The 72,089-nt window shown below is 36.8% G+C and overlaps 3 protein-coding genes, 1 non-coding gene and 2 pseudogenes across 4 annotated transcripts; 3 read left to right on the plus strand and 3 right to left on the minus strand.

Annotated features, from left to right (window-relative positions):
* Positions 1-1,232: 1,232 nt before the first annotated feature.
* Positions 1,233-13,097, plus strand: LOC100371758 (2-Hydroxyacid oxidase 2-like; annotated as a pseudogene).
* Positions 13,098-16,185: 3,088 nt separating this feature from the next.
* On the minus strand, positions 16,186-24,440 carry LOC100371907 (uncharacterized). Its single transcript, XM_002732101.4, has 3 exons — positions 24,358-24,440; positions 22,941-24,026; positions 16,186-16,560 (listed from the first exon to the last, which is right to left on the minus strand). Exon 2 carries the CDS (start codon positions 23,981-23,983, stop codon positions 22,979-22,981), a length of 1,005 nt encoding a protein of 334 aa, XP_002732147.1. The 5' UTR covers positions 23,984-24,026; positions 24,358-24,440; the 3' UTR covers positions 16,186-16,560; positions 22,941-22,978.
* Positions 24,441-33,235: 8,795 nt separating this feature from the next.
* On the plus strand, positions 33,236-33,336 carry Mir281 (microRNA mir-281). Its single transcript, NR_037555.1, has one exon. It is a non-coding gene; the product is annotated as a microRNA mir-281 (primary transcript).
* Positions 33,337-41,256: 7,920 nt separating this feature from the next.
* Positions 41,257-43,072, minus strand: LOC146729842 (zinc finger MYM-type protein 2-like; annotated as a pseudogene).
* A 3,960-nt stretch (positions 43,073-47,032) lies between these two features.
* Positions 47,033-52,227, minus strand: LOC102800802 (juvenile hormone acid O-methyltransferase-like). The gene is made up of 3 exons (XM_006813184.1): positions 52,044-52,227; positions 47,578-47,885; positions 47,033-47,263 (listed from the first exon to the last, which is right to left on the minus strand). Exons 1-3 carry the CDS (start codon positions 52,225-52,227, stop codon positions 47,033-47,035), a joined length of 723 nt encoding a protein of 240 aa, XP_006813247.1.
* A 15,315-nt stretch (positions 52,228-67,542) lies between these two features.
* Positions 67,543-72,006, plus strand: LOC102802770 (resistin-like gamma). Its single transcript, XM_006825744.2, has 4 exons — positions 67,543-67,620; positions 69,793-69,908; positions 70,140-70,211; positions 71,587-72,006. Exons 2-4 carry the CDS (start codon positions 69,839-69,841, stop codon positions 71,748-71,750), a joined length of 306 nt encoding a protein of 101 aa, XP_006825807.2. The 5' UTR covers positions 67,543-67,620; positions 69,793-69,838; the 3' UTR covers positions 71,751-72,006.
* Positions 72,007-72,089: the final 83 nt, after the last annotated feature.

Genomic DNA, 72,089 nt, shown 5'->3' on the forward strand with positions numbered 1-72,089 from the left:
GTTAATACTGTGGCACTGTTAAAAATGCATCTTGATTCACATAATGGCATTATTATACCAAAAACTCAAAAAAAAAAAACTTTTGGTCAAAATTGTGTTTTTGATTAAATAAATATATATATAAAGCCTGCAAACTTGTGTGTCAGCATTTGCTAGCTGTTCTATTATGTTGCTTCACTAGTAAGTAAAAGGCATTTAATAAAAGAAATTACATTATATTTAGCGAATATTTTGTCAAATGCACTGCGACCATGTCAGGATTGTATCATTCTTTTTCACAGAAAGTATAATCTTAGAGTCGGAATAATATAAAGAGTAAAACCATCTATTTGCACATGTATTATCCCCAGCCTTCCGCGAATTTCAACAGCAACATCCCATAACATAAGGTCATACTCAGATCAGGTCAATTGGAGGTCGCTCGTTTAATTAACATCAGGTGATCATGTCATCTGCCTGTCAGGTCAAAGCTTCGTTCTGGTCGTTTTCTTGTGGGAGAACGGAGCATCACACTTATCGACCTGGTATCAACAAAGTGGGGAGGGAGACCTGTTGAGTGTTTTCTGCACTGTGTTGTGTTATTCCTTACAATAAATGTTTGAATAAACCTCTCGTTTTGTTGCATTCATTGGAATATATCTAAGTGTGAATGTATTGCCCCGTAGTTGAACCTAGCGTATCAAGCTACAAAGGGCCATCAGACTACTTATATCATAATTAAGTCTTAATTATGGCACACTTCTACTGAAATAAAATATGATATAAATGTGATATATTTCCGTATCCTTATTGAAAACACCAAATCTTTATAACACTAAGACTAAATACACGACTAACACTAGAGAAGACAGGCTAACCAACCACCAACATCAATAATGGCGGCCACCAATTGCCAGTCAAAACGCCATAAATCCGTCTGTATGTGAACAAAATTTTGAACACAATATAATGTGAACTAACGTAGTCTACAGTAGCTGGTGTACACACTCGTATGGTTCCATTATCACCTCTAGTCATATCTGTTTAACCTTGCATGGATGTATTTGTATTGAGTGTATGCACAGTGTATGCCACATGTTAATAATTTACATTGTGCCTGGACTTTACTAAATCAATTGCACCGTACTACTCGAGTAACTATGAAGTGATGGGCATATATCATTACTCGCCATTTGGTTTATATATTTTAAGCGATGTAGTTTATGTTTGTATATTTTCCAATAGGCCTAAATATGGTGAGCAAACCACCACTAGTATGTCTAGATGACTACGAAGACTACGCAACAACTCAGTTAGATCAAGTCACACTAGGATTTTTTAAGTGTGGAGCTGACGAAGAGATTAGTCGCGATGAAAACAGAAAAGCTTTTTCAAGGTAAATGTCACATTATATGCATTATGTTTAATGTACTTAAATAACATGGACGTGAGATATGTCGTCTAAATGTGCAACTATTTGTATAGTCGTTCAACATTAAGAAGATTATACAAATGTTCACCTCGACATAGGTGGACATACAGTTTTAGCGACCCGAAGAGCTAATTGCCAACCGAGGCGAAGCCGAGGTTGACAATGGGCTCCGAGGGTTGCAAAATATGTATGTCCGCCTCTGTCAGGGTGTACATTTGTATTATTATACCGAATAAATTTAAAAACAGAAATTATCGCAATCAATCATGGCAATCGTCCAGGTCACGCTCGTAGAGCTAAATGCATGTATGAACACAAATATACAAGTTAGGTGGACATACAGTTTTAGCGACCCGAAGAGCTAATTGCCAACCGAGGCGAAGCCGAGGTTGACAATGGGCTCCGAGGGTTGCAAAATATGTATGTCCGCCTCTGTCAGGGTGTACATTTGTATTATTATACCGAATAAATTTAAAAACAGAAATTATCGCAATCAATCATGGCAATCGTCCAGGTCACGCTCGTAGAGCTAAATGCATGTATGAACACAAATATACAAGTTAGGTGGACATACAGTTTTAGCGACCCGAAGAGCTAATTGCCAACCGAGGCGAAGCCGAGGTTGACAATGGGCTCCGAGGGTTGCAAAATATGTATGTCCGCCTCTGTCAGGGTGTACATTTGTATTATTATACCGAATAAATTTAAAAACAGAAATTATCGCAATCAATCATGGCAATCGTCCAGGTCACGCTCGTAGAGCTAAATGCATGTATGAACACAAATATACAAGTTGAAAGAGTAGTGATTGAATTTTATTGAGTTCTATCATGGATGCCTTTTTACTTTCATGGTTGATAAACCTAACCTAATTTCAACAGCTTCAGCTTGGTGAAGAATTGATTTTTACAAACACATCCAGCGCCATCCAGTATGCAGCTATAGGCTACACTGCGTTCCAGCTCGCATTAGAACACTGAAACATTAACCCACTATGATCTCTCACTATTATTATCATTCTGACTCACAATTGTTTCTCATCATTGTTATTCTGACGCACAATTGTCTCTCATTATTGTTTTTCTGACTCAGATTTGTCTCTCATCATTGTTATTTTGACTAACAATCGTCTCTTACTATTGTTATTTTGACCCTTTTTTGTTTCTCACTGTAGTTATTCTGACTCACAATTGTCTTACACTATTGTTATTTTCACTCACAATTGTCTATTACTATTGTTATTCTGACTCACTATTGTTATTCTCACTCACAATTGTCTCGTACTATTGTTATTCTGACTCACAGTTGTCTATCACAATAGTTATTCTGATTCACTATTGTTATTCTGACTCACAATTGCCTCTCACTATTGTTATTCTGACTCGTTTTTGTTTCTCATTGTAGTTATTTTGACTCACAATTGTTTCGCATTATTGTTATTCTGACTCACAATTGTTTCTCACTATTGTTATTTTCACTTACAATTGTCTCTTACTATTGTTATTCTGACTCACAGTTGTCTATCACAATAGTTATTCTGACTCACTATTGTTATTCTGACTCACAATTGTCTCTCACTATTGTTATTTTCACTTACAGTTGTCTCTTACTATTGTTATTCTGATTCACAGTTGTCTATCACAATAGTTATTCTGACTCACTATTGTTATTCAGACTCACAATTGCCTCTCACTATTGTTATTCTGACTCGTTTTTGTTTCACACTGTAGTTATTTTGACTCACATTTGTTTCTCATTATTGTTATTCTGACTCACAATTGTCTCTCACTATTGTTATTCTCACTCACAATTGTCTCTTACTATTGTTATTCTGACTCACAGTTGTCTATCACAATAGTTATTCTGACTCACTATTGTTATTCTGACTCACAATTGTCTCTCACTATTGTTATTTTCACTCACAGTTGTCTCAAACTATTGTTATTCTGACTCACAGTTGTCTATCACAATAGTTATTCTGACTCACTATTGTTATTCTGACTCACAATTGTCTCTCACTATTGTTATTTTCACTCACAGTTTTCTCTCACTATTGTTATTTTCACTCACAATTGTCTCTTACTATTGTTATTCTGACTCACAGTTGTCTATCACAATACTTATTCTGACTCAGTATTGTTATTCTGACTCACAATTGTTCCTCACTATTGTTATTTTTACTCACAGTTGTCTCTCACTATTGTTATTTTCACTCACAGTTGTCTCTCACTATTGTTTTTGTCACTCACAGTTGTCTCTCACTATTTTTATACTGACTCAAAATTGTCTCTCACTATTGTTATTTTCACTCACAATTGTCTCTTACTATTGTTATTCTGACTCACAGTTGTCTATCACAATAGTTATTCTGACTCACAGTTGTCTATCACAATAGTTATTCTGACTCACTGTTGTTATTCTGACACACAATTGTCTCTCACTATTGTTATTTTCACTCGCAGTTGTCTCTCACTATTGTTATTTTCACTTACAGTTGTTTCTTACTATTGTTATTCTGATTCACAGTTGTCTATCACAATAGTTATTCTGACTCACTATTGTTATTCTGACTCACAATTGCCTCTCACTATTGTTATTCTGACTCGTTTTTGTTTCACACTGTAGTTATTTTGACTCACATTTGTTTCTCATTATTGTTATTCTGACTCACAATTGTCTCTCACTATTGTTATTCTCACTCACAATTGTCTCTTACTATTGTTATTCTGACTCACAGTTGTCTATCACAATAGTTATTCTGACTCACTATTGTTATTCTGACTCACAATTGTCTCTCACTATTGTTATTTTCACTCACAGTTGTCTCAAACTATTGTTATTCTGACTCACAGTTGTCTATCACAATAGTTATTCTGACTCACTATTGTTATTCTGACTCACAATTGTCTCTCACTATTGTTATTTTCACTCACAGTTTTCTCTCACTATTGTTATTTTCACTCACAATTGTCTCTTACTATTGTTATTCTGACTCACAGTTGTCTATCACAATACTTATTCTGACTCAGTATTGTTATTCTGACTCACAATTGTTCCTCACTATTGTTATTTTTACTCACAGTTGTCTTTCACTATTGTTATTTTCACTCACAGTTGTCTCTCACTATTGTTTTTTTCACTCACAGTTGTCTCTCACTATTTTTATACTGACTCAAAATTGTCTCTCACTATTGTTATTTTCACTCACAATTGTCTCTTACTATTGTTATTCTGACTCACAGTTGTCTATCACAATAGTTATTCTGACTCACAGTTGTCTATCACAATAGTTATTTTGACTCACTGTTGTTATTCTGACACACAATTGTCTCTCACTATTGTTATTTTCACTCGCAGTTGTCTCTCACTATTGTTATTTTCACTTACAGTTGTTTCTCACTATTGTTATTTTCACTCACAGTTGTCTCTCACTATTGTTATACTGACTCACGATTGTCTCTCACTATTGTTATTTTCACTCACAATTGTCTCTTACTATTGTTATTCTGACTCACAGTTGTCTATCACAATAGTTATTCTGACTCACTATTGTTATTCTGACTCACAATTGCCTCTCACTATTGTTATTCTGACTCGTTTTTGTTTCTCACTGTAGTTATTTTTACTCACAGTTGCCTCTCGCTATTATTATTCTGACTCGTTTTTTGTTTCTCACTGTAGTTATTTTGACTCACATTTGTTTCTCATTATTGTTATTCTGACTCACAATTGTCTCTCACTATTGTTATTTTCACTCACAATTGTCTCTTACTATTGTTATTCTGACTCACAGTTGTCTATCACAATAGTTATTCTGACTCACTATTGTTATTCTGACTCACAATTGTCTCTCACTATTGTTATTTTCACTCACAGTTGTCTCGTACTATTGTTATTCTGACTCACAGTTGTCTATCACAATACTTATTCTGACTCAGTATTGTTATTCTGACTCACAATTGTTCCTCACTATTGTTATTTTTACTCACAGTTGTCTCTCACTATTGTTATTTTCACTCACAGTTGTCTCTCACTATTGTTTTTTTCACTCACAGTTGTCTCTCACTATTTTTATACTGACTCAAAATTGTCTCTCACTATTGTTATTTTCACTCACAATTGTCTCTTACTATTGTTATTCTGACTCACAGTTGTCTATCACAATAGTTATTCTGACTCACAGTTGTCTATCACAATAGTTATTCTGACTCACTGTTGTTATTCTGACACACAATTGTCTCTCACTATTGTTATTTTCACTCGCAGTTGTCTCTCACTATTGTTATTTTCACTTACAGTTGTCTCTCACTATTGTTATTTTCACTCACAGTTGTCTCTCACTATTGTTATACTGACTCACGATTGTCTCTCACTATTGTTATTTTCACTCACAATTGTCTCTTACTATTGTTATTCTGACTCACAGTTGTCTATCACAATAGTTATTCTGACTCACTATTGTTATTCTGACTCGTTTTTGTTTCTCACTGTAGTTATTTTGACTCACAGCTGCCTCTCGCTATTATTATTCTGACTCGTTTTTTGTTTCTCACTGTAGTTATTTTGACTCACATTTGTTTCTCATTATTGTTATTCTGACTCACAATTGTCTCTCACTATTGTTATTTTCACTCACAATTGTCTCTTACTATTGTTATTCTGACTCACAGTTGTCTATCACAATAGTTATTCTGACTCACTATTGTTATTCTGACTCACAATTGTCTCTCACTATTGTTATTTTCACTCACAGTTGTCTCGTACTATTGTTATTCTGACTCACAGTTGTCTATCACAATAGTTATTCTGACTCACTATTGTTATTCTGACTCACAATTGTCTCTCACTATTGTTATTTTCACTCACAGTTTTCTCTCACTATTGTTATTTTCATTCACAATTGTCTCTTACTATTGTTATTCTGACTCACAGTTGTCTATCACAATAGTTATTCTGACTCAGTATTGTTATTCTGACTCACATTTGTTCCACTATTGTTATTTTTACTCACAGTTGTCTTTCACTATTGTTATTTTCACTCACAGTTGTCTCTCACTATTGTTTTTTTCACTCACAGTTGTCTCTCACTATTGTTATTTTCACTCACAATTGTCTCTCACTATTGTTATTTTCACTCACAGTTGTCTCGTACTATTGTTATTCTGACTCACAGTTGTCTATCACAATACTTATTCTGACTCAGTATTGTTATTCTGACTCACAATTGTTCCTCACTATTGTTATTTTTACTCACAGTTGTCTCTCACTATTGTTATTTTCACTCACAGTTGTCTCTCACTATTGTTTTTTTCACTCACAGTTGTCTCTCACTATTTTTATACTGACTCAAAATTGTCTCTCACTATTGTTATTTTCACTCACAATTGTCTCTTACTATTGTTATTCTGACTCACAGTTGTCTATCACAATAGTTATTCTGACTCACAGTTGTCTATCACAATAGTTATTCTGACTCACTGTTGTTATTCTGACACACAATTGTCTCTCACTATTGTTATTTTCACTCGCAGTTGTCTCTCACTATTGTTATTTTCACTTACAGTTGTCTCTCACTATTGTTATTTTCACTCACAGTTGTCTCTCACTATTGTTATACTGACTCACGATTGTCTCTCACTATTGTTATTTTCACTCACAATTGTCTCTTACTATTGTTATTCTGACTCACAGTTGTCTATCACAATAGTTATTCTGACTCACTATTGTTATTCTGACTCGTTTTTGTTTCTCACTGTAGTTATTTTGACTCACAGCTGCCTCTCGCTATTATTATTCTGACTCGTTTTTTGTTTCTCACTGTAGTTATTTTGACTCACATTTGTTTCTCATTATTGTTATTCTGACTCACAATTGTCTCTCACTATTGTTATTTTCACTCACAATTGTCTCTTACTATTGTTATTCTGACTCACAGTTGTCTATCACAATAGTTATTCTGACTCACTATTGTTATTCTGACTCACAATTGTCTCTCACTATTGTTATTTTCACTCACAGTTGTCTCGTACTATTGTTATTCTGACTCACAGTTGTCTATCACAATAGTTATTCTGACTCACTATTGTTATTCTGACTCACAATTGTCTCTCACTATTGTTATTTTCACTCACAGTTTTCTCTCACTATTGTTATTTTCATTCACAATTGTCTCTTACTATTGTTATTCTGACTCACAGTTGTCTATCACAATAGTTATTCTGACTCAGTATTGTTATTCTGACTCACATTTGTTCCACTATTGTTATTTTTACTCACAGTTGTCTTTCACTATTGTTATTTTCACTCACAGTTGTCTCTCACTATTGTTTTTTTCACTCACAGTTGTCTCTCACTATTGTTATTTTCACTCACAATTGTCTCTTACTGTTGTTATTCTGACTCACATTTGTCTATCACAATAGTTATTCTGACTCACAGTTGTCTATCACAATAGTTATTATGACTCACTGTTGTTATTCTGACTCACAATTGTCTCTCACTATTGTTATTTTCACTCACAGTTGTCTCTCACTGTTGTTATTTTCACTTACAGTTGTCTCTCACTATTGTTATTCTGACTCACAATTGTCTCTCACTATTGTTATTTTCACTCACAGTTGTCTCTCACTATTGTTATTTTCACTTACAGTTGTCTCTCACTATTGTTATTTTCACTCACAGTTGTCTCTCACTATTGTTATACTGACTCACGATTGTCTCTCACTATTGTTATTTTCACTCACAATTGTCTCTTACTATTGTTATTCTGACTCACAGTTGTCCATTACAATAGTTATTCTGACTCACTATTGTTATTCTGACTCGCAATTGTCTCCCGCTATTGTTATTTTCACTCACAGTTATCTCTCACTATTGTTATTTTCATTCACAATTGTCTCTCACTATTGTTATTCTGACTCACAATTGTTTCTCACTATTGTTATTTTCACTCACAATTGTCTCTCACTATTGTTATTTTGATTCACCAGTGTTTTTCTTCTGGACCAATCTGACGAATTACACCGATTTATAATCGCACCTAATCTACACCATTCAATATTGAAAATAAATCATGAATAAATTCTTAAATTATTTTTTTTTAAATGCTATATGTAAATTACATGAATACGTGAATGGCCTCTAATCTATAATAGCATAAAAGCTGATCAAGGAAACTGGCCCTGGCTTTGTGTCATATTACTTACATTATTAGGATTGATAACAAGAAAAAACTTTCCCACTTGATCGTCTTGATTAATCAATAAATCAATTTGGATTTGAATTTCTCTTTTATATTATAAAATATTTATTTGCACACGCGATGAGAAAACCAAGATAAAAGATAACGCAATTACAATATACCGGTAGTACAGTATACTTCACACCCTGCAGCAAGTTTTAGTATTTTGTGTTATTTTGATCCCTTTACGTATTTCGCAAATGACTAGCTATTTCTGACGTCTTTGGGATAAATTCCAGACTAGACGTCTTGTGTTGCTTGTATTTCTTATCTGATTATCAGACAGCAGCTGCAGGGTGATTATCTTGTAGAATCTTGTGAACTGACATCGATAAATGCCTTCCAGTGACTCAACTTTGTGTTACCTATCTAGCTAATCAAATTGTCATTCGTCATACACTGATGACATCTTTGGGAAATATATAAAGTTGATTTGCCCAACCTCATAAACGTTGATTTGTTATGTGATTCTAAATGCCAATCGTGGTCAGAATATATTCTCGCTTGGCATCATGGTGAAAAAATCACCGGTAATCACCAGTACATCACACATTTAAATTTTCCAAATGCCAGAAAACTCAAAACCTTAAATTCGAGTAGTTGGCTAACTACAATGTATACAAATTGAGCTCTTAGTTGACACTTATCCGCTCTGTGCAGTGATACATCTTAAAATTGTCATCTCTCAAGCATTTAAAAACCTTATTCAGTTTTCAAAGTTTTCATAAGTTTTTAAAAAACATCATCACACTAGGCCTGCCAAACACCCATATTACTTTTCCCTCAGTGTCTTTGCTAATGCATTCTAGGTTCCTATATGTTATTCGGCCTGCATGGAGTGTTTGTGTATTGTATAACACTGCAGCCATAACTCATATGCATTAAACCAATATGCTTAAACCAATATGTTTATGGCGGACAAAACAGCTACACCCATTACAACTAATCTTTTCACTTTTCTAGGGACACATATTCATCTGGTAATTTGGTTATTTTTTTACATATCAGTGTTGATTCAACTTCCTAGGTGAAAGGGACCAATCATGACGACTATGGGGTGACTCATGAATAACAGCTCAATCAAATTTATTATCTGAGTATCCATTTCATCATTGTGGGTTTTTCCGAATGACTGCCTAACCAGTTTTTATTGTATTCATTGATTTCACGTTGGATGATATCATATTGACCTAAATCAGTGTTACTTAGAAAGAAACTAATGATTGCATTCTAACATAACATAACATAAACTGAAACTTGTTTGTAAATGATGTGCAAGTCAGTAACATCAAAATGTAATTCTCTGACCATAACATTCCCTGCTCAGGACATCTTTCTTAGAAAATTCTACAGGTGGCCAAGTCTCTAGTTCCTGCAAGTTCGTTTAGTACCGATGAGGTTACCACTTTTGCGTCAAGCTACGACTGGCAGAACAATATAATAATTTAATTCTTATGCTTGGATACAATAGCCATATGCTCCAGTTCCCAGGGACTTATCAGCTCACACAATAGGCCGAATTTAATTGCCATTCGTATAATGTGTCCTGAAGATCAGTTTTTCGTTTGAACTCGTCTCCATATGGTCGAATGAGTCTAATGACTTTTGTTATATCTGCATACACACATACTAGATATGCCATAGGTTATTCTCAGCAATGGTTCTTCGCACAGTGTGAATCATTTGAATCTCCCCCGCAACAAAAATTCCGATTGTGATAGGGAGACGATCCACAAACTCGGAAACTGTAATCACTAATGCCAAAAGAGACTTGGCACTGAGATCTCCGAACGTGTGGAAATAAGACTTCTACTATGAAATGGTTCCCATTGACAGGTGCCATCTTCTCGTGAAGTGAAACAAGATCACGATATCGCGTCTAGATCCTTGATGACAATGGGGCGGGGATCATTATTGTTGTTATAAATCACCATAATCAGAATGAAACAAATTTTGGGCTTTTTTAATGCACATGTACTCGTGAATAGAGGTTTATAGTTTGATAGCGTAGGCTATGACATCATAAAAACCTGTGATTCTGATTTATAAAAATAACAGTATTCCCTAATTGCATGAACAATTTGCGTAGTTCGTCCAATGATCAATTTTGAAGCAACTATAACATGGAAATGTCCGTCAGAACTTTGTTTCTGATAAGGAAAGTTTTAATTCATTGTCATTAATTTGTGATGTCTAGAACGAAAAAAAATACCAAGATTCAAAATGTGAGTCATGAAGAGTAACATATATAATACTCACAGTAAACTTATCGCTATGATCGTTTTCCTTTTTTGTTAAGGTTAAAGATATTGCCAAGAGTGTTAAGAGATGTCTCAAAGCGAGACTTGTCAACAACAATTCTTGGTAACCATATACATTTCCCAGTGTGCATCGCGGCAAGTGCACATCACAAGCTTGCTTGTTCAGATGGAGAAATATGCACAGCAAAAGGTAAACAACTTTCTATATTTGTGAAATTCTAAATAAAACGAATAACAAGTTCAAATAGCTTCCTTTGTTCGATGACAGATATTCATATTAACAAAATCAACTTTCAAAGATTTTCATAATCTTGTTTGAAGTATTGTATTGACAATATAGGTTGTAACAATGTTATCGATTCTATTCCATTTTCCAGCTGCAAAGGCGATGGGCACTTGCATGATGCTCAGCACCTTCTCAAATACATCGCTAGAAAACGTAGCAGCTGCCGGACCTGGGGCGTTGAAATGGTTCCAGTTGTATATCTGGCATACTCGGGAGTTGTCTGCTGATTTGATAAAAAGAGCTGAAATGGCTGGGTTTGAAGCATTGGTGTTAACAGTTGATGTTCCAGTGACGGGGAAGAGAAGAATCGATATTTATCATGGAGGATTTACACCTCCATCACACATACAAATGGTGCATCTACCAGAACGCTATAGGGTGAGGAGAAAACAAATCAAGTAGTGTGGTGTGGTGTTGTGTGGTGTTGTGTGGTGTGGTGTGGTGTGATGTGGTGTGGTGTGGTGTGGTGTACGTGGTGCTGGTGCTGGTGCTAGTGCTAGTGTAGCGTAATACGGTGCAAAGTAAAACACAGTGCAATATGATGTTTTATTTGTTTGCGATAGGTAACATCAAATTACGGCGGTGCAGGTAATATGCTTGACTCGGCGTTGACATGGGATTGCATCGCATGGATGCGATCAATCACAAAACTACCAATAGTTCTGAAAGGAATTCTAAGCCCAGAAGATGCACTGCTTGCCGTGAAACACAAAATAGATGGTATAATTGTATCAAACCATGGAGGACGGCAATTAGACACAGTGCCAGCAACGGTATGATTGACAAATACTTAATTGAATTAGTAGTACTGTAACACCTACATGGTCCCTTTCTGTTTGTGAGGGAATGTCACCAAATTCGCTGTATTACTGATGCATATTAATACAACTTCGATTTCACGACATTTCAGACCTTTCATGACTTCGTATAGTACGTTCTACTTGCAACAATATCAGAACTTTGTGCCTGGTGAATTATTTACTTACTTAATTACTAAATTAGTTATTACCACTATGAAGGTTTCTTTTGAAATAACAATAAATTTAGATGCTGGCTGGTTCTTAATTACTTGGAATTAAATCACGAATACAAGTATATGAATATCACAAATTCTTGAATTCAGTAATAGCATATACAAGACGTTGTAAGTCAAATTATAAATGATTTGATTGTTATGATATTTATATTATTTTATCTGCAAATGTGTTCAGCTTTCCAAATGTTTCTATTCAGATTGAAGTGTTACCGCAAATAGTGAAATCAGTGAATGGACAACTAGAAGTATATTTAGACGGTGGTGTGCGAACTGGTACTGACGTCATAAAGGCATTAGCATTGGGAGCTAGGGCTGTGTTCGTTGGAAGACCAATCATATACGGATTGGTATACGCGGTAAGATCGCAACACGTCATAATTTCCAGTGACTTAAAGAATAAATTTGCCGATCATGCTCACCTAATTCGATTTATTTCCTTACTATTCTTCATAAAGGCTGAGGTAGGAGCTACCCAGGTTCTTCAAATTTTAAAGAACGAGTTGAGTTTAGCAATGGCATTATCAGGTATGTTTTATTTTAGTTGTATACAATGTTTTATTCACAAATGTCCTCTGTATAATTTTTATACAGGACTTTCCATTTAAATGTCCTTAAAGTTGTATGGATTGGGAGAATGATATTTAGCTCTTCTGGGTTTTAATTTGAGTAAGTGAGAGTAAAATGTCAGTTTACTAGATATTGAAATGTGACTATAATGAAAGTGAAATAGTTCTACTTTTATTATTTATTTTAGCATATGATATTGTTAAAAATAATTTGCATATTTTTTTCCAGGATGTGCAACGATCAGTGACATCGAATCATCCCTTGTAGTTCACCGGTCAGAGTTATCAAAACTGTAGCACTAAGGCGGCGAATTATTTTGAATCATAGTACTGGATGACTCGAGAACTGAGAAACGAGACCGGGATAAAACTATATGCCAACTACCGTTTAATTATATTAGCAAATTTTCAACATATTTTGTAGATATCCAGTAGGCAAAAATATGTTAAAACTTAGTACATGCATTCTGGTGATTTTGAATGTCGAATACTATTTACTAAATAATCTGTATATGTTAATCAGATAATTTGCATACTAATTAACAACTTTCAGCACGTTTTGTTGCTCAAATTGGTCAAAGCTTGATACATGCATAATGTTTGTAGTTGAACAGTAATAACTTTCAAAGTTGTTTACACGTGTTGATTTTAGCATTTTTTTTGATATTCTAACCCAAATTTACTCATTGTGTACATACTGTTAAAGTAGAATGTCTAACAGTACTTTGAAATTTAACTGCATATGTACTTATGTTAATTAGCTAATTTGCATATTAAATCAGTTTTGAAGCAATATAAGCAAGTGGTTTTATGTTAGTTGTTCCACGTAAAGTAAAATTTAAAATTTTGAAACTTGTCAATAATAATAAAATGTCTACCAAGTTCAATTTCGATGTAAACAATTGGTAAAGAAATAGTTACACCATGGAGATATTCATACTCCTGAAACACCACTGTCGGGCATAAATAAAAACTACAATATTTTGAATTACCATCTATCATATTTTAAAATATAGAATTCTTAGAAAGATCAGCTTTCCTGCTTAAACATGTTCCACATGGTGACGCTATTTCTTACGTCACACAGCTGAATAAAATATAAGATAATTACAGCTTGTTTAATATGCGAAGATGTATTAGATGCGATCAATTTAAGAAATAGGTGACATTTCCCACATTTGTTGATGTTTAGTTAAAAACAAACACACACAAATTCCAACAAATCTAATCCAAAACCACCCTACTATATAGTCGGCCGGATGTAAATAGGTTACAATGTTTGGTAGAAATCTCTCAATGTTCAGAATGTATACATCTCAACACCAATTAACTATTTTCTGTAAGTATATTTTTCGCGTCGTTTTCGTTTAATCTTGTAATTGACGTAATCAATAGACAAAATATACACGCTGTAGTATCAAGATAAAACACTACACGTGCTAATTTATGATTTCAAAATATATTGTGCCAAAGGTAATATCGGACGGATGTTTTGAGCCAGGTTAAAGGGTGATATGGTTGTGGTTTCAGTCAAGTGTATGAAGTAGGGGAAATATCGTAACTCATTTTATACATTGAAGAGTATATTCGCAATAATCAAAGACACTCTTTTCTAGTGTCTTTGCAATAATAAACTATAGTTTAAAACACATAAATTTGCTTAGGAGTGTGGGTTCTATAGTGAGCTGGCACCTGATGCACCGACAGCTGGATACTGCGTAGGTCTGATGATCTCGTTACAGTAAACAACTGTGTTTGTTGATGAACAAATGAATAGATACTGTGTGGCTCTGATGATCTCGTTACAGTAAGCTGTATTCGTTGATGATCAAGTTGGTTTGTCTATATGTAAGCTGCTCTTATTACAATGTTTGAGTAATATAAATTGATAGACAACAAGAGAACTGGTACAAGCATTTAACTAAACTCATCGATATAAACTTGATTTAAATGGTAAGTTTCGAGATCTCGAATTATCGAATTAGCATATTTTCTTTTATTTGATTATTTCAAGAACATTTTTGACCTTCTTAATATTCACAAACACATTGTATTTATGGTGGCAACAGTTCATCATAAGTGTGATAAAATTGTAAATGCAAGAAAATCGCTTACAAATAATTGGTAATTGGCATGTGGGTATTTTGGGTACATTTCTGTCGGATTTATTCATTTCTTGATACATGTATCTTCAATTCTCAATTTTTTGCGAATATTTTTGTAATTTATGTACAATTATGAGCTAAATTCCATTGATACTTTCGGGTACCTTGGGTAGATCTCTGTCGGATCTTTTCATCTCATGATAACTTCAAATTCTCTATTTTTGGCAAATATTTTTGGCATTTTAGGTGGAAGATACTATTTTCGATTGTATCAAATTTGAACTTTGGGGACGGCATTCTGAGTCTGGTTGGCAGCATGTATATTCCTTTCGTCGAACGATCACAACATCGATTTGATAATGTGATTATAGGCTAGTGTGTGATACCAGTAATTTAGTAATTGTTGGACGTGTTTAGAGATGATTCCATTTTGTCTATGCCGTGACACTGATCAGGTTTGGAATAAAACTTATTCATAATATCTGAAAATGAATGCTGTTGGCTGTGAAAACTTTTTATTTATACTACGAATGGCATGACAAATATTGGCGGATATGGTTTTTCGAGTCAACATTTGTCTACGTGTGTCCGATACCACGTGGCTGTCATCCCTGGGCGTATTTTGTCATTATTCAAGTTTGTAACGTGTGGTTGCAATAAAATGTATCACATATTAATTGTGTTTGTAGTCACGTCGTATCAAGTATCGAGTTGAAGAAATCCAAGTAAGGTTTAAGTGAGGTTGGATTTTAATTCAGTCTAAAGTGTGAGAGGTGCGTCCGGCTCGACCACTGGAGTATGTTCTTTGCAGTTACGTATTTTATTGATCAATATGTGTTTCCGCTTTAATCAGTAGACTTTTAACCGACCTAGCAGCAAATCTATTGATAGGCTAAAGTTGGTGTCTCACCTCTTCCAAACACGTAATTTGATGCATTACAAATGAAAATAAAAAAACACAATTTTCATCAATTAGTCTATTCAGAGTAGCAATGCATTCACCGAAAAACCAACAGAGTATTATTTGAATTCGTATCTGAATATTACAAGAATTCCTACATAGCTATCTCCTTCATCCAGTGGGCAAAGTAATTGGCGTTATAATGGAAGGCACTCGACAATAATATATTGAGATGGGCCGCTGTTTTGTTTAGAATCGGAAATTCGAGATCCAATTGTTTCATTTTGTGGTATCTACCAACATTGAAACATGGGAATTCTACATTCGATCGTCTTATGTATGCTGTGTAGTGTACTGAATGCAATCAAATTGTCATTGCTATATTATACAAATACATTTGCGTAATTTTATTCGTTCTTTATACAGACAATACTTTTTCCGACTGATTTTTATCGCTGGTAACATATATGTTACAGTGCTTTCAGAAAAGCCGTTCCATATTTTATAAGTAGTTTAATATTTTATGTTTATAAACAGTAACTATTGAAAACGAATTTTCTACAAGCTCTGTCTTAAATAGTCATTTTTTTTTCATTTTTTTTCGCTGAATGTTCGCGGGGAATTGTTGAAGACTTATACACATACATAAATATACAATATTCTAAATATGAATTCTTTAACAAGGCATAACCTGCGTAGTTCTTCATGAAACTTGTCGTAGATGTCGTAGATGGTCATAGTAGTTCACCAATTACTATGGAAGAAACGAAACGATTAAATAGTTATATAAATGTAAAATTGGTCGATTGGGTGACAGGAGTGCACACTCGAAGTAGAAAAAAACCTAGCGTGGGTGTCATGCAAGCTGAAAAAACCAAATGCCGTCAGCCACCGTATTAGTATATGAACTGAATTAACTCATTGGACAGCGATGGTGCACTGAATTAAAAGCCATAGCGCTGGCAAGCATTGGTGGAATGTTGTAATACGGTAATAGTAACCATGCCGCATTGGTGGAATCTTGCAATACGGTAATGGAAATCATACTGCATTGGTGGAATCTTGTAATACGGTAATGGAAACCATACTGCATTGGTGGAATGTGGTAATACGGTAATAGTGACCATACGGCATTGGTGGAATGTGGTAATACGGTAATAGTGACAATACGCACAGTAACCATACCACATTGGTGGAATGTGGTAATACGGTAATAGTAACCATACCGCATTGACGGAATGTGGTAATACGGTAATAGTGACAATACACACAGTAACCATACCACATTGGTGGAATATGGTAATACGGTAATAGTAACCATACCGCATTGACGGAATGTGGTAATACGGTAACAGTGACCATACGGCATTGTTGGAATGTGGTAATACGGTAACAGTGACCATACCGCATTGGTGGAATGTGGTAATACGGTAACAGTGACCATACCGCATTGGTGGAATGTGGTAATACGGTAATAGTAACCATACCGCATTGATGGAATGTGGTAATAGGGTAATAGCAACCATACCGCATTGATGAAATGTGGTAATACGGTAATAGTAACCATACCGCATTGGCGGAATGTGATAATACGGTAATAGTGACCATACCGCATTGGTGGACTGTGGTAATACAGTAACAGTGACCATACCGCATTGGTGGAATGTGGTAATATGGTAATAATAACCATACCGCATTGATGGAATGTGGTAATACGGTAATAGTAATCATACTGCATTGATGGAATGTGGTAATAGGGTAATAGCAACCATACCGCATTGGTGGAATGTGGTAATACGGAAATAGTAACCATACCGCATTGGCGGAATGTGATAATACGGTAATAGTGACCATACCGCATTGGTGGACTGTGGTAATACGGTAATAATAACCATACCGCATTGGTGGAATGTGGTAATACGGTAATAGTAATCATACTGCATTGATGGAATGTGGTAATAGGGTAATAGCAACCATACCGCATTGGTGGAATGTGGTAATACGGTAATAGTAACCATACCGCATTGGCGGAATGTGATAATACGGTAATAGTGACCATACCGCATTGGTGGACTGTGGTAATACGGTAATAATAACCATACCGCATTGATGGAATGTGGTAATACGGTAATAGCAACCATACCGCATTGGTGGAATGTGGTAATACGGTAATAGCAACCATACCGCATTGATGGAATGTGCTAATACGGTAATAGTAATCATATCGCATTGATGGAATGTGATAATAGGGTAATAGCAACCATACCGCATTGATGGAATGTGGTAATACGGTAATAGTAATCATACCGCATTGGTGGAATGTGGTAATACGGTAATAGTAACCATACCGCATTGGTGGAATGTGGTAATACGGTAATAGTAACCATATCGCATTGACTGAATGTGGTAATACGTAAACAGTAGCCATCCGCATTGGTGGAATGTAATAATACGGTGATAGTAACCATACCGCATTGGTGGAATGTGGTAATACGGTAATAGTAATCATACCGCATTGATTGAATGTGGTAATACGGTAATAGTAACCATATCGCATTGATTGAATGTGGTAATTCGGAAACAGTAGCCATACCCCATTGGTGGAATGTAATAATACGGTGATAGTAACCATATCGCATTGGTGGAATGTGGTAATAGGGTAATAGTAACCATACTGCATTGGTGGAATGTGGTAATACGGTAATAGTAACCATATCGTATTGATTGAATGTGGTAATACGGAAACTGTAGCCATACCGCATTGGTGGAATGTAATAATACGGTGATAGTAACCATACCGCATTGGTGGAATGTGATAATACGGTAATAGTAACCATACCGCATTGGTGGAATGTGATAATACGGTAATAAGTAACCATACCGCATTGTTGGAATGTGGTAATACGGTAATAGTAACCATACCGCATTGGTGGAATGTGATAATACGGTAATTGCAACAATACCGCATTGGTTGAATGTAATAATACGGTAAAAGTAACAATACCGCATTGGTGGAATGTGATAATACGGTAATAGTAACCATACCGCATTGGTGGAATGTGGTAATACGGTAATAGCAACCATACCGCATTGGTGGAATGTGGTAATACGGTAAAAGTAACCATACCGCATTGGTGGAATGTGGTAATACGGTAATAGTAACCATACCGCATCGGTGGAAGGTGGTAAAACGGTAAAAGTAACCATACCGCATTGGTGGAATGTAATAATACGGTGATAGTAATTATACCGCATTGGTGGAATGTAATAATACGGTGATAGTAACCATACCGCATTGGTGGAATGTAATAATACGGTGATAGTAACCATACCGCATTGGTGGAATGTGATAATACGGTGATAGTAACCATACCGCATTGGTGGAATGTAATAATACGGTAAAAGTAACCATACCGCATTGGTGGAATGTAATAATACGGTAATAAGTAACCATACCGCATTGGTGGAATGTAATAATACGGTGATAGCAACCATACCGCATTGGTGGAATGTAATAATACGGTAAAAGTAACCATACCGCGTTGGTGGAATGTGATAATACGGTAATAGTAACCATACCGCATTGGTGGAATGTGGTAATACGGTAATAGCAACCATACCGCATCGGTGGAATGTGGTTATACGGTAAAAGTAACCATACCGCATTGGTGGAATGTGGTAATACGGTAATAGTAACCATACCGCATCGGTGGAATGTGGTAATACGGTAAAAGTAACCATACCGCATTGGTGGAATGTAATAATACGGTGATAGTAACCATACCGCATTGGTGGAATATGGTACAAGGGCAATAGTAATCATACCGCATTGGTGGAATGTGGTAATACGGTAATAGTAACCATACCGCATTGGTGGAATGTAATAATACGGTAAAAGTAACCATACCGCATTGGTGGAATGTAATAATACGGTAATAAGTAACCATACCGCATTGGTGGAATGTAATAATACGGTGATAGCAACCATACTGCATTGTGGAATGTAATAATACGGTAAAAGTAACCATACCGCATTGGTGGAATGTGATAATACGGTAATAGTAACCATACCGCATTGGTGGAATGTAATAATACGGTAAAAGTAACCATACCGCATTGGTGGAATGTAATAATACGGTAATAAGTAACCATACCGCATTGGTGGAATGTAATAATACGGTGATAGCAACCATACCGCATTGGTGGAATGTAATAATACGGTAAAAGTAACCATACCGCGTTGGTGGAATGTGATAATACGGTAATAGTAACCATACCGCATTGGTGGAATGTGGTAATACGGTAATAGCAACCATACCGCATCGGTGGAATGTGGTTATACGGTAAAAGTAACCATACCGCATTGGTGGAATGTGGTAATACGGTAATAGTAACCATACCGCATCGGTGGAATGTGGTAATACGGTAAAAGTAACCATACCGCATTGGTGGAATGTAATAATACGGTGATAGTAACCATACCGCATTGGTGGAATGTGGTACAAGGGCAATAGTAATCATACCGCATTGGTGGAATGTGGTAATACGGTAATAGTAACCATACCGCATTGGTGGAATGTAATAATACGGTGATAGTAACCATACCGCATTGCTGGAATGTAATAATACGGTAAAAGTAACCATACCGCATTGGTGGAATGTAATAATACGGTAATAAGTAACCATACCGCATTGGTGGAATGTAATAATACGGTGATAGCAACCATACTGCATTGTGGAATGTAATAATACGGTAAAAGTAACCATACCGCATTGGTGGAATGTGATAATACGGTAATAGTAACCATACCGCATTGGTGGAATGTGGTAATACGGTAATAGCAAGCATACCGCATCGGTGGAATGTGGTAATACGGTAAAAGTAACCATACCGCATTGGTGGAATGTAATAATACGGTAATAAGTAACCATACCGCATTGGTGGAATGTAATAATACGGTGATAGCAACCATACCGCATTGGTGGAATGTAATAATACGGTAAAAGTAACCATACCGCGTTGGTGGAATGTGATAATACGGTAATAGTAACCATACCGCATTGGTGGAATGTGGTAATACGGTAATAGCAACCATACCGCATCGGTGGAATGTGGTTATACGGTAAAAGTAACCATACCGCATTGGTGGAATGTGGTAATACGGTAATAGTAACCATACCGCATCGGTGGAATGTGGTAATACGGTAAAAGTAACCATACCGCATTGGTGGAATGTAATAATACGGTGATAGTAACCATACCGCATTGGTGGAATATGGTACAAGGGCAATAGTAATCATACCGCATTGGTGGAATGTGGTAATACGGTAATAGTAACCATACCGCATTGGTGGAATGTAATAATACGGTAAAAGTAACCATACCGCATTGGTGGAATGTAATAATACGGTAATAAGTAACCATACCGCATTGGTGGAATGTAATAATACGGTGATAGCAACCATACTGCATTGTGGAATGTAATAATACGGTAAAAGTAACCATACCGCATTGGTGGAATGTGATAATACGGTAATAGTAACCATACCGCATTGGTGGAATGTAATAATACGGTAAAAGTAACCATACCGCATTGGTGGAATGTAATAATACGGTAATAAGTAACCATACCGCATTGGTGGAATGTAATAATACGGTGATAGCAACCATACCGCATTGGTGGAATGTAATAATACGGTAAAAGTAACCATACCGCGTTGGTGGAATGTGATAATACGGTAATAGTAACCATACCGCATTGGTGGAATGTGGTAATACGGTAATAGCAACCATACCGCATCGGTGGAATGTGGTTATACGGTAAAAGTAACCATACCGCATTGGTGGAATGTGGTAATACGGTAATAGTAACCATACCGCATCGGTGGAATGTGGTAATACGGTAAAAGTAACCATACCGCATTGGTGGAATGTAATAATACGGTGATAGTAACCATACCGCATTGGTGGAATGTGGTACAAGGGCAATAGTAATCATACCGCATTGGTGGAATGTGGTAATACGGTAATAGTAACCATACCGCATTGGTGGAATGTAATAATACGGTGATAGTAACCATACCGCATTGCTGGAATGTAATAATACGGTAAAAGTAACCATACCGCATTGGTGGAATGTAATAATACGGTAATAAGTAACCATACCGCATTGGTGGAATGTAATAATACGGTGATAGCAACCATACTGCATTGTGGAATGTAATAATACGGTAAAAGTAACCATACCGCATTGGTGGAATGTGATAATACGGTAATAGTAACCATACCGCATTGGTGGAATGTGGTAATACGGTAATAGCAAGCATACCGCATCGGTGGAATGTGGTAATACGGTAAAAGTAACCATACCGCATTGGTGGAATGTGGTAATACGGTAATAGTAACCATACCGCATCGGTGGAATGTGGTAATACGGTAAAAGTAACCATACCGCATTGGTGGAATGTAATAATACGGTGATAGTAACCATACCGCATTGGTGGAATGTGGTACAAGGGCAATAGTAATCATACCGCATTGGTGGAATGTGGTAATACGGTAATAGTAACCATACCGCATTTGTGGAATGTAATAATACGGTGATAGTAACCATACCGCATTGGTGGAATGTAATAATACGGTGATAGTAACCATACCGCATTGGTGGAATGTAATAATACGGTGATAGTAACCATACCGCATTGGTGGAATGTGATAATACGGTGATAGTAACCATACCGCATTGGTGGAATGTAATAATACTGTAAAAGTAACCATACCGCATTGGTGGAATGTAATAATACGGTAATAAGTAACCATACCCCATTGGTGGAATGTAATAATACGGTGATAGCAACCATACCGCATTGGTGGAATGTGATAATACGGTGAAAGTAACCATACCGCATTGGTGGAATGTAATAATGCGGTAATAGTAATCATACCGCATTCCCTGTGCCTCCTAATGATATCTTTTGTTTATTACAAAATTGAACTGACTATTAACCAAACTGTAAATACTTTCAGCGGTAAAACGTTTTCTTTGGAAAACACACATAGAGGAATAGACACATTCACAATACAGTACGTACTCTAAATCTGTTTTTTTTTATATATAATTATATAATACTTACTATTTCATACTCTTTAGTAACACTGTAGCTGATGTTATCTAGCTGTTTTTTTTTTCAGATAGCCTGTCACTCACTGCTTCTTCTTCCATTTTGCGCCACTTGTCAATAAATCCTTTCAAAGGCGAATCTGGCTCGTACCCGGCAGTCTCAGTTCGTTTATTCCCGAAGCCTCTTTTATTCCCAAATCCCCGTTTATTTCCGAAGCCCCGTTTATTTCCAAAGCCCCGTTTATTTCCGAAACCCCGTTTGTCATCGTCATCGACTTGAAACTCTTCAAATGTGTCAACTCGTTTATTTCCGAAGCCCCGTTTATTTCCAAAGCCCCTTTTATTTCCGAAACCCCGTTTGTCATCGTCATCGACTTGAAACTCTTCAAATGTGTCAACTCGTTTATTTCCGAAGCCCCGTTTATTTCCGAAACCCCGTTTGTCATCGTCATCGGCTTGCAGCTCCGTAAGTGTGTCAACTCTTTTGTTGCCGAAACCTCTTTTGTCATCGATAAGTTCCATACTTGAGCTTCCTCTCTTGTTACCGAAGCCTCTTTTATTCTCCAACCCGTATTTCAACTCAGAAATATCAGCAATTGTATCAACACTTTCCGAATCACTGTCGCTAACTTTACTATTTTCAAAGTCACGTTTATTCCCAAAACCGCGTTTCCTGCCTTCATCTTCTTCCAAGTCTTTCAGTGATGCAACTCCAAATATTGTATTTCCGTATATCTTTTCAGGCTCGGCTCGCTTGTTTCCAAATCCGCGTTTTTCATCATCTAATATTGTCTGAAATCCATCCCTCTTATTCCCGAATCCTCGTTTAACGTCATCAGCAAAGACAACGTCTTCTCGCTTATTCCCGAATCCCCTCTTTACTTCATTCTCGTCGATCTCGATAAGAGCGTCGTCTCCCTGGTCAGCAAGTTCTGTTAATTGTATGTTTCCTACTATATGTAGATTAGGTGAGCTCTCAGAACTTTCTGTTCTCACTTTTAAAAAAGTTGATACAAGTAAGAATAGGATAATCCGATGCAAGAGCGACGACGCCATTCCACAACCCACTGGCTCGTAGATGTTCGGCTTCTACAAAAACCTACAAATGAAATATTTTTGTTTTGCTTTATGAATGTTTCACATGAAATAAAAAATGATCTATTCTGCAGACACCTGTTTCTCCATATGCATATTTGCAGCCGAAGCAATTCAATATGACACACGTCAAGCTAGGTAGTTTTGTACAAATTCTACGTTAAATGTTTTTGTGTATACGGTTAAAATTCCATATATAACCGGCATTTGATATCTGGTTTGTCTACTTATCACCATTTTGTTTCACTTGTCTGTAGTTTAACTAAATAATGTAGTAGAAAATAACGACCAGATGGTAAAAGTAAGACGGTAAAATACAAAAACTCTTGTCTCACCTGTCCTTTCTATGGTATATATTTCACATAGACCACCATTAAACACTGTCGACGTTGTATGTGTTATTCCAAATAAATCTACTGACCACGAGTACACAGATTTTATATGCATTCACCAAATAATGCATTATTTATTCCCCTCTTATGGTATATGTGTAGAAAATCGATTTATAATTTAATAAAGTTTAGGTGTATCCCGTGGGGACAGTTATAGTTGTGTATAACCATGAGAGGAGATACAAAACTTTAGCGATAATTGGATTTGCCTAATGAAATGAGGTGACCTCGCTAAATTTACAGAAGCACTTATGCTAGCAAGACGAAAATCTATGTATTGGAAAGCCCATCTTGAATGTGACGCACATACTCATCATTATCAGTGCAAATTGAATATGGTAACGGGTCATCGCAATCGTTTTAATGTCAATTTCCGTGGAGCTTTGAAGTCTATTTCCTGTCATTCACACATGTGTAAGTTTTCATTGAACTCCTCCACACCAAGACGATTCCAGATTGACATAAGCGTTCTCATAAGACAGTGGGGTTACATATACTTTCATTTGCACCACGAGGGGTTAATTTCTTACGTCAGAAAAATCGTCTGCATTTTTTTTCAATACGAAAGACAAAATATTCTATCTGTAAATGCATAAAATATACACCCATAATGCATTGCGCATAGCGTCAGTGACGTGAAGTTGATACGCTGTAATCCAGTAACAACAGGTTTCGTAACAACTGTGTCCGTAGCGGGGGGGGGGGCATTTTCACGTCCAAATTTTACTAAATAATTTCACAGTCGAGCGGTTTTGTTTATTTAATTGTGTTGTGCCAGGCGACCGTTCTGGACATTGAGTGTCACTGTCGTTTCTCTTGAATTGTTTTTTGTATGTGCAAATTACAAGTACTAGTCAAGTACTAAGTCGCACTCGTTAGTGAATGAATCTCGGCCAGTGGAATTGACCTTCCCATTGAGTCTGTGGCACACTCACCCAGGGTCGGGGTCGACAGACCTTTTGATGTTCAGCCTAAGGTAGGATTTGAACTTGGGTCTACCGACCATGAGTCTGATGCGACAACCACTATGCAACCAGTGATCGGTACAGTCGAGCGGTTGATGCGGTTTCACTAGTCGGTTATAGAGTAATGAAACCACATATGATTTGTTTATTTGTAGGTTTGCATCAATAACGTTGATACGAAACCGAATTTGGGTCAAAATCCATTAGACGGCCAGACATCTCGAGTCCCAGTGCTCCCGCGAGAGTATTTGTGCGTGTGTATGTTTTTTTTTCATTTAAAGGCAGTAACTAAAATCACGTGACTCAATTTGGCGTCCCCTGTTTCGTGATTCAAATCAGTTAAAACGTCTATAATCTTTAAAGTATCACTGTGTAAGGTTGGCTAACCTACCTCAATTACGCTTGAATATGTGAAAGTTATTTTATTTTATGTTTCTTTTCAAATTGCAGTCGATAATATTACACATTTTTTACGCGGTCTAGGGCTGTAGGTCCGTAGCGTACTGGTTCATTGCAAACATGGATAACTAAATGCGATTACTACAATATCACATAAACACCGGCGACAGTCACATATATTGTTACATCACCAATCCGTCAGTCTACTGTACTGTAACTGCGGTTCAACATGACGCCAAATTTGCCAGTATTTTCCCATGAAACAGCACACGATTCGACTTAGTCCGAGTTTCTTCATTAAAAATTAAGTGTATGTTTCATATCATGCGTCGCGGTTAACGGAAGTCCCGTTCCGTCAACAAGAATGTCAGAACAAAGTTTGTCGCCGAACGCATTCACAAGAACCTTAGTTATTGTTTTACTCATTATTTGATTTCTTTGGGGTCTAAATATATGTCACGCTGTATACCAAATCGGAAGATGCTGTATTACTTATTGTAAAGCACTGATAACATTTGTCATATGGTGTGTATCTTCCAATCAGAGCGCAGTAGCTGTGTGACATCTGGCAATTAGAGCGCAGTAGCTGTATGACATCTGCCAATCAGAGCGCAGTAGCTGTATGACATCTGCCAATCAGAGCGCAGTAGCTGTATGACATCTGGCAATCAGAGCGAGGTAGAGGTGTGAATAGTTGATTATATTTCACTCGTGTAAGTATTGCTTGCTAAGTGCCGAACGGCTTCGTCTTTAAACGTTTCGTTGTATTTTTCGTTTTGTGTTTGTTTGTTTTTTGAATGCATATAAAGAAAGAGTTTAAAGGGAAACCTCTCAATCCCAAGGATTGCACCAAAGGATCATGGGACACTATTGTGTATGTTGTTTACAAAGTTAATCTATCCGTTGTTATTCATTGTAATTTTAATCCAGAAAGTAAATTTGTGTGATTAGGCTTAACTGGAAGGTGCCCCCTTAACTGCAATTGCGGAAATGTCAAAGTTAGCTGTTACATATATATATATTTGACACAATCAGCAGTAAGTAACTGAATTTACATAACACGAACTAAATTAGAAAGTGTTTTTTATCTAAAACACTAAAAAAAAGGACGTTATAAAGTGTGTTCCTTTCGTCCATAGAGTGGTTTATCCATTGAAAGTACCGGTGTAAATATTACGAAACATATACTAGGTGATCGCTGTATATTTGTACTACTTGAGTGATTGTGTAATAAATGTACTACCAAGCCGATCGTGGTATATTTGTACTACCATGGTGATTGTGTAATAAATGTACTACCAAGCCGATCGTGGTACATTTGTACTACCAAGCCGATCGTGGTATATTTGTACTACCATGGTGATTGTGTAATAGATGTACTACCAAGCCGATCGTGGTACATTTGTACTACCTCGGTGATCATAGTATATTTGTACTACCAAGCCGATCGTGGTTTATTTGTACTACCATGGTGATTGTGTAATAAATGTACTACAAAGCCGATCGTGGTTTATTTGTACTACCATGATGATTATGTAATAAATGTACTACTTCGGTGATCGTGGTTTATTTGTACTGCCAAGCCGATTGTGGTATATTTGTACCACCATGGTGATCGTGTAATAAATGTACTACCTCGATGATCGTGGTTTATTTGTACTACCAAGCCGATCGTGGTATATTTGTACTACTTAGGTGATCGTGGTATATTAGTACTACCATGGTGACCGTGGTATATTAGTACTACCATGGTAACCGTGGTATATTTGTACTACTTAGCTTATTGTGATATATTTGTACTATCTGGGAGATCGTGGTATCAGGAAATGGAATATCCTTAAATTGGCAGTTGAGTGCTCCTACGAGATCTGATTGTCGCTTTGTACTACTTAACATGTAGGTATGGGGGGCTCATCTATGTATTATTATTTAATGTTGTTCTTCCGTTCTTTTTCATGGGAAAGCGTGATCTTGTTGCGTTGCTTAAAAAATGGTCAGGCTGATGAAAATGATGGCATATTTCAAATCCCTAATTAACCATTGAATATGGAGATATACTATGGAAAAATATCATAATTCCATCAATTAGCTATGGAAGCAGTGTTTGGTTTAACATTTTGTTCTGGGTTAACAGAAGTGTGTCAAGCCGTGCAGTTCTGAGCGATTTAGACTGGTCTGATATCAATCTTTTGCTTGATAAAACTTGTGTGAAATATTTTGATAGATTACAGAAAATGGATGAAGTAAGGTGAACGAAAATTGTCTTCAAGGATCTCAATAAAACCTACAATAAAATTAAGCTGACCAAAATATACACATAAAATTCAGATAGAAAATGATCTGGGTCTCATTTATGCCTCACATCCACCATCTAATGCCAAATGGAATAACAGCTTCTATAAAACGAGCGATGCTAACGAATTTAGGCACAATAGGAAAAATGAGCACACTAAATAACTATGTTTAGATTAAAAAACACAACAAAAAAGAAGAGTATGTTAATGACCCGCCCCTTAATCATTTTGGCATCTCTCTCCTTTTTAAGATAAGGTAAAATTCTTTGGATTTAGAGGAGAATAAATTAAAGTGGATTATCTACACTGGGAATGGGGAATGTGGAAGTTATAAAGGCACAACTGAAGACTGCTTCATTTCCTTTCACTTGTAAAGTTTTTACTGGGATTAGAAGAATATTTTATTTAAATTTACAAAAACGTTTTACCATATTTAAAGAGGCTGTTGCAATGAGCTCATTTTATTCAGGCGGCCTGAGTTTCAGATTTTCTTTTCTCTTTAGTGATACATTATGAACATTGAACAATACTCTTGGGAGAGAAACAACCATGTTAATCGGGAAATTCATCAAAACAATTTGGGCCTCTAGAAAGGAATTCAGAGGACTTAGTTTATTAGTTTTGTAATAGTTTTCGTATGTGCTAAATTAAATGTGTTTTTTTTTGCTGCTTGTCTTGTTTATGTTGGTGTTGTTATTTTTTCTTGATAATGACTTGTAAGCTTTTTCCGTTTAAAAGACGATAATTATTATTATTACGTCAATCAGAGTGTAAGTGTGTACTTTATGAATCACGTTTTGAATACAGTTATAATACCACCTATATTATATATGTTTACTATCTGAGTGATCGTGATATATGTACTACCTAGCTAGGCCATCGTGGTATGTGTGTTCTACCTAGATGACTGTGGTATATTTGTATATTTATAAGACTCAGTTTGGCACTTTGATTCAAGCCACCGATATTTTTAACTACGCCTATGGTGCGTACTGGGGTTCAAGATTTAGAACATAAAACGAAAATTTACAGGAGATTGTCATGTGAAATGTCCGAGAAATTAACACGAGCGATGTTCACCAGTATTGTGAAGTCAGTTGTTTCTTGTAATAAAGCTTATCAAAACTAATGTATCTAGCATTTTTTCTTAGATATATTTGAAGTGTTTCAACTGGCTGCTCTCGGCCATTCATTGACACTTCGCCACAAATTACCTAAAGAAAAAATATGCAGAATTATCCCCGAGGTTTCTATAGTGCATCCTTTTCCGATTGTTTGCGGATAAAATTTCGGGATTACCCACAGGGAGCCCAGGAACTATGATTAAATGCACACAGTCTCTATGAGGGGGGAGGGTATCGGCTGGTATCTAGTGTAAGAAATAGACAAGAAATGAAGGTTCCAGTGAGCCCATATTTTTTAAACTAAAAAAAACAGACGAAAAGAATGAAAAATAAAATCTATAAAAAATACTAGCTTGAACAATATTAGTTGTTCTTTCAAATTTCGTCAAAGACTTACTTTTATTTTACCAATATCACTAAAATAAATCAAGAAAACTACACAAATTGACTCCATTTAGGAACATTTAACGGTTACACAGAAAGCAGGGCACAGTTGGGAGAGTGGCCTATTCAGAATCTGTCAAGAACCAATCACAAGACTGGTTACGAACCAGTTGAGCGAGGCTAACCCAGTTGTAAACTCAGTGTGGTTCGTAACCTGTCTTGTGATTGGTTGTTGAAACATTCTGAATAGACCACGCCTCCAACTGTGTCGTGCTTACCCCCGTAACCGCTAATTATTCATAAATGGAGTCAATTTGTGTAATTTTCTTGATTTATTCTGCAGATGTCGGTAAGATATAGGAATGACTTTGGCGAAATTTGAAAGAGCAACCAATATTCTTCAAGCTGTTTTTTTATTTTATTTTTCATTCTGTTAGAGTGTTTTTTTGATTTAAAAAAATGTGAGCTGGCTGGAGCCTTCATCCCTTGTCTATTTCTTACACTAGATACCAGCTGATACCCCCCCCCCCCCGCGCGCTCATACAGTTGATTATAGTTCCTGGGCTCCCTGTGGCTTACCTGATGGTTTGAATTTTTCGCAACACAATCATTTCACATCCCGTCATATTTTCGAGATGTTAATATCTGTAATCAAAATAACGCATCAAACAACCGGGATTTACATCATCGTGTACGCGACAAGATCAGGATATCCCGGGAACGCTGTAAGTTTCAGATTTGTCGGGATCCAAGTTACTAAATAGTTTTGATCAAAATAACTAACGAACGCCGTAACTTTCAAATGTGTCGGTCCAAGTTAGTCTAAATGTCTAGTAATTGTACTTTTTATTGTCATCGTATCCTCCATGGGACCTAGACTTAGAAATAATCATTATTTAAATATATGCTCGAAGCTGTATCCCGCTGCATTCGTTTTGAATGGTTCTTTATGGCAGGTGCGTTCAATTGTCGGCGTGGCAGCCAGGTAGACTGTGTACACGGTGCATGGCATGACAATCACATATTCCTAGTGCATAAAATGGCGCTCAGCAATGCCCACTTCAATAGACCACTCTCCTTAGCGCCGCACTGCTTCCTGTACGTGGGGTCCGTCTGATTTGTCTGAGAAATATCGAAGCAATTGTATTCTATCAGGTATGCGTAGAATGGAAATGGGATCAGTAAGGTGATCTCGCTTGCAACTTATTCCCACGATTAGCGCAAGCAGATGCAACATCACCTCCCGTAATGTAATGTAATGTAATGTAATGTAATGTAATGTAATGTAATGTAATGTAATGTAATGTAATGTAATGTAATTTATGCGTTGATGAGATATTAATTTGCGTTCGCAGGATTTTTTGGTCAAAACTTGACATCGTTATGGCATATCAGCTAGGTTGCCTCTGTACTCTGTGATATAGTTTTCGTGTCGCTACATGGTAGGTACGATGGATCATTGTGTATTCTATTTACCGCGCCATGAACATTATATTTCATTGCGAAATATTGGCTGTACGTCCTTTCTTCCAATAACTACACGCAGCAGATATATTCAGTTATGCTTTTCACTCTCCGGCAAGTAGAGTCGCCTCACGTCAACCCCGCATCGACCTGGGCGCCACTCACGGACGTCTGCGAAGGACTCTCTCTGTATTCCTGTTAGCCAACGACATTACAACGACAAGTTACATTTAGACACTCTAGGAATCCACCAATTAGATTGGCTGTGCTTCACTATACTTCGCACCAATCACATCCCTTGTAAGTTGATGATAACTTATGATTATCAAAGTTAATACTGTAATTGTTGGTGATTATTCGTGAGACATAGATCCCCATAACGTGACGTCATTATTGTCACATCTTAAGTGTCAATCAAGAGTGTGAGTGTTAACTGTGGTCCAGCCCCCAAAGCAATTATAGATACTTCCGTCATGCAAACGTCATCGTAATGACGAATAACACACAAGTGTTGTTTTCGCTAATCATCGGAAGGTCACAGTTCAAGTTCACATAAATTTCACTTCTTCAGCCATGCCTTCAAGCAATATAATAAAATAACCCATAATTTCTATAGTATAAATTATATTAAAATAAAAGAAAAGAAAATCACGAAACCTCACTACAACAAATCTCGTCATGCAATTCTGATTTGGGTGAGCATCTGAACCAACTAACCTAGGAAGTATATATTATTCGGTGTTATCGCAGAAGTAGTGGTGAAATAAGTAAAATATTCGAATTGTAAATTCATAAATGCTGTAGTGTATCAGACAGACCAAACCTAATTGCAAATCGTTCACTTTTTCGTTTGATTTTGTGACCGCTCGTCGTTAAGAAAATCCAGCGTATGGTTTTGACAAGATGTCTAAGATGCTGAGAACCCAGCCACAAAAGAGTCTATGGAAAGAGTAATTTTCGTCTATTGGCAAAAATATCTGACCCACATAGCTTGCGAATACTGCAGTTGTCACGTTTGGTAAATTACTCAGATTACTTGACAGGTCAAGAGCGGTCCATACAATATAGGTAGCCTTCAATGCGACTATTAACGTACGAGTCATAGTGAGTAGCCGTTGAAAGGGGTCCACCGTAGTCAGTTATCATTAAAAAATCGTTGTACGTTGTCATGGATTTACTTAATATTTCATAATGAGAAATTGCATTTTTAGTATCAATCATACGTGCACATGTGACAGTTTTTCAACGACCTGAACTTATTTTGTTTAAAGCTTATTGCCACTTCGTAATGCACCATGGGTAAACAAGAATGGAATTGACATCATGATCGACCTTTGCTCCCAATGCGAATACTCGACTTTCATTGCACAATACACTATATGTTAGCACGAATAGCACACTGCCCAATATAAATACGGCACTGCTTTCCAGAAGCCATGGATCGTATTCCTTTATTAAAATACCACATATATAACTTCAAATAATTAAGTTAAGAATAATTAAAACATCTCACTACGCAATGTAATAATTTATAACCAGCGAAGGTCAAGTTTTCTACCGGCGTAGTATCAAAAACGTCAGACAACAGCTTCTTAAGCACACATGGAGTGACTGTAGCGACTTGTTCTTGTCAACACGATGACAACCCACCAGACCCACCACACATTGCAAATAAAAACTTCTTGACACAAAAGACATCGTTATCACAAGCGTGTAAGTTATGAATTTACCTCTACCTCTATTCATTAACCAGTTCGCTGTGGTCCAGTATCGTGTTACAGCTTGACTCCTATATATTGACGTACAGACTCAAAACCTTTCGTTTCCAAAAGGCGTTTTCTTCAAGAACTGCTCACCTCGTGGCATACCCTAACATACATCACGTATATTGGGTTTTACTACACTTTGACATTTCCGAAAGTGGACAATTTCGGATAAGGTAAACATTTATCAATATTCATACGTAACGAACGATTTATACATTTTGGGGAGATAAACTCCTGAAATCATTACAAACTTGACTCGTAATGCATGACCACGCAACACTCTACAAATGCGGTAAACTTTTGCCAGATCTGACCTCACGTGCGTTCAACATGATCACCGTGCAGTCTATTCATTGTGCTGACTTTTGTACAATTCATCCAGACAGCAAGAACTCGGTGTGTGGTATTAGTGTCACCCGAAATACAGGTGGAGTGCTCCTTGTTGGCGAGGGGAGCATCGCCAGCGACGGTATGGCACAATACGCTGTCATGGAGTTGCTCTCTTAATCGCAAGGTAGCCATTACATCATACTTCTCGAATCTTTGAAAGGGTAGGTAAGTAGCACGTGACCTTTGAACTATTAAATTACCTCAGTAACGTCCGATGGTGGGTATCAAGATAAAGCAAGCCATTTCGGTTAGCGTTTTTCTTTATTTTTATATAATTAGTCGGAGTTTTATTCAAGGGATACTTTATATCAACATATGTATTCGCGCTTTATTTCGGAAAACGGAATGATTGAAGATCTCTGGGACTTCGTGGTTGGGAAAAATAGTGTGATTAAAGGGCTATATTTTTCTTCGTGTCGACATGGGTTCCATGCGACGACTACAAATATCACGTGTTTACAGTTGGTTCGAACGTGTGCTGTCCCACGACTGTGGCGTTTCCCATGTTGCGTCACCAACAAAAACAATATGAGACTTCGCGCAAAGCAACACCCCAAGACAATTTAAAAATATATAGCAATTCACTTTAGTCAAACTGCTCGAACAAGGCTTAGTATCAAGTATGAAGAAATACGGCGCCTTAATACTTTCCATGGAGACAGACACGTACGAAAGATTAGCAATACATCGATGTGATAGACACAGTCGTTTTGTCATTTATAACCACTATATGCTACAGTGCAATTCGTCATCTTTCAACTTGAAATACACACACACACACACATAAACCACCACTTTCCTTCAAGTTGTTGACTCATTCGGAGTCTCCCTAATTGTATAGAAATAATTGACGGTTTGTTCAAATAAGGTTACTTAGTCCAAAGTGTTCAAGTAACTGCATCTACTGAAGTTTGCGGCAATACGCAAACGACAAGTATGTTTGTTATTCAATTAAAATGAAATGGGTAAGTTGTTTCTTGTTCTGATGTCGACGGATATATGTGACGATGTTGTTTATCGACGTTTAACAGAAGCAAGATATATAATTTCCTTTTGACATTGGTTGATACGGTACATTTATTCTACTCAACATATAGCGTGTAGGATACCGATAAACGTGCAGGCGCATCTTGCAGTTCGATAACGTGTTTTTTTTACTCTGCGTGAATAGCGAACGCAGGTGCGAGTCTTCTCTATGCACAATGCTCAATATAAATTTGCATAATGTAATTAAAAAGGTCTTCTCATGGCAATCTGAAAGGTCACGCGAGATTTCCTCTACTTTATTAGCGCTATTAATGACGGCATTGTGTTCACAAGTGTCACTTTATTGGCGTGTTAATAATAGAACCACTTTGCTACACAACGCTGAAGAGCACTGTGAAATACTAGCGGCTAGGCGTTACGGGGGAGTTAACCTAAAGTTTCAGTCAACCGAAGTACTTAGAGTTTCGTTAAATCTTTGTAGGAAGAATAAGTTAGATAGGTATAACAGATTGTTTTACTAGTTTATTGATAATGCTCCTTCGCAAAGCGAGATCATCGTAACAGCCGTAGATAGAGTTATGTTAATGTGTCCATTGCAATAATTTTAAACAAAAATTAAGATTTGGACGGACGGGATATTTTGTAGAATTTGTATGGTAATAATCAATGAAAGTTCCTTGGTCCAGAAACATATCGACACAAAACTTGTAATAAATTATAACAGTCACCATTTAAAAACATAGTATCTGAATAATATAAATATGTAAAATATGAATATGTAAATGATAATATTATTATGTAAAAATATAAAACTACTACCAACTATGCAATTTCATTAAAGTGATTTAATGTTAGCAGTGTTTAGTTTAGCGTATGAACTAAATATACAAATGTAATATTCTTCAAAAATATGATAAAACTAAATATTTATCATTTTGGGAGCATATTTTTTGGCTGTTTTTTTACATCCTATAACAGGGCCTCTCGAATAACTAACATACGTCATGACCACATTTAAATATTAAACATGTTAATTCTGAAGCTATGTATAATTAGACCAGAATACGATAAAATTTTCCTGCATATACAATGAACATATCCATTAAGCTATTCGCGACGGGAAAGTGCATGCATACTATTCTGAGCACACTGGTACAGGCCATTGAAATCCTGGCTTCATTGCTAATATATCGTTTGATATGTTTTCTGCATAACTGTTGCCTGGCGACAGCGTCTTGTTTATGAGCAGGATAAACCAACGAGCAATAATGAACAACTTGATGAGTGAACACAGCGGTGGCAATTTCGTAAGGTTATGTTATGTCTTATGTTGGGTTGAAACTGTGTGTAAGAAATTACGATAACAGATTTTATTATTAAAACCATAACGAATCTTCCTGGATACGGATACCAGTTTTTAATGTGAGTGTGGTTCTATAATGAAATTATTTATAGTAATATATTTTTTAATCTATATTCTTGAACCAAGTAAATCGCTTGTGCCTTTCATGTGTTGTATGGTTTTAATAATTGCCCTTGTTACCTGGATAACCAGGTAGAAAGGATGCAATTAAGATTAAATGCATTCATTGCGTCACAAAACCGTTCGTCACGTGACCCACACGGCAATTACACAAATATTAACGTCATTTGATTAGCTGCTTGAATTCACGGAGTACGACTACGTTTTAACCAATTTCAACGGGTTGGAGCGTGCTTGGCATTCTTTAGATTTAAACTTAGTTGAGCAGTTAAAACTTACGTGCAAGGGAACGGGAATGTTGTTTATGTGTGTGCACTATGCTTGGATGGACACATTCATTAAATTCCAATACTTGCAGGTGACTCGTGTCATTTTGTAACAGTGTGGATTTAATTTAATGGAAAAAGCTTGTATCGTTCTTTCAGAAACTGCTATAGTTTATAAGGAAAACGCATTGAACAAATTAGACAAGGCTTCATGCGACCGAAAAAATCCATACACGCGTTCTAGTACCAACACGGTCATTACAGACTTGCACCTCTCGTGTAATTATCCATTTGATCTGTTGTTTCGAGCCATTTAAGATTATCATGTAACAATATTTTAGATTTCAAAGATTACACAAATGTTTTTTCTTCATATGTTGATGAACTGATGAGAGTGTGTGACCTTGTGGCAGTTTAAGGCCATCATCCTGACAATATTTGGCGTTAATTTCAGTTAGTCGCAATGCCAGTGGGAGTATATATTTCTTGATAGTAATACATGTAATCCTAAAACTTAATATATATATATACATATATGAGAAGGTACCTTGCTATGACAAAGACAAAATGCTATGTTAGGCTACATTCAAGCATATTTGTATATTTAGGTAGGTTTTTGTGATTCATTCTAACATATTGTTAAACATGAAACGACAGTTGACAATAAGTAAACTCCGAAAGCCTCGGACAGTATAGACGCTTTAGCATTACTGCCTCAAGCGAGGTATGTCTTCAGTCAGGAATAACAGGCGACGGCACGAAATTGTGCATGGGGCGAATTTCGTTTTGGGGCGGATACGCCCCCCCCCCCGGTGCCGCCGCCACTGAAAAATATACCAGGTTTGGATAGCCCCTCTGACGGAATAATTATTCACGTCAAGGACAAAAAGTCATATGACATAAAAGAAGCAATATGTTCAGATATAATCCTTGGTTATTTTGATATAAACAATAATATCTTCAATTATTTGTCCCGACAAATTGCTTGTTATAGCTACACCACGGGCAAATTTGTACTGTAGACATTTTCTTCCCGGCCAGAGATTGAATTGACATTTTACTATCTGTTACATGAGGGCTAAAAATCCAACTGATTAGATAAATTCATTTTATTAATTGCCCCCCCGCCCTTTCTACTACTAGTATACTAAAGAAACACATGTATGACCACCTTGAAATGCACGGTAATATTCATGTGTATGATGCAAGGTATACGCTCTCGGTATAATGTGAACATAGATTTTCAACCGTCACATGTTTGAAAACAAAGCAACTACATGTTTCTGGGGTAAAGAACTGTAAACTGGTATTGGGAATGCTATTTCAATATTTTGCACAGACCGACCGATGCTCGAGGTGGAGGCTTCGTGCCGGTCACCGTGCTGTGCATTGAAGGAATGAACGCATGGAATCGACTGCGGTATCTGCGCCAAATGCGTATTGCAACCGAATCAAGTGATAGTTCCCCAACTAGTTGTTCAGTACTAGACCACAAACTGAAGACAATCCTGGCATGTAGGAACTGTGGAATGGCCGCCAAATCTTGCATCGGAGATACTTCGCGATCGGCAACAAAACGCTACATTATATTTATGACCAGTTGTCACATGTTACGCCAACCTTGATTGGATGTGTGCTTTAGAGGCGCCTCCAATCAGATCTGTGGATTTACCGTGGTAAAATACGCGCCATTTAGTCACAATGACACTAGTATAATATAGCCAGGTATTTATTATAACTACAATCGTTGCCGTGTGTTCCCGGTTCTCTTCCACCTAGTTACGCTAGAACAGTTCATTTTTATAATCGACAGTGTTAGTAGTTCAACCAATATTTTTAATAGTTTGCAAGCGTTGTCATGACAGCATGTGAACTCCACCACTGAGGGCGTCGCCCGTGGCATCGTCATGACATCAACAATGCAACTGAATTGGTGACAACAGCCAACCTAAAAATGGGCTCTCCAGCTACATCTTGGGGTATGAATCACCATCACTTATATCTTGACCGTTCCCCTGGTTTTATTGTCGAAATTTGTCGGCATATTTAATGTAAAAACCTGCACAAAAGGTAGAGTCGCATTGAGGGATAAATGACAAAAGCACAAGCATTTAAAGTTGAATTATGATGATACAAATGACGAGTGATTAGCGGTACTGACATCCTTTGCGCCGAAAAGTTACTGATGATTATGTTTCATTTTTACAGAAAATTGCTAAACAACGTGGTATATATATATAACTAGCCGAAACCCAATTCGCTAATAAAGTTGACCCGACTATAATGTTTGCCATGAAATGTTTGAAAACTGATCATTTACCAGCGACCTAGCAGTCGAAATACTTACCTGCAAAATCATTGTTTTGTAGCAAAGCCGGGTAATGTACAACCATGGTTCTGGCTGTTGAGAACATGTCAACTTAACTTCAGACAAAAATAACCCACACATACTAGTACCCGTGTTAGTATTTTTCAAGAAATTTAAAATAGCTTTTTTTTTACCAAAATTGAAGATATTGTCATGAAATAAACAAATCTGACATAGCCCCCTGTCCCAGGGTACCTAAAGCATCAAATCAATTGAGCTGGTACTTTTTATGAAGTCAACAAGCAGCCCCTCGGCTGAGTTAGCTTCACTGTTAGCATTGCACATTTCAATTAACGAACTGAAGATATCATTTGAAAATGAACAAATCTGAGAGAGGTATACCTAAGTTACCTGTATGTATAGTATCAAAAACAATCGGACTTGCTGTTTTCAACAAGAAGTCGAATATATAACCTTTTACCAAAAATATTCATCAAAATTAGAGAATTACAGATATTACAGATAATTAGAGAATTACGTCGGCGGACGACGGACGTCAACTAACGCTGACGGACAATCACTCATATAAGCTCCGCTCAACAAAATCGACAGCGGAGCTAAATTGCAATTGTCGACGGAAGACGATTGGTCAACGGAAGAACAATCACGTATATGAACAGTCCCGCGTAGATGACAGTGAAGCTAAAAACAGTTATACTTTTTGTCTCGTCCCCATTGTTCTGTTTCTTACTTTCGTGAGCGGACAGTTTCAACCTAATTAATTATGCATTCTTGTTAACGGTACTGTTTTATCAATAGATTAACAAGCCGGGACTGTTAATAATGAATGGACTAATTTAAATATTCATGAGCACAACAGGAGTGAAAAGCTGATTAACATAACAGGTGGCCACTGAATGAAAACAAAGAATAAGGTGGAATTTTCATTTAAGGGGTTAGCATACGTTCGCTGGTTCAATTTTTTGGCCTCAATTTACAGACTGAAACAAACATTTTACCCATGCATGTTATATACCATAATAAAAATCTTGTTTCAAACTTTGGAAATATGGCATATTTTTTTAAATTATGCAAATACAAAGTCACGTGATCACAAGAATACGCGAAAATGGAGTAAAACGGTTAATGACGCAATTAATAATTAATTTGCAGCACGACTGAATATATTTTTTTATGTAAATATTATAGAGGGGTGCTTCATGTCAGCTAAATGGCAGTTCCATGCATGGGCTGAGTGAAAGAAAATATTTAATCTAAGCCTAAAATAAAAACTAATATTACACCTTTTTGTGTATTTGTTAATTTTACATGTTTGTCATGACAGTATATCTAGAAAAATCTCTTTCGTTGATAATTTCCATTGTTTGGAATGTCTGTCGACCGTGCCCCAAATCGTTTAGGACGGGCGTCAGTCCCGACGTCCGGCATTCATCACAATCAGTCGAGACAAAACATTTACCGTAATTCATGGGGATCGTGTCCCGTAATTTGTGGGTTGAAAACCCAAATAATTAAAGAAGTATTATTATTATATATATTTCATTTCACATCGCGAAACTACAACAGAGCTTGGTTGTTCGCGGTGAAACAGCCGCCTTGAAGTCGATACAACTTCAACTAGCCATTTCTTACCTTGAAATCAAAAAAATAAAAATTCCAAGAGCATCGGGGAATATATTAATAACCATTTTTAGCAATCGCTAGATTTATTTTATCTGAATACATGAAATGCACGAGATTTTCGACATTTATTGGCAACTTCCGTGCTGAAAATGGTTGAAAATGTGGGTGTGGTTCTCTCGCAAAATCCTGTTGATTATACGGACAAATATGGTTCTGTGACCCAGGTCGTGCTCCGATCAGGTGACTTTCAGCAAATCAATGATGTTGTAACAAAGCATATTTGACGCTAATTGAAGGGTCATCGTACCGTCCAATCTCCGGCTTCGATTCACATAGTTCTTTTTGTTCTGTGACAGGCTTCAAAATTATTCACTGAAAAACATCGGTATAGTTTGACTAACTGAGGGGATGATTTGACCTCAGTTCAAAAAGAAGAAAAACTAAGCTGAGTACACGGCGAATCAGTTCTCTTTGTTAGTCGTGAAATAAGATAACCCAGAGTAGGGTCGACGATTTTCAGCCCTGAAGGACTTCCGCGTGGATTCTGATTGTCGAATTGTTCATCCATGAGTCGTCTGGCCACCAAATATTTATGGCTATAACTAAATTTGACACGTTTTTTTTTCTGAATTATTCATTTATGTCAAGCTCTGTTCTATTTTTTCAGAGCATGTGGCCGTTTTAGTCAAAATATTTTTTGTGGGAACACTTTTACACTACGTATAGATCGCGCTCATTCACTGATCGTGACTTAATTTTACAAATTATACCAGACCGACCGCCTGTGGACCGATGTGGTTTTGGTATCGTTATTTTTGGAATAAATCATTAACATTTTCCTCGTTTCTCTGTTCTGTCGAAAGAAGTTATCTATGCCCTTTTCACGTAACTGTCTCATTAAAATAAAATATTACATTTAGAACAAGCATCGAAAACACGTAACAAGAGATCTCAGTTAAGTTGCTTTGACGATTGAGTGTCATGCAACTATTAGATTTTAAAAAACACAATTTTGACTACTTATGTGTGATCAGTGTTTTGGCGAGCAGTCAATGTTTTCAATGAGCGAGCGAGCAAAAAAAGCGATTAAAATGCTGTCGGTTTCCGGTCGGACAAGACTGCGCGGTCGGAAATCAAGCAATAAGCTGTGGGTGTAAAAGCAGAAGGCTGGGCGAAATGAGTACCGCAATTACGTAAACTTTGTAGTATTGATATGCAAATCGGATCTTTCATCAAGTGTCAATTAGGATTACTTTCATGCGAGTGTTGTGCTTGTGTTGGTGGTGTTTATAAACAATCACACGTGGCAATGTTTTGAAATAGAAAAAAACGTCGAAATATGCCTTTTAAAATGGAGTTTTTGTTTAGAATAAAAGCACAGTCATAGACACTGTCATAACCAACAATAATTTAAAATAAAAAAAAATATTGAAAAAAAAAACACATTAAACGTATGCTAACCCCTTAATTATTTAAATACGCAATGACGATTATACGATACATTTTAAAGACGTATTTCAAGTTTCATATTTCCTTTTACAAAATTCACGGACACTTGGGAAGAATCTGTTATGACAGTGGTATTAGATTTGTCCTCATCTGTTGGGGTGGTGGATATGTCGTGCGTTTTCGCTTCTTTCGCAGTTTTCGGTTTGGGTGGCTGCAATGCGTCTGACACCGCTTTCGTCTGCTCGTCGCTTCTAATTGCTAGACTGGAGTGACCCGTTCTTTCTGCTATTAGCTGCTCGTCGAAATTTTGCCGGAACAGCGTGGTTGCCTGTGTAACCTGTTTAATTAAAATAAAATACAATGTATCAATATGAAAGTACAATAGTTTGTAACAGTCCACCTCATAGCAATGTAAAATATCAATATATTGTTATAGTACGTTCAATCGTTCAGCTTTTTTAAAACACGCCAAAGCCGTTTGCATTAAATCTTTATCGCGTGAAATGAATCCGACATATCGTGCCAGTGAATATAATATTTAAATGGTATTCCACCAAACAGTTTGCATGAAAAAATGGAGTTAACGAGTAGTGATTATTTTCGACATAAAGTTATGACTAATTCTCGTCAGAGGGGAAATCGAACATTGCATTACTAAAGTGCAAATTCTAATATGTACCTTTCCTGAATGCCCAGTATGATAACCTTTTATCCCAGCGAGTTCATTCATCTGCATACTGTATCCCTGCAATGTATGAACACCAAGCTTTTGTGCAGAGAACTTTATTTCGCCATTCTTTGACTTCAGTGGTCTTCTATAGAATGGCCCACTGTTTGGGATATATGACAGATGTCCGAAACAAGTTTACAACTCAGCGCGAGTTTTCTGGTTGCGCGTAGTGTTTAATACTCTTAAATTTTTGCCCTGGTTTGCGGTAGAATTCTCCCTGGTCAGTTTTCGATGGTTTTCCCTGGAATACCATGTACTCCCCCATATCGTCGCTGTGCATGGTAAGTTGGTCTACCGTTAGTGTTGAATGTTCATCAGCGGCACGCAGTCCAAATATTTTAAACATGTAAAAGTAGGTTGCATAACTCGTGCCTAACGCGGTATTTGTACCAAACACGTGTGCCCATAGCTTTTCTTCATCATTTAGTGAAAATGGCTCGGCTTGTTTTTTCGGATACCAATACCAGAGTGAGAGAGTGTCTTCATGACACCATCCAGCGTATTTCTGAAAGCTAAGAAGTCGTGGTTGCCCTGGTCCATAAAATTTAGGTCAGGGCGGTTACAATCATCGCGCAGATAGCGGTAAATGGCACAGAACATTTGTCTTAATGAGTCTGGCGGATACTGTTGGCCATCTTGTCTCAGACATTCAATGGCAAATTTATATAGCCAGAAATCAAATTCCTTCTGGACTAAATTTTCATCCAGAGACAGAACCAAATGATACACTTCTTCATCAGATTTATCATACTCAACTTTAACATTACGTTGCTCTTTCCACTCATTCCATGTTTTGACGCCCCATTTTGTAGCGCTGTGAGTTGTCTTGGGTATGCGTGACTGCTGGTATTCGGTGACTTGTTTGCTGTCAACTGGAGGCAAAAAACGGAATTCTTTCTGAATATCGCTCAGTTTAAAGTCCTCGGCGTCGTCCACATCAATTTGGGACAACCAGTTTTCCAAATCCCAGTCAATTTCCGGAGCAGCAAATTCTTGAGCGGACATGATTCTGGTGGATCTCCGGAGTTCACCAACAACGTGCTGCACTGTTCTCACAAATGAGCACCAAATTCACGTGATCGAATGTTTTTTATGCAATTCTACGTGGTCCAATCAGTGTTGGTTATGGTAATACAATAAAGTCCACTGTTGGTGGATTCTATTGTTAAACAAAACAAACTCTGCTGAGTAAATGCCGATTGGCTAGAGCTTTTCAACACATCTGTTATAGCCAATGAGCACGGCTGATAATTGCGGTTGACTACACCTGGTTTAGAATTGCGATTTACACAATAGTGCTGTAAACATCCGCCATGACCACAGGATTTAAAATAAGCCGTGCAAAACTCGTCAAATTCGCAGTATAACTTCGTTATACTACCCCTCCTCGTAGATTAGCGGGAAATAGCGCCTCGGACTTTTACCAGACCGAGGCTCCAAAAGGAGCCGCTATTTCCCGTTAATCTACTCGTAGGGGTAGTATAACTATCAGTAAATGGCGAATTTTTCAAACAAATGAAAGTCGAATTGTCTTTCTTTTCTGGAGACATTTTCGAAAATAATGGTATCACAGTCGCCCCAATCTCGGATGATCTATATTGTCCATGAAGGTCATCCGGAATCATAAAAGCGAGAGATATGGGTCTCATATATAAACAAAGATGCGCAGATCAACGAGTAAAAACTGAGACGTTACCAAGCTTTAATTAGGTATTTATTAGGTGATTAGGTATCGATGTAGTCACCGTCGGTAATTAGTGCAAGTCGCGCCTAGGTCTAAACCTCATACTTGTGATTTCTATTTACTGTGCAGATTAGCGTCTTAAATGCACATCAAGACAGTACAGCGGGGGTCACGAACGACATGCAGCGACACAAAAAAGCAGAGAAAACGCAAAAATTGTCTTGTGGAAAGGTATTATGGAACTTATTTTTCTTGATATACCTGTATCACATTTAATTAAGAACACAATAGTACAACCAACAAGTATGAAAAATATTAACAGGAGAACGTAAATGAAATCGTTTTATTTTCTTGCCCAAACAAATAGTGATGAAATATTATAAATTCTGGTATCTGAACCGTCATGTGAAATAATCTTGTCAAATTCGTGCAGCCAGTCTTGAAGGAAATCTTCGTGTTGGTTTGGTGGTATCACATTAAGCTGACCAAGTAGGGGTATAAAAAAATCTAGAAAATATAAATAGAACAATTGTCACAAGGTTCATATGAGATCAAGAACATTGCAAGAAAACGAGCACTCCTATTGTTTTCTGCAGGAGTTGAGGCCATTGATGTTTTAGAAACACTACCTGACGTAGAGGGCAGTGAAAATATATACAAGGCAGCTGTAGATGCTCATAGTAATTTTTTTCCTGCTAAAAATGAATAAAACCTATGAGGTCAATGTTTTTAGGCATGCTTCTCAGAAGACTGATGAATCGTATTTTACCCGATTGAAAGAACTTGCAAGTAATTGTGGTTTTCATGAAGTCAATGAAGAAATAAAATCTCAGATAGTATTATCATGTGTGTCGACTAGGTTACGTCGTAAAGCTCTGAGAGATGATTTAACATTCGAGGCATTGTTAGATTCTGGTCGTTCTTTGACAGTAGACAATAAGATTGGGACATTAACAGAAAAGTCCAGTCTGTGAAAAAAGCCAATGACAATGAAATAAACACAAGAAATTACAGCAGTAAAATCCAGCACGACTGGAGCCTAACAGTAAACGCGAAAAATAACCGCATATAGGTCAGTGCCCAGCAAGAGATCAGAAATGTGATAGAACGGGACATTTCGCTAAAATATGTCAGGGCAAAATATTGCAAAATGTCAATTCTGATCCAACTACAGATTTTCTTCATCAGGTGATGACTACAAATATCACATCATAGTGTCCTCCATATCCACCAATCAACAGCCTGATTGACATTGATGGTCACTGACAGTCAAATGTATACTTGATTCCAGCGCAGGGACAAATTTGTTAGATCATCAACGCAGAAATTACACAATGTTCAACGAATGTGTATGTATATGCATCTAAGAAACCATTTCCAATACTTGGTGAAGTTAAAGTGAACAGTCTACTTGCACTAAGTTCCATGTTGTAAAAGGATCAGCAGGAAATTTACTGCAGACAGATTTGAAGGTATTGGCAAAATGCCAGTTACAAAAGCAACGTTGCATATCAACACATCAGTCAAACCATTTGCACAGCAGCATCGGCAAGTGCCATTCCATGTACGTGAGCAAGTTGAAGCAGAGATAAATAAGCTAGAGCAGTTAGACATAATAGAGAAGGCAGATGGAGCCACTCCGTGGGTATCTCCTATAGTAATAGTACCTAAAAAGACAGGAATCAGGAATATGTGTTGACACGAGAGCTGCCAATCAAGCTATAGAAAGAGAGTGACATCCCATACCAACAATAGAAGACCTGAGTGTTGATTTTAATGATGCAATTGTGTTCAGCAAGATAAATCTAAACCAGCTTGAGCTGGACATAGAATCAGGGCATATAACTACGTTTGCTACTTACATGGGTTTATATAAATACAAGAGACTAAGTTTCGGAATAAACTCTGCTGCTGGAATATTTCAGAAATGATACAAGGTATATGTGGTGCTAGGAACCTTTCGGATGACTTTATCCGATATATATGGTAAGACACAACAGGAACATGGTGAATGATAAGAAAGTAACAGCAGTAATCAATGTCAGAGAACCAGAAGATGCATCAGCTATACATAGTTTCCTAGGCATGGCTCAATACATTGTTTGGTTTGTGCCTGATTTTGCATCAATTGCAACACCATTACAGAATCTAACTCACAAAGATGCAAAGTGGGACGGGGGACCTGAGCAACAAGGATCATTCGAGAAGATAAAGAGCCTGATGGCAAGTCACAGAGTGATAAAGTACTTTGCTCCAAGGCTGAAAACAGAGTTGTTGGAGTAGATGCAATTCCTACAGACCTTGGCGCAGTCTTAACACAAGCAAGTGAGAACAGAGATACTTGTAATATCGTTTGATATGCAAGTCGTGCACTGACTGATACAGGGACGAAGTACAGCTAGACAGAGCGAGAATTCCTTGCAGTTATATGGGCTTGTGGACATTTTCACATCACGTATCATCACGTATGTTCACGTCATCACGTATGGAACCCTGCTGACTACATGAGTCGACAACCTGACCAGGTAAACCACTTAATCATGCATATTAGGTTACAGGTGCACGTCAATTTGTTTTTGGGGTTCGAACAAAAATGGCCGACTGGCAGCCATTTTGTTTTTATTCATGTCTGTGATGATTCATGACTAATACTAATACGAGTTTCAAAGAATTAACCTGTCCATAGAAAGTTTGATATTTAGCTGCCTAAAATCTGTCTCGGACATTGGAATTTTAATCTATGATTGTTTGTGCTTGCACAGTTTACTGGCATTATGTATACAACTATGATTTTTTTATCAGAATGTCATTTCAGGATTAAAATGTCCACGCGACTTCACATTAAAGACATAGATGTTTTATACAATCTTGGTGTGGGGGCGCTGTATACATTGCAGTTCAGGTTTGTTGAATGCACTATATTATTGCAATGGGAAACAAAATCACTAAAAATGTCTATTACAGCTTATGCATCTTCATTTAAAGTTTTAATTCTATTGCTGAACATATAGTGTTTCACAAAACTTGTCATTTTAACATATGTTTCTCTGATTAAGCTCATATTATTCGTTTGAGTACATGCTGGCATGTGGTTACCTATTACATTTTCCACCCAGTGAATAGTTTCTGCAACAGCAGAATACATCGATATAGCCACAAATAATCCTTATAATTGTGAATCGTCACTAGTTATGAACTTAATACAGAACATGGACTGTGCATTCTCAATGATTGTTACCTATGTAATCAGCCATCAATGACGTTCTAATATTGACAAATTATTAAGCAGCATGAACATCATACGATCTAATTAATAAAAACTCTCTAGTTGTATTAGAAATATTGTCAAAATATGATAATGTATTCATACTGTTACCTTTCATCTGTTCTGCCGAATAAATGATAGTCATGTCACCAGAATAACACTTGACCTCAGTAAAGCCACATTCCCTTACACTTTCAGCAAATTCTTCAGGGCTTCCCGGAAACATATAAAGGCCGTCATTGAAACCCTTGATAAATATTACAAAATAAAGTATACAGTTTGTATTCTGGTGACACGACAACAAACTTAGTGTTATCATGACTGGAGAATCTTTCAACTGTCATTTAAATAATCTATATGACACTTATGTAATACGTTTTTTGTGTGAAAAGTTGTACTATACAAACCAATAGTTCTGTAATTTACACATGACGAAAAGAAATGAGATACAACAGCAACATTAAATATACACATAGTAGTAAAATGATGGAATACAATATATGAATCTTGTTCATCATTTACCGGTTTATCTGTCTTTGACTGTTAAATAAAATGTCATACCTGCAGTTGGTGTTTCCATTTTTCATGGCGATTCATCTGTTTATTAGTATCTTTTGCTGCACTCTTGTAGACGACATGAATAGCACATTCACCGCCATCAGATAAACACGCGTAAACATTCTTGAGTGCGTCTTTTTGATTCTCAAACCGATGAAAACAGAAGAACGAAACTACCTTTGTGAAACGATTACATAACTGTGGATGGTCTTCCACTAATGTACACACATCAGCATGTAAATACTCCATTTTTCCAGTTATCTTGTTATGCTTTTTGGCATACTCAATCATTTGCGTTAATACGTCAACATCTGGAAAAATTAAAGGCAATGTTATTCGTAATTTGCGACGAGAACAAAGGGGAATTATATTAGGAGTTTATCACTATAGGGGCTTGGAGTCCTTATTAAGGGGTCCAAGTCTATATGCACTTGGATCCTTATTGTTATCGTTATGATTTTCTGATTGACCGGAAATGGACAATTTATCGCACTTCCGATGGTTTTTGAGATGTGAATTTAATATTGTAGCATTTGTGATATATTGCATATTTATTTATTCACCATATTAAAAGTAAATTAAACTACTATTGCATTGTTGTCATATTTCTTGAGTTCCATTTATAAAATAATTTTGATTGAATATATTAGCTTTGTGTGAAATACATGTTCTTGTATAATATAATGATAATAATAACTTGTGTACACTACTATGCCATCAGAGGGCGCATTATGGTAAATAAAATAAATTAAAATACAAATCATAAAAAATACAGCAGCTAAATAAACTAAACTATGATAAGACAAAAATTATAATTAAGAGATGTTAAAAATTAATGGGAAAAAATTGAATGTTAATTACAGGATTCTCCCACTGTAGAGGTTATAGCTTTCATATACTTGATTTTTGTTTTGCTTTATTTAAAAACTTTGCGAGGGGTATAAAGTCAGTATTTTAATTGTTTGTTTTATTTATAATTAGCTCTCCTCTTTCTTTGTCGAAAAATTCACAGTTTTGAATAAAATGCTGTTTTTCCTCACTTAAATTGTATGACATTTTTCTACATCTTTGGTTTTTGTCGCCTGCCTCTTTCAATTTCTAAATTGTGATCACTAAGCCGAAATTGACTCACGATTCCCCGAAGGCTGAAGTTTGTAATTTTAGTTAAGCGTGTTTCTATTTTCAAATGTGATTTAAACAATTTATATGTTCTCATTTTATTGCCATCTTTACCATTTTTCTGTTAGGGAAATTTAAGTTTTCGTTCCAAAATTCCCCATATTCTTTTGTCAGTTTTATTGTAACAATATTGCATACTTGATCAACGTTATTCACATTATGGTTTGATTTTTTTTTCAAAATCATTGTGGCCCATTATAATATTTTCTATATGTTATATACAGCTATAATTACTCTTCATTGAGAGCACATTTAAGTTAATGGTTATCAGGAAAGGTATTTAGACTAAACCAATAATTAGTTGCCAATGTTGATGCCTTTATTCTTATTGGCGTTCCCCTTTAATATTGATTACTGATGTAGTTTTACTTACACCAAGTATGAAACGATGAAATTGACCACAAGTTTGTTCTAGGTTATTCTCATTACTAAATCACAAGCCCAGATTTCTGTCCCGTACATTAAAATTGATGAAATTAGTTAGTCACATAGGTTTAAACACAGTGAAGGGGACACCATTTTGTGATTTAATATGGTTTGTCGTATAGAGAATAAAGCTTTCATTGCTTTGTTTTTTAACATTAATAAATTTGATTTGAATTTTTTATTTGGTGTAAATATAGTTTCTAAATAACGGAATATTTTGGTTATTTATTGAGAAATTGTTACATTTAAGAATTCTGTTGCCGAAATCAAAAATCATCAATTTTGTTTTCTTTATGTTAACTACAAGGCTCCATTTTTTCACAATATTTTGTTAGTATGTTCAAACAATTTTGAAGACCTTTGGGAGATTTAGAGACCAATACTAAGTCATCTGCATATTGAATACAATTTATATGTTTTTTACCAATCAAGACAAGGTCATCATTCTTTTTACAATGGAGACATTTATGAAGCATAACACAATCTGTATTAATATCCACATGTAGGAAGGTATTTAGGTAAACTATTTGCAGGTAAAGTGACCTCATCAATATATCTAATAACTAGTGATCTATTGTTAATATTCTTTTAATATTACTGGAAATTAATATACCTTGTTGTGAAAAGTTTGTTTCCATAGTAACCATTAACATATCTGATACATGATGGTTCAAAAGCCTGTCAACTGTAAATATTTTATAGAAGTGAACATATCATTGCGGAATTTGTTACATATGTACTGCTAATATTACTGACACAAATTGCAATGCGCCATAACTAATGTAACAAAAAATAGCATAAAATGTTTCTAAAATATTTAGAAACACTAACTATATTAATCTGACATTTGGTTTGTATCATGCATACACATGATCTCTGTTTGGTCACATGGTTTGGCTTTCATCGTGGATTATCAGCTAAATAATTGCTATCACGCAACTTTGACTATAAGGACTGGTATATACAAAGAATATAATTAAGTATAGAACATGCAAATGAAAATCTGCACAGGAATCCTGGAAACAAATTAATTGTATAAAAATAAGACAGAAAACAACAAAGAAATTCCTTACACTTCATGAATTGAACATTTTCAATTAATTGGTAAACAAAACTCCAGATAGAATAAATGAAATAGAAATTAAATTAGAACAATTAGAAAATGAAATGAAATACAAGTAATTTATACGCATAGATTTCAACTCTGAAGTAATCACATCTGTGGATTATCTAAAAGTATCTATGTGCCTGGTTTTATTTAAATTTGATCAGTGATACTCAAGATATCTGAGGAGCACCTATAAATTGGTTAATTTATGCAAATTAGTGAGCACAAAATTTAACCCTAAACGTAACATGTATATGGTTTATCCCTAAAAATTTACATATGTAATATCAATTTTCATTGATTCTGATGAATATTTGAGATATTGGTGGAAAAGTTAAATATTAGCTAATTTATATTAGGTCATTTATATACACAAATTTCAACCAAAAATTAATTGGGTTTGCGAAATATCCAAGAGCATCTATGTATCATGTTTCATTAAAATCTGTTGAATGGTACATGAGAAACAAGTGAAAATTCTTAAAATTGCCGTATTAATATGCTAATTAAGTATTTAATAGGCACAGGGTTTCAACAAAAACTAATCAATACTACATATTATTCCAGAACATCTATATACTACGTTACATTGAAATCTGTTTAATGATACATTAGGAACAAGTGACAATGCCTAAATCTGGCTAATTAATATAAAAATTAGGTAACTAGTATGCACGGATTTCAACCTAAGACTAATCAGGTCTGTGCATTACCCTAGAGTGTCGGGTATGTACCAAGTTTCATTGAAAACTGTTTAATAGAACAAGAGAAACAAATGAAAATGCCTAAAATTGCCAAAATAATATGCAAATTAGTTAATTAATATGCACAGGTTTCAAGTAAAACCTAATTAGGTCTGAGCATAATCCCAGAGCATCTATGCACCAATTATCATTAAAATCTGATAATTGGGTCAAGAAATATCAGTGAAACAGACACACATACACAGATAAACACACACAGACGCACCAAGGGCAAAGACTCTCATTGTGTGCTTCGCACTAAGGGAGTCAAAACACTACGAAAAAGACTTGAATATTCAAAACAAAAATGAAAATGCCAAATTACGTATATATAGTACTTTCAATAAGAGGAATACATACAAGTTAAACCAATTGCAAAATTTATATTAAATTGTAATAAACCGACAATAAAAAAAGAAGGTACACACAATCAAAAACACGAGTAGAAGCCATCGAATTTGCTCCCATTGTCATATTACAGAAGATGAAATACACCATTTGATAAACATGCTATTCAGCACAATTAACCCAATAAACATTAAATTTACAATCAAAATTTTATCATCAATTCAAATCAAAACACCATAATATTATAGTCGCAGTATCAGACTACCTGACATCTTGTAACAGAATTTATACAAACTTGTTATAACCTTATCAGTTATCAGTTTTTATCTCATGTTATGTTTTATTATTATCGAAACCTTGTTGTATTTTCGTTAACTTTATTTCAAATGTAACCAAATTACAAATGTCAATTTTCTGAACGGTTGGAATAAAGCATCATTATTTGTTATCTTACCAATAAATCTTATGAAGTGTGTCAATGGAATAAAATATAGGTCACAGCAATGGGTGTATAGGCCGTATGGTGTTACTGAATTTACCACAAAACCAGAAAGAGTCACTGTGTATCCAGTTGTTGGGTATTCAATACCATGCCCTTGTGAGATAGTTTCAAATGGCCGAGTGAAAAAGCGTATAGCAAGCACAAGGTGCCACGTAAGCATTACCTATCACACTACTGACATTGTCCATTTCAGCGATCATTTTAGTTTCGTCTCCAGTTCCACAACCAACATCCAAAACGACATCCCCGTCTCTCCAGTGACCATCCAGTAAAGATAGGGTTTGCAAAGCAGCATTATGTTGGACGTGTCTGTGTTTGGAATACGAGTCTACTTTACTGTAATTCATGGTAGACTGAGGCTATGACCTATATGACATCACACTTCAAACGGTCAATTCGTCCCAACATATTCGTCCCAATGCATTTTCGTCTCATTGCCTTAGTTCAGCCCTAGGGTCGTCGGATGTTGATTCCAATGTCGGTGCAATGAGTTGTCAATTTCTAAGTGCATATATGAACTAGTTAGTGTCGTACTAATTCTTTTACAAACTAGAATAATGTTATCTGTGGCTATTGGTAATAAGACAGTCAAGCTTCACTTGATGCATATAAAATACAATCGGAAAGCCTTAAGGGAATGACCATTTATTATTCCTAAGGGGGGTCAGGCAATTATCGGTGCTTTTTTCAAAGAAATCAATGGGGGCCCTTATTCATTTTGTAAAAGAGGGTGCCCTCTTTAGAAAAAAATGAAAAATTTGTAACCCCACCCCTTTTACATATATTTTCATGCATTTATATTGTTCAATAAAAAAGGTGTAAAGTAAAATAAATTGTGTCTAAATCTTTAAGTGAAAAATATTCGCCCCCTTCAGCCTTGATAAAAAGTCACTGCCCCCTCCCCTTTTCGGCTTTAGAAAATATGCTGACACCCCTCTGTTTTACCCCCTCCCTTTCAGTAATAATAAATGGTCATTCCCTAAGTTTACAAAACTAAGTTTACGATATTTCCCGATATTCCGAAATAAACAACTTTTACCATGTTTACATTTACCCTTTGGCACATTAATTAATTAAACCAGAATCATAAATATGTAGATAACTTGATTTGACTATTGACGGATTAACGTACAGATCAATTACTAAATTGTTTTACCCTGTTGCTACCTTACGTAAATTGCATGTATTCTTTGTTTTAAAACAGTTGTATTTACAAGTGAGCCACAAGTAATTCAACGCATGTCAATAAACATGGTTTGGAAAATAGCGACTAGATAAAGATTTGGGGTCACGTGATGGTGAATGGTATTACGTCATCTATTCTATCATTCAGGTTGCACTCTGCAACATCTTGCCGAGAAAAGTATAAAACTAATTTGTGGTCAAACTGCGTTTAAATTTGTTTTTGTTTTTCAAGTGCCTAATCACTCTTTTTATTCAGTGGTGTCCGTGTCTAGGGAAAATTGTTTGAAACGAGTATGTTCTGTTCTTTTGAATCTTGCATTTGCTACAACAACAAGATATGTATTATATTGGTTAAAGGGCGGTGGTCGTCGCGCTGCGCATGTGCGACATATTTGTTGTTAAACATTGATTTTCCAACAGTCAAATTCGCTCTTCTAATGGAAATCACAAGTATGAGGTTTGACCTGAACGCGACTTGCATTAATTGTCATGAATTAGTTTTTGCGTATCTGTTAATCGACTTAATTAGCTGATTATTAGCGAATTGCTGTGTTATGTCTGTCATCGTTTAGGCCTATTTGAAGTTTTGGACGGAACTTGGCTCAGTGATTTGGAACTAATTACGAGATAACCGCCGCTATTTAGACTATTAATTCTGACAGTTGGTACCCGTAGTTATTAATGTAGTGAACGATTAATCAAAAGATATGACGTATTCAGTACTTAGTGTGATTGGCTTTATGACTGAAGGTTACGCCCTAGAGTCTTTTTACTGTATTGTAATTGGTTAGAGTTTTGAAAATGAATAAAGAGAGTTTGAGTTGGTCTTGGCAAGTACTCCAGAACAGAGGCAGTCCTGGAGAGCTTTGGGGCGAGTGTTGACGCAGTCTAAGAGAGTCTTGGGTCAGCCTTGCGATAGTCTTGGGGATTTTTTCCCCAGGGCGCCGTGTCTTATAGAGTGCTCGATTGACCGACTAAGACGAGAGCTGAAACGTATTTCGTTGTGCGTGTCTTATTTGACTGTAAAGTTAAAGTGACTTTCCCGATCCCATACCTCAAGGGGACGAGATATAGAGACGAGACGAGATTCCCCCCTGACAAGTGCGGAGAACCCCGAGGAGAAGAATTTCCCCCCTGATATAATTACCGCCAGTTACTCTCTCAATACCTTCCAATCACCTAAAAAATACCTAATTAAAGCATCGTAACGTCTCAGTTTGCACTCGTTGATCTGCGCAACAATCAAAGTTGCCATTGTTGTTTATATGAGACACATATATCTCGCGCATAAGTCATTAAAATCTTTCGTTTTATGCATAGAAACTTGTATGTATTTTGTAAAGCGCCATTTTGTGCTAGGGAAAATTGGGTTACTCTTATCATAAATTGGTCACTGTCAATTGTTTTAATAACTTTAAAATTATCTCACCCTGTACGTTCAGGTTTTACTATCAAGTATAAGAACAAAACAAGCATTTGGGTAACTGCCGTGTATCTCAGTAAACTAGTATAACAACGTGAAACACCTGGTGAGAACCTCCAAGCAAGAAAAAATAGAAGAAGAAAAACTTTTTTGCGCAACGCGTTGCTACGTGCTATTTACCATCAGCACATATCATTACGTGAACTCAAGGTATTTCCTCGGAAAATTGCTAAAAAGTGATTAAATTTTACTGATTCATTGCTTGAATATTACTTTTCTTAAAAAACAAAATGTTTTTTTACCCGTTTCTTGGATATAACCTTAATCCTGGAAAAATACGGAAAAGAATAAGAGTCCATGTGTTAGTTTATATGAATGTAATGGAAACTCAGCTGTATTCTGTCTTCGGTTTAATTTATCTATAAGTGGATGTGATGCCATTTCAATCTAAAACGTCGCATTTTGTTGATTATTTAACATTTGGAACGGTAAAAGTAAATGTTTTCGTGATTGGATTGAAAATCATCAAAATCGTACGGTGAATAGGTTTTATGGCCAAGGCACATGTTCACAAAAATTAGCGAATGGCGCCAAATGTCTAGCTAGACGTCACGGTGCGTCTTCCACTCGACCACTAGGTGTCCAAATATGCTTTGCGCATGTCATAACATCAAGACACCGAGAAGTGCGCATGTCATAACATAGGGACACTAAGAATTTTGAATAATATAATATATTTAGTGATGAATAAGTGCGCGTGTCCCTAAGTGTAAACGCAAATTACACTCATGACTAGATCTTTATTTTGGAGTGGATGCACATTCGTACACTATGAGGGCGGTTAACTGCATACTGCGTCCATTGCTTTTCCATTTGTCACTGCCTTTTGGTGTTACTTTTATTTTCGTGTTTTGTAGAGGAGGTCATTACACAGAACATAAAGTTGAGAGAAAGCATCATTGACTAATGCCCGTCCATAGCACAGAGAGGGCGCTCTTTATCGAGATTGGAGACTGTGCATGGTTGTAACTAAACCAATGAGAGTAAAGTAGATGGCTTTCAGTGATTACCTGAGGTAGGTATATGGTGGATTTATTGAACGCTCCTTCGTGGTCTAGTACAAGTTGAATATTGGATGTGGTTGCATAGTCAATGCTATCACAAAGTATTCATCACGAACGTGAATTTGGGTAAGAGACACCGACGCTTTTGTTTGAAGAAGGAAATACAATTTCGTCATTGTTTGATTAAAACGTAATACATAATATAGACCAGGACGCACTCTAAAGTGTTGTAGACAGTGCAATCGGCGGTTTCGAGAATGTAGGTATGTTTATAAAAATAACAGTAAGATGTCTCATGTATTGTTGGTTTTCAGCTACGGGTCTTGGCAATAAACTTTTACGTATCTTTTCTTTTTCCTAGGTGCTATTTATGTCATTGCGTTATTGAGCATGTTGTAATAAGAACGCATAGCGGCGCCCTTCACTTCATGTTCTACCCAGTCATCAAGAATACCAGCTTCTTTAGAAAACAAGTAACCTGTAGAATGCTGTGTGGGTAATATTTGTATATTGATTTTTGTTGCATTTGCAGCAAATAGTTACCAAACAATGAGAAATCTATAGGATTGAATATACCTCTCGGCTGGCTTCACATGCATAGTTCAAGCCTGTCTAACCGGTGCTTATACAAGGGTTTAATTACAGCACCTAGGCGGTATGTGGTTATAGCTTCATGTTCAGAGTAATTACCCTTCACTGTGAAGGACAATATGGGAGTTGACTTAAATGACTGGTGGAAGCAAGGCTGGTAAAATTTTGCGAAATAGTAGTTAGTTAGAATTACCAGACACGCAATCGAGACATTGAGGGATATCGAAATATTGATGATAAACGGCAAGTGATATTTCCAGAGATATAGTTGGAATTGAAGCAAAGGAGTGGCCTATTAACTCATGAAACTAGCCCTGAGTACAGTCATGTTGGTTGGCCTCCTTCCGTTGATCATTCGGCCCCTACAGTCCTGAGAAGTCGCATAGACCGAGGATTCGACACCCGCCTACAAATTTATGGCGGAGAACCGTTCTGCAGTTTTCATGATTGTAACCAGATAAAACATCTATCGACCAATCTAGCGATCACAAATACCTCTTTTGTGACTGGAAAATGAACCTACAGCACTGGAACGTTGGCGAAAGCTAGTTTTACGCAACGAAAGAAGTATTGGAATAGCCTATTTGCAAACTCGCTAGCGAATTGGCTAGCTGCTTGAGATGCTGAATTGTTCGAGTTACGGACATCGAGTTACAGAAATGACTACGCCCATATTGTTGAAACCACGCCCAAATTATAACGTTTAACAAAAATAAAAATATATGTTGCCTGTAACTCGAAGTTCTGTTAACTGTTGATTGAACATCGAGTTACAATTTGGGCGTGGTTTCACAAAAGTGGGCGTGGTTTTAAAAATATGGGTGTGGTCATTTCTGTAACTCAATATTTCGTAACTCGATGTCCGTAACTCGAACATTTCAGCATCTCTAACTGCTTGGGTTGACTGAGATTCGAAAGCCAACTGTTTAGACAAAACCCAAGCAGTTAGCTAATTTGCTAGCGAGTTTGCAAATTTGCTGCCCCAATATTTCGGAGATTTGCTGCAACAGAACCATAACATTTATAAAAGGCACAGTGCTGAGATTCAATTCGAGTAAACCTGAAATATACTCTTGCAATTGCACACGAGTCGTCAAAACGTAGTTTGGTGACAGTTGGGAATGATACCAAGATTTAACAATTCCATGAGAAAATCGCGATGTTCTTTTAACACATGAAACGGGTGTGCATAGAGCGACTTTTGTATAGTTTCAATAGGCATACACGCACCCGTATATATTTTGACAATAAACCACTCTTTCATATTATGCAAATACAAACAAGACAGTAACATGTGTTGTAATATAAACCCGAATACAAATTACGGACTCACGGTGAATACTTCTAGCGGGTCACCCCTCTATAAACGTCTTCAACTAGCCTAGGCCAATCACTAATGTGCGGGGTTAATTAACTTTGCTCTTCCATAAAGCATCAGTTTCCCACTTCAAATAATCATAAATACCCTTGATACCCTGGAGAAGTAAGTCCATTGTTTCACAAGAACGACTGTCTTCTCAATTTTCTCAAGATAAACATCTCAGGGTTGTTTTGTTTACTAGAAGAAAATGTCTTTTGGCAGCATTTCGTGTATTAATTTTCATTGCACAAAAAAGCAGCAAATACTGTTACTGAAGCACTGAATTTGCATGATTTTTTTCCCGGCCATTCACGCAAACTGCAAATCAAGTCTTTTACTGAATTCATAGTTGTTAACACTTTGCAGCCGCAATGATTGTTGCATCGTGACGTATTTTGACCCCCGGAATCTGACCTTGCATTCTGGCTACATTTACCTCATTTTCATACCAGTTATTTTTTTTTTATTTCATCCAGATTCCATGAAATTTAATATTTTAAACCAACCTTTATTTCACTTTTCTAAAATTATTTTATTGATAAAAAGACCTTTCACTCCCATCATGCAATCTCCCATAGTACTTCCGCAGACACAGCGGCGATCGCCAACATAACTACAAATAACCTCGCTCTCGGGAGCTGAAGAATAAAGACGAGGTAGTTTATTTAATCAGTGCTGAACTAGAGGCTGAAATTATAATTAAGTTCGTTTTCATATAATTTGTTTATTTCAATTTCTTCTGAAGTCAAATAGGGCCAAATAGAATGCACTAGTGAAACACGGTAGTAAGCGTGAGTGAAAGGATGTTTTTGGAGGTATATTTTACATTGTGTATGGAGTGGTAGGGTCGGGTGTCATATAATTTATGAAGTCACATAGAATTTCACTTAATTTATTTTCGCTGAAACGTTTTCAAGCATAACATGTGAATCCGATTTTCCCTGTGCTGTGTCTCAATAGAGTATGAGACAAATGGCATTTTCACTGGAATTTATTTCAGGGGAAATTTTTTTTTCAGTAAAAATGAAGTATACCTCATGATTTCATATGTACTGCAGTTTATTTTGATTCTTCTATGAAATCGGTATTTCCACACCCCATATGTAAACAAAGTAGTCTTTTCAAGGGTAGCGTTTTCGAAACATAGCAGGAATAAACAATATTTAGAAGTGTGATATTTTACCCTTGGAGTACATGAATATACTTGCCGAGAGAAATGAAATTTGAACAACAGTAATGGTACTTCTAGGCAGTCACTTATTTTGACTAAAACTAATTTTCATATCACCCATGCAATAATGTTTTCGGTATTTTCACGGTCAATATGCTTATGAACATGGTATTGGCGATCCGCTCCACTAAGATTGCCCCTCAAATAATTTGTGCGTGTGATTTCCAGTGTTTTCACGCATTAGCTCTGTGATTGTTTGGCTTGGCCAATTTCACTGAAACATGGCAGGTAGGTCACACCTTCACCCTAGTTATTAGGAAAAATCTGCAAAAAAATTTTGGCCCACCGTTGCCATAGCAACAGTAAAAAAATGATTTTTGGATAGCTTCGAGCTAAATGTACTACATATTTAGGATACAACACCTCAGACATAGCTAATTGTACTCGGCTTGAGTGTGGGCACAAAGTTACTATTTGAATTTTTGACATTTTTTTTCATCAATGAGAAAGTTGACCCCAAATTTAGAGTAACATTTCACCAGGTATGGCTTTTTAACTAACTCTTCTGTGATTTGTTTTGGCTTGGCTGATTTTGTTCATACTTGACAGGTAGGTCGTACCATCACTAATTGGATAAACAATCCTGACCCACCACTACCATCACAACAGCCAAAATCTGTTTTTTGAATACTTTCTCCCCGAATTTATTACCTCCTACCAGTCTTGTAATAGCAGTGTTCAAATGATCATGCCTTTCATTTTGGCTACTGGTAAGTTATCGTTCAGCAACATTTTTGGCATATTAGCTGTACACCACATGGAATACTAGTACTACGATTGAGAGAACTTGATGTATGTTGACTGAGCTTTATCATAGACCATCAACATCAAAGTACCAGGAGGTTTCTGCTGGCGACGTTGCGGCGTTACCCAGTTCCAAATAAAGATTACCAACGCCAAATGAGTGACATTTTTACCGGAAATCAAGATTCATTTAATCCACAAGCAACATCACAAGCGAAGTTGTAGCGTGCAGCTCATCAACAACCGCTGTAGACGAAAGTCATTCCGTCAGTGGAGTACCGCAGTTGTGACGGCATGTTTGCCAATGCACAATTCTGTGGAGGAAACTTTTAACTTAATTTAAACTACATATGACTGATAAGAAACATTCCATCCAGAGTTAGCGGGACCTTGGTAATAGGATTGTGTTCAAATAATAGAAGCTGACATTTTTGGACTAACATTATGTTATTGAAACACAAAATATAAGTATTAGAGGGATTACAAAAGAGGCTATAGTTAATATGAACAGATGATTTGCTGGAGCCGTTGGTAAATTTATGTAATTGATTTTGCTGTGACAATGTATACATGTATGAACAATTATGTGAATATGGTGTTGTGTGTTATAGGAAGTAAGTGATGTCTTACGTCTTTTGGTTATGTCATTTGAATCAAGAGGGGGAGGTTAAAGTACTTGAACGGAAAGAATGATTATATTTGTTCTTTGGCAGTGAATGGCTTATTTGTACTTGACTGTGACCCACCCACCACTTGATTGTAATTTGGCCAGCTGCTATTAGACATCACTCAGCATGATTAGTTGGAAGACAACCATGTAAAAATAGTGTGAATACAATAAACGTCTGTAATGAACAAGGAAAAAAAAGTAAAAACATAAAGTTTTTATTTTTTATCTTAACCATCAATATACAACAAGTTTACAAACAAATTCGAGTAAGAATAAAGTAAAAAGTTGAACCATTAGGAGATACAGGTGATGGTTGAATTATCTCGCCTGGAAGAAAATAAAAAAACAAGTGGTAAGGATAATATATTGTAATGAATGATTTGAATAAGGTGTTAAGTAGAGGAATATTCAATAGGAAGAACATTGTTGAAATGCTTTGGAAATGATTGGACTTTTCATAAATAAAATCTTGAGGCACATTGTAAATAACTAGTGAGAGGATGCTGAAAGCACTACCGTGCATTCAAGCATCCTCTCAATGAAAACACAGGTTATGCACATTATAATGAGGTAAATTAGTGTTGTAAACGGAGTGTCATGATTAAATCTGGTATGATGTGCATGGAACGACTCATGGTGCAAAAGCAGATAAGTGTCGACGGAAGACCCAAATGATAGGTATCACCACTGACCAATTTGGTAGTAGTCATATTGCCGAAAATACTATATCTTGTTGTTTTCAATAAGTATATGTGCAGCAACAATAAACTGTACAAAACCAGTAGTTAACTGTTTACAATACAGTATTATAGACCCATATCATGCAAAGTTACAGGGTGTTGTACAAATATACCCCCTTACTTTTAGGCTATTGTATGTTCATCCAACTGTCCATTCAGAATGAATAAGAAATAAAGTAGGTGCAAAGAGACTATATAGAATATAATTGTACTTCATAGAGTTATCAATGATGATATCAATTCCATCAGACTGATAGAACCGGTAAAAGTAAAGAATTTATCGCATGGCAATGGCAATGACATATAACCAGAGTGAATTGACCATGTGCAAAAACAGCATTGTTGGTTTGCATAAGACAGCCTACAAACATGCTATAAGGAGTAAAATTCTTGTATCACCAATGACAGGGCTGTAAATGAGTCAACATCAAACCAGAAACATAGAATGTAAATGCATGGACCTGTTTGTACAGAATCCCAGTTCATCCCTCATTATTTATGTGGATCATGTTAAAAAAATCTCAAACCATTATGAGGCCAATGAAAAACAAATTTAGTGTTTCCAGTATTAGAGTAAAAACTATTGGGTAGTTAGGCAGGGATTTTATTATTTTAGATTTATTTTTTCCCCAACATGTTCAGTCTATATCAAATACAATCATTTTAAACAATTTTTTTTACATGATGATATTACTATCAAATTTTGTTTATTTTAGAAAAAGGTAACTCATTTCCATAAAAATAAAATTAATAACAAATGACAACACATGTCATTGTTTAAGGTTGAGGTGAGTGGCATGAACTGTTGATCGGTGGCACCATTTCAAAAATGGCAGCTGGCAACAGAAAAACCTTCACTGATGTACATGTGTATGTAGTGAGCACAAGGAATTGGCCCCTATCAGTTTCTGCCTAATAAATGACAGTTATGTACATTCCTGCTGTGGCCATTTACCTAAAATAGCAACATCACAAGCATGATAAAAGCCCCCTGATGTACACATTGCAGCTCTTGCTGTTTCTTGCATGTGACAACAATTCGCCTAAATCACAAGAAACTTGTAGTGAGCCAAACAATGATCATGAAAAAGTAAGAATGAATACAGCCAGCCATGCCAATGTGGTGAATCAAATGCAATTTCTTGCATGACTTTCTGCTCAATAGTATAGTGTGTGGTAGCCAATGCCGAATAATCAATGGTGTGGTCACAAATGATCATGAAGATTAATCATGATCACATACTTCATATACATTATAACATTACATTAATGGGCAAAGACTATAAATCATATCATGCACTAGACATGGCTACATCCGAGGTCATCATTTTGCCAATGCCATTCTTGCATGTCATTATTGCTGGTTGCATAGACTAGACTATTAATGTACAAGTATTTACACATATCGGCCTTAATTGGTTTTAGTGGCTATTTTATTGAGATGCATCGCGACAACTGTGAACGTGAAGAACCGGTAGGTTAGGTAATTGTTACTAGTCGCACCGTGCACACAGATCATATGAGTTCACAGGCCATAGGCCTAGTAAATCGCTGTCATCATTTATATACGATGCAATATTTATTTTTGGTCATTAGTTTCTCTGATTCATGACATCATGTGCCAATAAATCCTGAAAATTGGCTTTGCTAAGCGATGAGTCGTGTGGTTGGGTATCACAATAGAAGACAGGATACGAAACTTAACGAGCCTGGTAGTGTATACACACTACGCAGTTACGGGATAAAGTAACAGCGAGACGATATACTTCAGCTATGGATAGTATTTATTCTGGAGAACATAACATGTATCATCGAGAGTTTGGTAACAACTGGTAATTACAAAGAAATCACAGTATTTATAAACCGCCAAGGATTCACACCGTGTAAACAAATTTTGGAGCTGATTATATAATTATGAGTGTTTCCTATTACGTTAGTATAAGTGGCCTTGATCATTAAAATGGCTTAAAGCAGTCAAGGTTGTGCTAGTTTTCCATAGCTTTACATGCAATATCAAACAGAAACACATTGAACTAACACTAAAAGGATGTGTATACATGCGGAAAGAATACGAGTAAGTACGAATCAATAACTGTAACTAAATGTTCCCGATAAGTCGTTTAGTTAAAAACACTGAATGATCATTGCATGGTGTGCAGAGTTTTAGAGGTAAAGCAATTTTTTAAGAATATATTAAAATTTGTGGAAAATGGCAAAAGCTCTTACCTTAGTACAATGTCTGTACGGCGTCCTGGGCTGGCTGGCAAAATAATCACGTCATCGAAAGATGCGTGTAAGTGTACTGTAGACAATTTCCATGACGCTGCATTGCATGCGTAGAGCAACGTCACGATTTCTGCGTATCAATTTTTCTCCGCTTTTTTCAACAAATAATTCACTTTTTTCTCATGGGAAAACGTCGTCAATCTTATTTTATTAGCCTGAACTTTGTCTTGACAGCGCAAATTATACCCAAATAAACGTCTTTGGATGATTTCTGGCACCCAAAATTGATTCTCGACTCTGTCCTAATTTACCCCAGACCATTCGTCCCGGTGTTATCGCTATCGCCACACGAGACTCCAGCTTGTCTCCTATACAATTTGACTGCGCACATCCAGAAAGTAGATGTAGCTGTGATTGGTGGAATACTAATGAGTTGAGTGTCAATCAAACGCCCACGTTATCTTTAGTAAACAAAGTCACGTGACACGCGCCATTTTAGTTTTGATTAGTTCATCGGATCGGAGTGGTCGGGCAGGCGATTTCAAGGCAGCACGCTTAACCCTTTCGTTCACAGGTTGGGAGATATTAGAATGACTGACAATTTCACGCCACTGTTTTACATTATTGGCGGATTTTTTTGCGCTCTCAATCTTTCTCTTACAAACTAGACATAGATGAGACGACAGAGTCGCTCCTTTCACAACGTCGCACTGGATCAAATTGGAAAGACGATTTCCATAAGTTATCCCTCCTGCTTTTCCTGGCTTGAATAAATTCACACACGACTTTAACTGTCCACAAACTCGAAGACTACACGAACACAGTCTACAATAGTCGTCCGCAACAATATGTATGTATTTCTTCGGTGTACTGATGCACGAATGCACCGTGACACGGTGTTTCTCGGGTGTCGCCATCGCTGAGAATGCCGCCGGCGCAATTTTTCACCCAACTCGCGATTCTGTTTTGCAACATTTTATCAATATTCCCTTTGACAAAATCGCCGACAAAAGCACCGCTTTGCTGATCTTTTGTTCTATAATTCTTAATGCAAACACCGACCCTAGTAGTAATTAGTAACGTCGCCTAGTACATATGAACGGTCGTCATTGCAAATCGAACATCCTTTTGAAATTTGGACGTCGGGCAGGCGATTTCACTTAAATATTAGCAACATATTTTTCTGAGCGGTTGTTTATTCTCTTTCAAACGAGACATAAATGTGACGACATAGTCGATCCCTTATCCACCGCTAAGAATGCCGCAATGTTTCGTTCGTTTTGCAACATGCCACAAATCGTCGAAAAAAACAGCACTTCGACGGAAGCTTGCGTAATAAGGGGGTTAAAACAAGAAAACAAATGCCATGTTTAATACATATCGACCTGTTTTACTTGCGAAAGATAACGGAACATGAACTCGTTTCGTGCGACTTCGGAACCCGAAGGAACACACCAACAACGTTGAATTTACCCGCTATCTTCCAAATATGGTATATTAATTTATTCAGTTGTTTATTTAGAGTGACGTCCGCGGTCGAATGCGATTGGCTATCGATGTCAGTGCAAAGGTCATATGAATATTAAAATTAAGTGGGCGGAAGGAAAATTGTATAGGAGACAAGCTGGAGTCTCGTGTGGCGATAGCGATAACACCGGGACGAATGGTCTGGGGTAGTCCTAATTACGCGTTTAGGAATGACCTGGTGATCCAAAATTGACCTCGAATGCAAATACTGCCGCCTACGGCGGGTCCCGGGATCATTGCGTCGAGGTCGGACGGTGCCCTATCGCGCCAACCCTTCACCATTGTATTCAAACGAACCACTTGGTGTGCTGTTACATTCTCCTTCGAACCCGGGATTCAACTATTAGGGGAGTTTCAATAAAAAAAAAAACACGCAAATCATGCAAATTTAGCATTTTTAAACCAGTATACTAAAAAGGAAATGTTCAGCGATGGAAAAGAAAGATAGATATTACTTTTCAATATACACATCTCTGTTTATACAATCCCTCACATATTCTACTCCCAATTATTCCAGCGTAAAATGAAATAGTCTCTTTCCATGTCGACAGGCTGTTACAATTGGCTGTTATATACTCTTTCGCCGGTCTGGAAAATGTGTTTAATTAGCTCTCATTCAAGCGACAATGCATATATGGTATCACCCAACCCTGAAAACAAATTCTTAATACCACGCTGAAGCGTTTGGTAACCACGCTGAAGCGTTTGGTAATGAGTTGTCATTTAGTGTGATTTGAGTCGTTTTTTTTCTAGGTCAAACTTACAAATTGTTATTTGTGTTTGTATTAGCAATATTACCGAGTTAATCTATCTTTGTTGGAACATATACATCAATAATAATGGGTGGGCAAATTATGAACAGAAACAAAATTACTGTAGAAAATCAAATCAACATTAGTACCAGGTGAAAAGCGACTCGGAATGCCTACACCCGTCCACATTCTCGGAAGTGCAGCGTTTTAATATATTTTTTAGGAGTTCAATGTACGTGCTTTCTGTAGCGTGTTGAGTTATAAGATTTATTATATTCAGTTACTAGTAGCTTCGCGGTAGGTGGGTTTCGTATTGGGTGGGTCTCGCGGGAAGTAGGGCTTTGTCGCAGCACAGTCACTCTACTAGGAGTGACTGTGGTCGCAGTACCTGGTCCTTTCATCGTTGTTGAGAATTAAAGTTACCATCCTTATTAATTTGCCCTTATAATTTGTGCAGTTGCTGCACAAGTGAATATTCGTGGTGTATTTTACTTCTAACCGGACCGGAAGTGAGATTTTGTTAGTAATCTAAATATCCAAATATATTTTAGTATAAGCTCAGACTAGTAGTCTGAGGTATAAGGTAGTAATTAAACTCTTCAGTTTTTAAATAGAAATAAAAAACAACGCTCTTTTAATCTTATTGAGTGCAATGTTAAAATATCTGACATCGACGTAGCAATTAGTTTCCGGATCATGCGATGACTGACTTGTCGGAGATGTTAGAGGCTGCAGATTATATTTCATCTAACATTTAATTGTATCTGCAGGTTGCAGCTCGTGTAGAAAAAAAGATCACCAGGACTATCTGTTCCTGTTCGGATGGATCCAGTTCATATGGTTCACTAGGATAGGAGAAATGGTGCTTCTGGCAACTCTCTCGGGTTTGTCGGTTTTCAGTGCCGTGCGAAGTTAGAAGGAGCAGTGGTGGTGAGTGCGGGGAGTGGGTGTGGAAAGTGCAGATTGAACTCTCTTTTCATCGGGATTCAGATAGTTTCTACAGTCTGCTCCCAATGTGTATAACATGTATGTAGACGAAAGAGATTGTATCACTTTAATGACGCCATTCTTTACGTTGGATTCTTCGCCAAGTCCCTGTGTATTGAATGCGACAGGAAATCAAACGACAAAATTCGGTGTCTAGTCCCAGATTCTTGTAACTTGTTTGTATAAACTGCCGCATTTAAAGGACAAATTTCACACGTGTTTGAATTCAATTGAGCATTATATGATACGCAATGTATATCGCTATGAGTCTGACATCGAACAGGACGCGGCGCGACGATCAAGTCAACCACACCAAACCATGGAAGGTATTAATGGCCAAACACACGTTCATGGCCGTACGCTGAAGTGAAAAACAATCTGACAAGCATTCTACCCGGTGTAGATTACCCTTGAGTGACCTTTGACCCTATTATACTTAATCTGTAAACAGCGCTGTGAAACAACAGCGTCCAAATTCGCAGAATTCGTCCGTGTGGCCGGAAAGAAGGAAATCGGACAAGGGGCTAAAAACATGTTGACAAAATCCATGCCATTTGAAAACGTCTATTACCATGATAAATGAAACGTCAATATGGTTTATGATTAGTGAATAATAACGTAACACAATTAAATATCCAAAACTGACTCTCCTTCTGTATTCAAATTGTATATTTTATTATTAACCTAGTATAAATTACGGATGTAAATTAAAATCCAAAATTGTTGACATATTAAACGAAGGTTAAGGTCTTGTGTTGTTTATTGTGATGTATACGGTTATACCAGATTGTACAGAACAAAACGTATATATCTTTCACGTGGTCTAGCGGTTATCCATAGAAAACATTTTTAAAAATACATATCTAAAAAAACGAGTGTATAATTTTCTATGTTATGTGTATAACCCAACAACATTGTATTTTTGTTGTCGACATCTGTAGAAACACCACGTCTCTGAGATCCAGTCAATTCTTTAAGTCACTCAGTGTCGTTAAAAAATGCAGTCCACGTAATTTATTCTTGACCTGTAATTTGAGAATAGCAATTCACGAGTATGATTCCATGGAAAACGGAAAGTTCTATGACCTCTGATCAGCCAGGTCTTAGGATATTTTATATTTCCGAGAATTTAAGTTTAAGTAAACAGGATGTCGCCGCAGCCTATAAAGCCCCGTTCAATTGCAAGCTGTTCAATTACAACCCGAATCCTGCTTGTCAGTGGTGCTTCATTTTTTCTCCGGTAAGTCGCAAATTATCGATTTTTGTGCGCATTAAACAACGCCAAATGATGTCGTTGTGTAAGAAGATTTTACTATCACTATCTGTTTATTAGCCTCGCCAAACACAGCCCAATACAGGGGCAAGTGGGATCAGCAGATTTCGGTCATGATAGCGTGTAGTTTCCTCAGCAGTGTACTCGGAGAGATTTAAAGCAAACTTGGTATAATTACCGCACGTCGCGGTTTCCTGTGATCATTTTTTTTTCATAAATGTGTTCGTTATTTTTACACACTATACTAGGTAAGCGAGTTCAGCATTTTGGTCACTTGCTTAGTACAACACACTTGCTGAGTTATTGTTTTTTTTTCACGCAATGCATTCAGGAATGGCTACGAGAGAGAATTTGTATATGACCTATTCTATGTTTATAGATGTGGCCCATAGCTCTTCTTGTGTTGGTTTTAGTCTTTGTAATGGTAGTAATTTCTGGTACACTTGGTGTCCTCAATTTTTAATTATTTTTAGATATTAGTATTTTATCGACACGAAAGTCCTACGGTTCCTTAACACATACGTGCGACGGCAAAAACAGAATATTTTCTCCCATCACGCCATCAATGAATAATATTTTTTATTATATTCCCACCAACGCGATAACCGCAACAAAAACGGCTTGTTTGGTATTCTTTTCCTGGTATTATTAATATCACCCACCGGCACCTTTCCACTCCCCGTCACCCAACCAGCATCTTTCCACTCCCCGTCACCCAACCAGCATCTTTCCATCTTTTCGTTTACAACTATTGTCATATTTCGGAGTGGTTTATATCTACGAGCTTCTCGCCTTGTTACACACATATCAATAACAACGAAATCAGATTGCTTAGACCCTCGAAAATGACCAAATGCGAAACAACTAAACAATTAACAATCACCCATAGTTGCCAGATCAGTTACCCAATCAATATTCTGAAAGTTAGGTAATCAGCTCAAACCAGGGTCAATAAACACAACAAATTTAGAACACTGGCAATGAATTGGACCAACTCAAGGCGGCACGTGGATCAGAAGATATGTACGGTATGTACACATGACAAGTCCGAAGACGCGAATGTACTCACAATTTCATACTCTGCACCACAGTCCCTCTATCACCGGTCTGGAAACGCCTATTGTTTTACGTGTGAATCGGCGGGATTAGTGGACTAACGCTTGTAACGGCTCTCCGCGAAGCGCGGTACTATACTGTTGATAACTTCTAGATACATCGCGTTCAGTGCTGTGATCCATTTTTTTAACGTTTCCAGAACATATTCAATACCGTATACAAATATTTTTTACCATAGTTGATTCGTAACGTCTTTGTTTTTAAGGAGAGTAAGTTTCGTTGTATACAATATGTTGATGCTCGACGTTTTCTTGTGTGAAATCACAGGGAGCCCAGGAACTATAATCAACTGTAGTACGCAGTCTCTATGAGCGGGGGGGGGGGGGGTATCGGCTGGTATCTAGTGTAAGAAATAGACAAGGGATGAAGGCTCCAGCCAGCTCACATTTTTTAAACTCGAAAAAACAGACGAAAAGAATGAAAAATAAAATATAAAAAAAATACCAGGTTGAAAAATATTAGTTGCTCCTTCAAATTTCGCCAAAGCCTTGCCTACATTTTACCGATATCTGCAGAATAAATCAAGAAAACTACACAAATTGACTCCATTTAGGAATTCCTAACGGTTTGCCCGAACACACGGCACAGTTGAAGGCGTGGCCTGTTCAGCATTTGTCAACAACCAATCACAAGACTAGTTACGAACCACATCGAGGTCACGACTCGGTTAGCCTTGCTCAACTGTCCGCCCCACAGAGACACGGCATATCTTTATCTTTGTTCATTCATGTGATATTTATTTTCCATTACTTCACATTTCACCTATGTGTTTAGACTTTTCATGAGACTAACAACTAACCTGTCTGAACGCTACCTCATTACCAGGCCACTGCAGCAGAGAATAGAGGGCGCTGTTTCACTAGCAGTATACATTATGATAAATCCTGATGATCATTTAAGTTATTTGCGACATCGATACTTTCACTTAACCACCTCAAAAGGTCTGAGTCGTTGGCATGCACCAACTTCTAAAATTTGACAACTATCAGAGTCTGTGTAAAACATTTTTTTTTGTTTCTTTAGGTTTGATTCATCTTACTTTCCCCGTGCAAGAAAGAAACTCCTGAATATGGCTTATACACGGATAGTATTTGTAGCTATTACAGTTTGTTTACTACTTGTCATTCCCTGTGCACTGTGTAAGTATTCGATCACAAATCACCAACTTGATTTTTAGAGTTCAGTGTGTTTAGGTCTTGGTCGGATTCAAGATAACCGTTCTCAAATAATAAATATCGGTAAATTTAATAATGACATTTATATATTATTACAAGTGTACCCACGAACGTACGCCATTGCCAGTATACTCTGTGTTCAATACTATGTATATGGTATATCATTTACAAGGTTTAAACGTGTTTTTTTTTCAGCTGCAAGTTTTACCTGTATTAACAAGGGAGTGGATGGTGCACATGCTACCAACTATGCAACGTGTCCATCAGGTAGATATGATTTAGTAGTATACGGTCTATTTATACAGGCACAGACAAGTAAACATCCACTTCTATAGAAACAGAAACAGAAGCAGATTGGAGAATTTATTTGAGCTACAACAATACCTGCGTTCGCGCACAGCTCTTTGCCACGGGTCAAGAAGTCAAAAAAGGCTACTGCGTGCTAAGAGAACGCCGGGGAACGCTTAGAATAGGCTAAGAAACGCTTAGTACGGGCTCAGACAACTGAGATACGGATTAATCTGATCTGTTTTTAAGACCCCGTCCAGATCATTAACAGGAGCTAACTTGAACTTGTTGTAGCTTGAACGCGATCAGGAAGGTACACATGTTAATACATGTACTACGGTTATAAATGCAAATGCAAACTCAGAATGTACAGATTGCAGAATAGCAGGAAGTGATACAGAATCCCATCGTCAGTTCATTTATTCCTCGAGTACAATAGATATTAGCAGAGGTACATTACTTGGGGTTTGCAACGCACATAGTACTGTATGGTGACATCATGCCAAGATCCCATTCAAATCTCATCTCATAGATAGCGCGACTGATGCTACGACCTTCTGACATGACATAGGCGGTTTGTAATAAAACAATAAAACATGTACTACCACATTCATAGTGAAAAAATGTAATACATCGAAAATGTACAGAAAATATAGTTATCATAATCCATCATATCGTGAGCAGCTATTTTGATCCACCTGGACATCCCAGTATCCTAGTTACCTCGGGCATGCGCATTCGCATTTTTCTGAGTTGGAACGCTTATGCGAGAGCGAGATTGTAACGGGATCTTGGTATCATGTCACCGTAGTTGCAAACTCCAAGTAATGTACCTCTGATACTAGTAATATGCTATATATACTGGTGTTGTCATGTCGGAAATGACACGCCGAAATGAATAGTTTTGAATATAATAAATAGTAAATTTTACAAATGAACATTGGATACAATGACGTTTTGGACGCTTAGCCCGAGCAACCGTCCCCCAACAGTGACGGTGTCCGAGCTAAGCGTTCACGCACACTTCGTTTCGCCCGTTAAAGGGACTGTGCCCGGGTCTTAAAAACATTTCTTGACCCGTGATAAACGTTCGCGCACGTTTTCTTAGCAGGGCCTAGATTTTGTTTTATCCCGTACTAGGGATCTATGCGTGAACGCTACTTGCAAGACCGTTCGGTCACAGTGCCCTACTTAGACAAACTTCCCAAAGACTATCAACATTACTGTGTTTCCTAAATACCGATCGCTGTAACACTATTCACGTATTCAATATAATATGTTTATCCATTCGTTCAGTTGAAAACAGTAAATACCAGTACGCTTGTAAATGCTTTGATTGATTACACGTTCACAGGTTACGAGGTCACTGGATGTAGCTGTGGTTACAGATGCGGTTCATATTCAATTCAATCTCTGGGAGATGGAAGATCTAGATGCTATTGTCACATTGGATGTATGAGTGGCAATCGTGCAATTGACTGGACCTCGGCAAGATGTTGCAGAGTACAACCTCAGTGAATGATAGAAAAGATGACATTATACCATTCACCGAATCTTTATCTAGTCGCTTTTTCCAAACCATGTCTTCAGTTTATTGACATGCGTTGAATTACTTGTGGCTCACTTGTAAATACAACTGTTTTAAAACAAAGAATATATGCAATTTACGTAAGGTAGCAACAGGATAAAACGATTTAGTAATTGATCTGTTATTATTCCACAATTGTGTTTTTGTTTTTTTATTCCGACTATTAAACCACTGAATTATCGGTAATTTTTTCCATAATTATTTGAATGTAGCGAGAAACCAGAGGCAGATAAAAAAAACGAAACTCATCTAGCCTACAGCGTTACAAA

The sequence above is a fragment of the Saccoglossus kowalevskii genome, chromosome 21, assembly GCF_978046115.1.
Source record: "Saccoglossus kowalevskii chromosome 21, keSacKowa6.1, whole genome shotgun sequence".
Classification (NCBI taxonomy): domain Eukaryota; kingdom Metazoa; phylum Hemichordata; class Enteropneusta; family Harrimaniidae; genus Saccoglossus; species Saccoglossus kowalevskii.

Bases quoted from the DNA above. Each gene is read 5' to 3' on its own strand.
- LOC102800802 (XM_006813184.1), bottom strand. From the start codon at position 52,227: ATGAATTACAGTAAAGTAGACTCGTATTCCAAACACAGACACGTCCAA. The intron at 47,886-52,043 runs GTAATGCTTACG...TAATTTTTCCAG, and splicing joins CAATGTCAGTAGTGTGATAG to ATGTTGACGTATTAACGCAA. The intron at 47,264-47,577 runs GTATGACATTTT...ATATTTATCAAG, and splicing joins AATGGAAACACCAACTGCAG to GGTTTCAATGACGGCCTTTA.
- LOC100371907 (XM_002732101.4), bottom strand. From the start codon at position 23,983: ATGGCGTCGTCGCTCTTGCATCGGATTATCCTATTCTTACTTGTATCA.
- LOC102802770 (XM_006825744.2), top strand. From the start codon at position 69,839: ATGGCTTATACACGGATAGTATTTGTAGCTATTACAGTTTGTTTACTA. The intron at 69,909-70,139 runs GTAAGTATTCGA...TTTTTTTTTCAG, and splicing joins TGTCATTCCCTGTGCACTGT to CTGCAAGTTTTACCTGTATT. The intron at 70,212-71,586 runs GTAGATATGATT...ACACGTTCACAG, and splicing joins CTATGCAACGTGTCCATCAG to GTTACGAGGTCACTGGATGT.